Raw genomic sequence first — 72,089 nt, 5'->3', positions numbered from 1 at the left:
GGGTCAGCGTGTCATGTATATATCATTTGTAATTTGATCTCTGCCCCAGGCAAGGGGCGTGGTCTCATTAAAATGGACATGGCCTCACCGGAGAAGACTACCTTACACCCCAGTTTTTGGCTCTTCACAAACAGACCTTTGCCACCACAGGAAAAACATTTTTTCACCATATTAAGCCCCATACAGTAATGTCCCCTGCACCATATGCCCCACACTGCAATGCCTGTGATACATTATGTCCTAAAGTATAGCTTCTACACACTGGGTGTCATGCTCATTGCCAGTGCTTTCATGCTCTGGGATGGGTGTCATACTCCTTGCCAGGGGTTTGTAATGCGTGTAGCCAGTGGTAATGCTTGTTGCCAAGGGTGTGTTATTGTTAAACATTTTTAAAAATCCAATGTTTATTCTTACAGTGAAATTTTACATTTCTGAATAAAAAAAAGAAAATTGAAAAAAAGCTATGAAATTCCATTGACAAAAAACCTTACGGTTTCACATGTCCCATTAAGGCTTCTTAAACATGATCTGGCATTTCTGAAACCTGTTGTAACTCTTCCACTCAAACTCCAAAAAGCAATGAAATTCCGATCATTAAGGCTGGCGCCTTAATGGACGTGTTCCTTGCGCAGTACAGATATGGTACGCCATCACAGCCTGTGGGTAAGTGCAGATTCAGCACTCTCACAGAGTGAGATTGCTGTCACTCACACAATGGTGGAGCTGCTAATTCACAGATTTGTGTGCTCATTGGAATACACACATGCAGTCTATGCAACTGAAGGTCTGAGCAGTAAACAGAGCAGAGAGGATGGGGTAAAAGTGGTGTTGATTGGGGTAGGAGGCAGTGTGGTGCGGATGGGGAATAGAAATGCGTAGATGGTAGGAAGGCTAAGCAGCACTGATGGGGGACTAACGAAGCAGATGGGTGGAAAACAGTGGCACAGATCGGGGAAGGTAAGATAGAGTGATGCGATTGGGTAGGAAACAGAGAAGCAGTTGGAGGAAAGACAGCACTGATGGGCAGGGGCGAATTTATGTGTCAGGCCGCCCCTAGGCACAACATTTTTGGCTGCCCCCCCCCCCCCCCCCATATGTATGTATATGTGCACCCGCGTTGTATGTATGTATTGTGTGTGTGTGTATATATATATATATGTATATATATATACATATACATACATACACACACACATACACACACACACACACACACACACACACATATACACATACACAGCATAATAGAAAACAAATTACTCAGTCACCAACAACATACGTTGGAAACACACAATAAATAGCTCTGGTACACCCCTAAAGCACACACTTTTTTTAACATGCCAATTTATTAGCACTTACTGTTTAATTGAAGGTATGTAAACGCACACAGATTGTGCTCCAGACACATTCCGTGCAGCATGAAGAGAGGAGGGAGAAGGGAGGGCTCGCGTAACCTGAGTGCTCAGTGCAGGGAGACGGAGACGGAGTTTTAGCTTGTCAGCGTGTGAGCAGGGAAGACATACTGCCTGCCCTGCATGTACTGTTCGGAAGGAGGGAGGGACGGGTCACAGTTCAGGCTGCAGTGCCGATGCTGCTGCCCAGAGTGGGACAGTTACAGCGGCAGCCGACGGACAGCAGCAGCAGCGCTGCTGAGCACAAGCATAGCTGTGAGGAGGATGCAGGGAGGCTAAAGAGATCCTCCTTGCACTGCGGAGCGGCGGCAAGCGACCGCTCTGTAAAGTGTGTCACTGGGTGACAGCAGGTGCCTGCCAGCTGCCGCCCATAACAGGTGCCGCCCCTAGGCCCGTGCCTCACAAATCCGGCCCTGCTGATGGGGGAGGGGGTTCGGAGCAAAGGGGATAAAGGGAAAACAGAGCAGTACAGATGGAGAGGGGAGACAGCAGTGCAGATGGAAGGAAACTGTGTCATGGATGAGGCAGGCAGAGCAGCATGGATGGAGGGGGAGACAGAGTACCACTAATAGAGGGGAAGCCAGTGGCACAGATAGAAGGAAACAGTGGCACCTGTGTGAAAAGACAGGGCAACGCAGATGGGGAAAGACACATTGGTGCAGATGAGGGAATACACACAGCAGTAGGTATCAGGGAAGACAGAGCAGCATGAAGGTGGGAGAAGAAAGTGTAGATGCATAGTAGTTGGGAGTATTATAGTTTTTGCAATTATGAAAGATGTTTCTGGTAACTGCATGTGAATACTAAATGAAATGGATATACAGTATGTTGGACTCTCAGTGGGATAGTTCTAGTAATAGTGTTTATTCTAGCACTTGCTATCTTTGAAAACCCATGCAGTTCCTCTACCCTGTCTGGGGTGTTGCTGTCTGCTGTAGTGTTTCTAGCACAGGTCTGGTTTGCAGTGCTGATATACAGATCACACTGTGCTAGAAGCACTACAGCAGACAGATACACCCCAGGCAGGGAAGCGGAACTGCATGGGTTTTCAAAGATGGCGGGTGATAGAATGAACACTATAGTAACTCAGTGGGCTAGACCGTTTTAGATGATTGCAGGTACTTATTAGGATGAGTGCACCACATAACTGTTCAGACCTTCAGTTGCATAGACTGCATGTGTGTATTCCAATGAGCACACAAATCTGTGAATTAGCAGCTCCACCATTGTGTGAGTGACAGCAATCTCACTCTGTGAGAGTGCTGAATCTGCACTTACCCACAGGCTGTGATGGCGTACCATATCTGTACTGCGCAAGGAACACGTCCATTAACCCCTTCCCGACATTGCCTTTTTTGTTATTTTTTTTTTTTCCTCCTTGCGTTCAAATAAGCGTAACTTTTTTAATTTTCCGGCTATATAGACACATGAGGGATCCGATACGATTTCCCGGCGGTCGGGATCCCGGCGGTCGGAATCCCGACACTGGAATCCCGACTGCCGAAATCCCGACAAGGGGGGGACATGGATCGCCCCCCCTTGCGGGCTCGCTGCGCTCGCCACGCAGCGGGCCCGGTGCCTCGCTACGCTCGGCACGCTATTTTATTCTCCCTCTATGGGTGTCGTGGACACCCACGGAGGGAGAAAGTTTCGGGATTTCGGCGGTCGGGATTCCAGTGTCGGGATTCCGACCGCCGGGATCCCGACCGCCGGCAAATCAACTGCATCCCCACATGAGGGCTTTTTTTTTGCGGGACAAGTTGTACTTTTTAATGGTACCATTTACTATACCGTATAATATTCTGGGGAATCAGGAAATAATTCAATGTGGGGTAAAAAGAATAAAAAACGCAATTCCACAATTTTGCGCTGGTTACGGTTTTTTTGGAGTTCATAGTTCGTTTAAAATGATGGGTTATCTTTATTCTATGGGTCGTTATGATTCCGGTGATACCAAACTTATATAGTTTTCGTTACGTTTTACCACTAAAAAAAAAATAGAAAATTTTACGGTTTTTTCGAATTTGCGTCGCGTCGCCATGTTCTGCGGCTTATAACTTTTTTATTTTTCCATCTACGGACCTGGGTGAGGGCTCATTTTTTGCGGGCTGAAGTGTACTTTTTAATTAATACCATTATGGGATATGGGCGACTTTCTGATCTCTTTTAGCTATTTTTTTTGGGTAGGCGATGCGACCAAAAAACGTAGTTTTGGCGTTGGGAATTATTTTCCGTTTACGCCTTTAACCGTGCGGGATAACTAATGTTATATTTTAATAGATCGGACTTTTAGGAACGCGGCGATACCAAATATGTTTATTTTATTTATTTTTTATTTATTTATATTTGGGAAATGGGGAAAGGGGGGTGATTTGAACTTTTAATATTTTTTTATATTTTTTTTATTTTTAAACTTTATTTTTTTTTATTTTTTACTTTTACTACAAGGCCCCCTAGTGTACTTGACCACTAGGGGGCGCGATCGCCTGTACTAGGTTCAGCCATAGAGCTCTATGGCTGAACATAGTGATTTTATGCACTTCCTATTACATCCTGCCTCAGGCAGGATGTAATAGGTATGCTGACACGGCCAGCACAGGGGTCTACATTAGACCCCTGGCTACCATGGCAACCGATCGGCACCCTCCGATCTCGCTGCGGGGGGCCCCGATCGGCGCCGGAGGGGGGCGCCCCCCCTCCGATCAGCTATTTAAGCACTGCGGGCGCTTTGCCCGCGGTGCTTAAAGGGTTAAACGGCCACGATCGGTGAACTCGCCGCTCGTGGCCGTGAGAGCAGGTACCTGGCTGTAATATACAGCCATTACCTGCTCTCTTTCAAGCCAGCTCACTCCGTGAGCTGGCTTGATTCCCCCGCAACCGACATATGACGTAAATGTACGTCATATGTCGGGAAGGGGTTAAGGCGCCAGCCTTAATGATCGGAATTTCATTGCTTTTTGGAGTTTGAGTGGAAGAGTTACAACAGGTTTCAGAAATGCCAGATCATGTTTAAGAAGCCTTAATGGGACATGTGAAACCGTAAGGTTTTTTGTCAATGGAATATATATATATATATATATATATATATATATATATATATATATATATATATGCGTAGGCCCCATAGCAAAAGTTTGTAAGGGCCCCCTATTTAGCAACTGATGGTAATAAATGTATGTAAAACATTCATTAGACAATAAAGATGGGCCCCTCTCAGCTCTGGGCCCCATAGCAGCTGCACCCCCTGCACCTATGGCAGTTATGCCCTTGTCAGAAGGGTTAAACCCGGGTTGCCTTGTATATAATGGGCGACCTGGGTTTATTGTGAAAGGGTTCAATGTCTATATGTGATGGTCTGCTTTACATACAGTTTTTACTTTATTTTGTATGAGCTTAAATCTCCACGTAGCATGGTTAATTAAACCCATGTGTCTCTCTCATAGTGGCTTAACGCCATTTTCCCACCTGAGCAAGTTGTGGGAAATTCCACTATCCGCACCAGCTTCTTGCACAACAATGAGGATTCTTACACCATCTACCAACTATCTGCAATCTTTGCGAGGACATCTTGCTAAGCAGCACAATGGATTACGGTGGTGATTCTGGTTTGTTTGCAAAAGCAAACTCCTTCTTTAATGCACAAACCCATGCTGCACTGCAGGTGGGGCAGATGTAACATGTGTAGAGAGAGTTATATTTGGGTGGGGTATGTTCAAACAGAAATCTAAATTCCAGTGTAAGAATAAAGCAGCCAGTATTTACCCTGCACAGAAACAAAATAACTCCCCCCAAATGTAACTCTCTCTGCACATGTTACATCTGCCCCACCTGCAGAAGGAGTTTGCTTTTGCAAACCAACCAGAATCACCCCCTATATACACTGATTGGGTAACGTTGTCCTCCTGCTGGGGATTTTACCAGAAATTATTTGTGATAGCACGGATGCACTTTCTTCCATACCAAAGCACTGTTTGTGGTTGATCCCCTAGCGATGGAAAGTTGCTTGGTGTTTGAGCAGCGCTGCTATACAATCACATCTGTGTTATTGATGTCCCTTTGGGGGTTATTTTGGTTCACTCTTTCTGACAAATTCCTTCTTAGATGGACAAACCCATGTGCAATGCAGGTGGGGCAGATGTAACTTGTGCAGAGAGAATTAGATTTGGGTGGGGTTTTACTTCAAAGTGAGATCTATATTGCAGTGTAAAAATAAAGCAGTCAGTATTTTCCCTGCACAGAAACAAAATAACTCACCCAAATCTAATTCTCTCTACACATTTTACATCTGCCCCCCCTGCAGTGCACATGGTTTTGTCCATCTAAGAAGGAATTTTGTCAGAAAGAGTGAACCAAAATAACCCCCTTTGTTTGAATACCAAAGGAGTTGAGAACCATTTACGATTAACCTATGTGAATTTCTGTATGGTTTTTCAAATACGAGATGAATGTCATTTTATGAATACTTATTAGCTTTCTGTTTTATCTAGCTGCATGGTTATATTTTATATTTGTCAGTGGACCTGAAGCGATGTTCGCTTTGGTTTATTGTTTACATCCATGCGATCAATAATCATATTGCAAATTTTGCCGATATTATCACAGTACATGGGTACATGGGCCCCTTAAACCCCATATACACTAAACAACCTTTTAAAAGATATTACTCAGAAGAATAAAATATCTAGTGTGTACACTCAGTATCATTAACCATGCGCACTTCCCACGTATAGTTAACGTTAATCACCCAGCTCGTCGTCAGAACGTGCAGGTAAATTTTGGCCATGAAGCTAACAACCTGCATGTTCAACGTCCGAGTGTGATGTCACGAAATGATATCGGTAACTAGTTAACTATGGGGCAGATGTATTAAGCCCGGAGAACAGATATACTGGAGATAAACTGGAGATAATGCAACGGCCAATCATCTCCCAACTGTCATTTTCAAACACAGTTAATTGGCTGGTGCTTTATTTCCTTTCACTCTATCTCCAGTTTATCTCTTCTCCAGACTTAATACATCGGGTGTGGTACAGGAGTCCGACAGTCGGGATCCCGACAGTCATTAGCCCAATGTCGGGATCCCGACTGGCCGTACCCAGACAGCATGGCAAGCGCAACAAAGCCCCTTGCGGGCTCGCTGCGGGCACGGTGGCTCGCGTGGACTCCCACGAGGGAAAATAGCCGACGGCCGTCGGGAACCCGGCTGTCGGTGTTTTGACAGTTGGGATCCCGACGTCGGGTAAATGCCTGTCGGGACCCCGTCCGGCACCCGATACATCTGCCCCTATATCGGCTGTGTCCCTAGTGGTCTAGATGCTGTAGTCCTTGTTATTGAGGGCTCAGGAACAAATGCGGGGCACTCTCCAAGGTCCTGTATCAGGCCTGTATTGTTTATACCAGCAAATGAGTCAGTACCGTGGTGCGTCCCATTAGCATATGGGAGCGGCCGGCGTTTCATGGGCGATCTCATGCTAATGGGCCGATCACGTGGGGGCGGGCAGCTAATATCACCAGATGTCAGCAGCCCGCCCACTGCCTTCTGAACATGCACGCATATGTAAGGTTGTTCAGAGCAACCTTACATATGCGTGCATGTTCCACCTTATTCGATGGTCACTGACCATTGAATGATTTAGGTATTACCTCACAGGCTGCAAATGGATGTTTATGTAAAACATCCATTCAAAGCCAGTGCGAACTAATGTGCCTTGCAAATGGTGGGCCAGCATACCACCATTCTCAAGGCAGGGTTTAGTTGACTAGCAAGGGTGCGAATTTGCATCTGATGGAATCAACCAGAATACCCCCTATGTGTGGTGACATGATCGTTGGTGTGTGCTCAACCAGGGCTGTATCAGGGAAGAGCCCAGCACTGGCTAGGCCAAGGTAGCTGCACTGTGGGTAATGGTCCTGGCAGCAGCCTGCAGCGCAGCCTCTGAAGTTTTTGGCAACTGGAGCTCATGCTCCACCAGTATTGCCCCTTGCCACTCCCCTGCATGCTGTGTTGGATATAAGGCTACATGGGCCTGTAGTGATTACTATATGCCACAATGTCTCCTTGAATAATAATAGAAAAATGTTGTGAAGAAAGTAGAAATACAATTTTGTACACTTTTGACTTATTAACAACCATGTGACCAGCTGGATGTGTGTCATCATCATACCATCATGATGGACCTATTGTCTTGTGGGGGACTGGAGGTGTAGCTCTATCCAGTCACATTACCAAGTATCGGTACTCTTCCTCTGGACTGAATGAGGGAAGGGTTGTAGCCTGCGATCTTGTACAATTGTGGAGAAAACACATAAATGCCATGCAGCAGGGCATCGGCTGTGACCGCTTCAGAGGAGCCTGCCACCAGAAATTGGGGAACCTGGGATAGGTCCCCGCCACCATCTTATTGCAGTTGGAGCAACAAATGTCAGCCAGGCAGAGACAGCATTGGTGGCATTTTACATATGGAACCAGTCGTGAGCCAAGAGGAGGCCGCAGACCAATAGCCATTCAAGAGCGGCCATTGTGGCTGCTGGTCTGGAAGTTCTGGCAGTACAGTAGCCCCTGAGGGCCTGCCATTACCTGTTGGAAACTAACCTTCCAGCAGCTGCCAGGCTCTGCCCACCTCTTATCTAATGTCTAGGGGATATATTTTTAATGACCAAATTATGTACATTATAGATATTTAACCATATTAATTTTATTGACAAATATGAAAAATGTACATAAAATTATACTAAATAAAGATTAAATAGCTTTAATATAATTCATTCCCCCCCAACTGTCTCGCTTATCGCAGGACCGTCCAGCATCTATTTAGAGAGGCAGAGGGGCTGGGGGCATGACCAGAACGACAGTGCTGGCCATGCACCCGTAGTGATGTAAAATGTGGATCCCCCTATGGCATAGGCCCACACCCATTTTCCTGAGCCGTGTGATTTCTACATTGAAGATGTTTGGAGGTATGCTTGGTTTAATTAAACAAATATCAGCATATTTGGAAAAATATTAGCCCATTAGGTTTTTGTTTTTAAAGTGATTTTTTGGAGATTATAGTATTGCCTTGTAATAATCAGGGGGGGGGGGGGGAGAGTAATGGTTGGCGTAATGGGCGGTGGGGGGGGAATACAATCATGGAACCATGACAGCTGAAGCCTCAAAAAGTATGGTGGTCACTACCATAAAAGTATAATACATTCAGCCTTTATGCGCATGCACGCCATCGGTCCAGTACGCTATTTGTGTACTGAACTGGTGTTCCATCTGATGTCTGTTGCAGACCAGACCATCATGCTCTCATCTTTCAATGGGATGCCAACAGTCATAAGACCGATGCCAGAATTCCAACATCAATTAGGATGCCGGCATTTCAATCCCGTCTGCCCACATTCTGAAAGTATGTGGGCAGTTTAGTGTGCAGCCAGGAGGACGGGGTGTGTTTGGGCACTTACAGCTATGATTTGTCAACCACCTAGCATCCTGTAGTCCAGCGCATCAGATTAAATGTATGGCAATGTGAATGCATTGCGATAAATCGCATGTGACAATAGATCAACTATAAAATTGCATTGAAGAACTTCCAAGAAGCTGCCGGGGGAGTTCAAGGGAAATCACATGCGACTTGAGCCTTAGATATGTTACACAAGTATATGGGGCCTTTATAGAAGGGAGGGGTCAGGTCCCCATACTATAGGATTATTGACATGCAATTTGGGCTCTTTGCATGCGATTGCAGCGATCAATCGCATGAAAAGCATCCAAATTGAATGTGATTGACAGCAGTCGTCCCTGCTGCAGAAGCAATCTGTGGGATCGCATGCGATAAATCTCATGCAAAAGGACCGCACTGGCAGGCAAAAGGACCGCACTGCATGAGACAGAGACAGCTTACACAGAGCTGGCCATGCTCCTGTAGTGACGGTATCCTTGTAAGGCCGTGCCCCCTGTGACATAGGGCACACCCCTTTTTCAGCCATGCGAGCATCCAGACTTCTAAAATCAAAATGTTGGGAGGTATGCTTTCACTATAAATTTTTCTTAATAAAAAAAAAAGGGCTTTCTTGAAAATGGTTTTCTACTTTATAAACTACACAGCCTATAATAAAAACAGTATATTCTTGAATTATATATTTTCTTGTTCTAATGCTACCTTAGTGAATTTGGCCCAATTTTGATTACAAAGCATTGCTAGGCATTAGCGGCACCTAGTGGTCACCTGCAGACTTGTTTCTACACTAAAGGGAAAGCCTTGTTCTTATTCCTTACTAGTGAGCCGCCCTTCTGCTTTGCACAGGTACATTATTTCTAGTAACAGTGATGTTTTTACATAAAACTTATAATATATTTCTTTAATCGACCACATTTGTAATTTTTCCTCTGGACATGAATACAAAAAGATATATATATATATTTTTTTATGTAACACGCGAAAGGGCCACAAGAAGTTGTCCTGGGAAGAACATTCCCCACTTAGATCAACTCTAGCTACATTAGGTGTTTGATCTTGTGCTTTATTTATGGACATGGCAAAGCAAACTTATCGGGAACTGGACTTGTTTAAAATGAAATGGTAAATTTGAGGGAATCATTGGTATTCTGGGTATTCAAACATTTCTCCAGTTCCATACTCAGTTAGATTACCCTCAATGAGATTTTTCATATGCAATTGTGTCCCATTGCATGCCCCCCTCTCCCAATCACACAGACCCTGCCCCAGCCACCACACTCTCTGCCCCCCGCTCCCCATCACACACTCCCTGCTACCCATTAAACACCCCCTACCTCACTCTATTCCCCCTTCTCCCCATCACACACCCCGTTTGCAATATTAACATGGCTGTGGAATCATGTTACCATGGGCTAAGTGGGCAGTATGGATGGGTGTAATGGTTAGCATTACTGCCTCACAGCACTGAGGTCATGGGTTCAATTCCCACCATGGCTCTAACTGTGCAGTGTTTGTATATTCTCCCCATACCTGTGTGGGTTTCCTCTGGGTACTCCGGTTTCCTACCACAATCCCTTAAACCTAGAACATCTGTATGTGTGCGTACATGTGGTAGGGAATATAGATGGTAAGCTCCACTGGGGCAAGGACTGATGTGATTGTTCAAATATTCTCTGTAAAAGCGCTGCCGAATATGTGTGCGCTATATAAGAAACTGTAAATAAAATTGTTAAAAAGAAAAAAAATGCATTTGTTATCCGATGTATTTCCATAGTTTATTTGTTTCCATTGGTGTTATGTATCACATGACGTTCCTTATGCATTTCCACCCACACCAAATGAACACTTGTTATGTTCAATGAGAAGAACAAAATGAATCAAAGAGCAGAAGCATCCGATAATCAGAAAACTAATTTTATCCTACAAACCGCATAAACAGAATTAGGTCAAAATCACAGTTCCAGAAAATCTTGCTGGCCTTCCACGTCTTCTAGAATAATCTAGTGATAGATTTCTGGGTACATTCCTGGCATCAATGCCACCATAGCCTTACAACTCCATGTGTAACCCGGTAGCGATGCTTTAAGACGTGGACGGAAGGTTTGGTGGTTCCCCGTAAGATTCTAACTTTAAGGCTGCATACGAAGGGCACCGTCCAGACGAATGACTTCTGCATTCAACATGGGGTTTTCTACAATGGTTTGTACCAGGTGGGCATACTCTTCAGGGTGGCCCAGTCGGCTGGGGAAAGGTACTTGCTTGGCCAGGAATTCTCTTGCCTTCTCAGGGAGCCCAAGGAGGAGAGGGGTTGCGAACAAGCCTGGAAAGACAGAATATTCGGTGACATTTTACAGTGTTCCGGAGCACAGAAAAAATCTTACACAAGAAAAATTTCCCCCTGCCCAGTGATTTCTCCAGGGGGTGGACAGCTTTCCATAGTAGGAAGCTATGGAAAGCGGTCCACCCGGTCTCATCTGCTGGTAATACCAGCAGATGAGTGCCGGCAGCTGGCGATGATGCCAGAGCGCGCATCACCACTCTCCCGTACACACTAGGCCGCTTTGGAGGGGAAAGCGGCTCGTACAACAAACTGAGCTGCTTTAAACTCAAAATCACCCAGTGTGTATGGGGCTTTAGCGGGGGGACCAGACTCCATAACGCCTCACTGGGAACATTACAAGAAAAAAGGGTCATTATTAATCATTTAAACCTTTCCTAGAGTAAGAATAGCACAACAAGTCACTCATATCTAGTCTTGACTAAGGAGGAACAATTTTACAAGTGTACAACAGGGAGACAGCACACGGCACCAAGGTAAACTTGCAATGCTGCTCGCAGTGAAAACTCAGTCACGGAGACAGCGGGGAGTGTCTGCAAAAACAAGGCGGTCTTATATGCATAAAAAAAACGGCGCCATCACAACTCCCATGTGTATTCTTGAACAGCCATGAAGGCACAATGGGACCACTCGCACTCAGTTGCCGAGCATGTTGTGATGGCTTTGATGGACGTTTGTTCGCTTGTAGGCGGCTGCCTCACAGTTTGCTGCTGCTTTGTTAGCACTGCAAACGCATCTGAATCAGGCTTCCTCAGCTGTAACAGTCTCACAGAGAGCATCAGTCACAGACACAACATAGGCAGCCATTTTGTGTGGTAATGCATTCTATTTCACAAAAACTCTAATCAGAATTTATAGTTTGTAGTGAATTTCCTGGCTGCAATTGCATAAAGAGTTGCTTAAGAAATAAAATGGCTGCTGACTTTATGTAAACTACTTATATCTATATAATTGGGACCCTCTTTCTTTACTACAGGTGTCCCATATGAATAAGTTGAGGGGGGGGGGGAGAATCACAAGGATGCCTGGCAAACGTAACTTTATTGCCAGCAATAAATGACCTCACTGAAGAATCCCCCAACTACTATCCATGTAGGGCTGGTCATAGATGTATGACTAGGCATCATTCCCAAGAACATTAGTGCTGGACACAAAATGGCTGCCTTCCCTATGTGTAGGCATCAGGTAGTATAAACAAATGGTTCCCTAGTGCAAGGATGGGGAACCTTTGGCTCCCAGTTGTTGCTGAAGTAAACATCCCAGCATGCTCTGCTACAGTTTTGCTTTTTGACAATGCTAAATAGTTGCACGGCATGCTTGTATGTGTAGTTCAACAACAGTTGAAGGCCAAAGGTTCCCCTTCCCTGCCCTAGCAGGTCACATTTATGCAAGTAAAACAGATATAAAAAGGAAAGTACCAGGAGCGATGGTCACGACTCTGATGCCAAGTGGAGCCAGATCTCGAGCGATAGGGAGCGTCATTCCTACAATTCCCCCTTTGGAGGCAGAGTAGGCCGCCTGTCCAACCTGCAACAGTACACAATGTGACCAATACAGCAAAGCTCATGTGACACATTACAAATAACCAGAAGTAGGCAATTTCATATACATATAAAATAAACCATGCTGGGAAATCACACTACACCAGAGAGGAGCACGGTGCCGTTGGACCTCAGGATCTCCACCTGCTTCCTTGTGCAATCACCAGTTACACATTTATCTTACATGTCCTTAGCTAAACACAAGAATTAGAGGGGGAGAGGGACAGATTACTGTGCTACCCAGAACTTAACAATTGTGTAGGAACAAAAACAGCAGCATGGACGATGTAATGGTTAGTATTACTGCCTCACAGCACTGGGGGTTGGTTCCCACGTTACATCTGCCCCACCTACAGTGCAGCATGGTTTTGTCCATTTGAGAAAAAAAAAAAAGTGCTTTGTTTGCTAAAGAGTCCAAAGGAGAAAACACAATACACACAGGGCCCAATTCCAGCTTGAATACATGGTCAATGTCCACAAGACTGAGCAATTAATGGTAGACTGTACATGCACCGCGGTAGAGTTGCGATGCCGCTCTCGATGAGAATTTCAGCGCAGTTATTGACAGGAAGGTATTGTTTAATGTAGGAAACAGGGAATGTCGGCAAGCAGAAAGACGGGTCAATCCAGTTTCCATAATCAGATGAGATCATGTACATAGAGAAACACGCCTCCAGTGTCTCTATTGGCGCGTCCACTCTTCATGATCAGACACTCATTTCGGAAGTCTATGGGCCTGATTCAAAGTTGATCGCTGTTGTGCGAATTTGCAATCCGTTTGATCATGGAATGATATTCATGTGCACAAATCGTAGTGCGCATGCGCGAGCCCAAATAGCAAACTGGATTGACAGGAAGCTGGCGTTTGGGGGGTGGTAACCAAACTTTTTTTTTTAACTGAGTGTCCAAAAAGAAAAATGCAGGCCTGCCCAGGCGTTTTAAGGGAGGATGTGTGACGCCAGTGCGTGCTTCGGTCAGCCTGTCGCAGAGTGTGACGCCAGTGCGTGCTTCGGTCAGCCTGTCGCAGAACTGTAGAAGGGTCAGACTTACTCACATGTACACAGACTGGAACTCACAGATTTGCGCAGGTTTTCTGTCTGTCTCGGCGGCGGCTATCTAGTTGCAGTCATCTGCAACTTTGCAGATGAGCAACCAGGTCTGAATTAGGCCCTATGCTTTTGCGCCAAGGCTGAGTATATGTATGCAGTTGCCATGGCGCTGGTGGATGTGATGTGAGCGTTTGTCTCACTTCACTTGACATGATTAGCAAGTCCAAAGTCCACAAAAAATAAATACATTTGCAGCTGTGTACGCATGTGCACACAAATCACTATCACAATCTGCACAAGGAATAGTTTGCAGATGTAAAGGTTAAAGAGTCCGCATCTGTGTACGGGATACAGCCGCTAGGTTGGCACTATAAAGGTCAACATACATTAGGTCAACCACTAACGGTTGACAGGTCTTAGGTCTACACAAGCATTAGGTCGACAATGGGAGAGTCGACATGCGTTTTTCACATGGTTTTTATTTTTAGCTGACCTGACCATCCACTAGGGCGTGGAAGGAGAATACGATAGGATCCGAAGCACAGCGAGCCATGCGAAGGGACGCGGTACACTGATATGGGGTTCATGTCGACTTACAGCGAAATTCGGAACAAAACAAAAAAACGTGAAAAACTCATGTCGACTTAATGTATCAGTTGTATTGACTTTCCAACCCACGTCTACCTATTTCATGTGTTGCTCTTAAGTGGTCAAAACCTAAATATATGTCGACCCTATGACCCATACCCCTATGTACACAACCGAAAGCGATTACAAGCAACTGGAATCATAAGCATCGTTATCTCTCCTGAGTTAAGGATGAATGGGCCTCACTGGTTGGTAGTGAGGTGTCTGCACATAGTATAAGTGTCCCCTGACCATGTATACAAAGCTGCAGCCTGTTTAGAGGTTTCAGGAGGATCTCCCACATGAAGGAATGGGTTGGGGCAGATGCAAAGGAATGTAATGATGTCGCTGTCACAAGCTGAAGGCTGCAGAGATGTCATGGTCGCTGAATGCAGGGGGATAGTCGCATGGATTTCTTCTAGCTGGAATTGCCACCACTCTAGGTCAACTCAGAGACAGACCCTCCATTTACTGTAGGAGGAATGTATCCAACACACAAATACATACTGATGACGCAACACATCTTTCTCATACTCCAAAATTTTAGGTCATTGCATAAAAATAAAATAAAAAAAAGCCTGACCTGTCCATCAAAGGCAGCGATGCTGGCAGTATTAATGATGACTCCTTTCTGTCCATCAACATCTGGCTCATTCTTCACCATCTCTGCTGTCGCTAGACGAATAACATTAAAAGTTCCGGCAATGTTCACCTAAGAATAGCAAATAACTTAAAACAACAACTTTTATCGGGTCCGGTATGATATGCCGGCGGTCGGAATACCGACGCCGGAATCCCGACCGCCGCAATGCCAACAAGGGGGGGCTGTGGAACGACCCCCCTTGCGGGCACACCGTAGCACGGGCACACTATTTTATTCTCCCTCTATGGTTGTCGTGGACAAAGTGCCGGCATTTCGGCGGTCGGGATTCCGGCGTCGATATTTAGACCGCCGGCATATTGACCGCATCCCTTTTTATCTTACCACCAAAAACCAGTACTAATGTAATTTAATCGCTAAATTATCCAAGTTGATGTTTGATGCTGCAGCGTATATTGGCCTTGATGCAGACTGTATTCATTCCCAGGGGGACCTTGCGCATGTTAACCGCATACCATGTGCAGTGGTCCGATAATCGGCCGCCCTGCGATCGGGTCTGAATCAGGCCCATTATTTGTTCACACTCAAAATGATTGAAAACTGTAGAAATTCTTCCAAAATACAGGTTTTAATACAATAGCTTATACAAACAGAGAAAATAGAAAATATAGTTCTAATATCGTTTAAACCTACATTTATGACCCTCTGGAAATCTTCCAAGCTGTGCGGCCTCTGTTTGCTTTTGTTGTAGGTTTTTATAGCTACGGCAATCCCTGCGCAGTTCACCACAATATTCACTCCTCCAAACTTGGAACGGGCCACCTCCAACGCATTTGTCACATCGGACTCTGAGGTCACCTACATTCAATTACCGGCAGAAAGCAAATCACACAACAGATTAATATTGACGCAAAAAAATAAAAAATATTAAAAATATTTATGTATAAAAAGGGGTTGCATGTTTTTATTTAAAAGTGGAAGCAGGCAAACTTTTTTTTGTTGAAGTCAAACATGGTCTTTTAAAAGATTTAATATGGCCACCAGCTTCACAAGTACACCTTAGGTGAGACATATCTATATTACAGATGAGCAGGTTTGGTTTCCTGGAACCAAACCCACCCGAACTCAGGACTTCCGGAGCAGATCCGAGTGCAGGCACGTTGTCCTTCCAGACTCGGAATTGGGAATGAAACAAAACATCATCTTAGTGGAGTCAGATCTCAGAGTTTGGGTCTATAAAGTTGTCTTCTGACTGATCCAGTCAATGTCTGCTATGTGAGACAATGGCCGTCTTAGGCAACCAGTGGCCCGTTAAAATGGGAACGGCTGCTGATTGGATGTGACAGACAGGAGTGTAGAGAGACAAGTTGGGGACCTGTCAAACTGTCTGAATGGTCATCGGCCACTGTAGCCCTGTAAATGTGCAGAACTGGATGGTCTGGGCTGCTCTGCCCTTTCTCAACCTGACCCTGTATCAGCATCTTGCAGAGAGAAAAAAGTGATTTTCCACTAAGGAGAGGTAAGCGGGATTATTTGGGCTGAAAAATAAAAATCAGACAGGCTCCTGTAGTGTTTAATTGGGACTTTCTCCTGAGGAAGCCGAGTCACCATAGCCCAGAGGATTTTGTCAGAAAGAATGAACCAAAATAAGGCCCATTGTTACATCATATTATGCGCTGTGAGCTGCTGGCCAGTCAGTCCCTCTGCCTGCAGGAATAGATGCGCCCAGCGTCGGGTAATACGGGGGACTACCAACTTCACCCTTCTGCCACTGCCGGCCCCGGAACGTCCCAAAAAAATGGGATGTTCACGCGATATATAGCATATAAACACACTGCCAACACACACACATAGAGAATACATATACAGTGCTGAAACACATATTATTTATTTATTTATTTACAGTTTCTTATATAGCGCAGCATATTCCGTTGTACTTTACATAAGTTTGGAAATAGGAATTCCTTCATGCAGTCCGGAGCCTCGCCTCCCAGACCGAGCCAGGGCCATGGCAATGGAGGTAGAGGCAGGCACGGCAGCAAAGGCTACAGATGGAGTGCGTGGTCAGGTGTGAAAGATTTTATAAGTGTGGGACAGAGCAGGATGTGAGAGGCTTCAGCAGCACAGGTAATTTACCACCCCCCCACGATCACTCAACAGCAGCTTAAATATCACCCCCCCCCCCCGCAACCATAGAAGAACAGCACTCCCAGTGTCCTCCCCTAGTAGAACTGCACTTCCAGTACCCCCCCCAGCACAACAGCAGCACTTCCAGTGCCCCCTCCCCCCACTATAACAGCATCACTACCAATACCCCCCCCCCCAGTAGAACAGCAGCACTACCAGTACACCCCCCCCCCTCGAGCAAAACAGCAGCATACACCCACCCCAGTAGAACAGAAGCACTTCCAGTAACCCCCCCCCCAGTAGAACAGCAGCACTTTCCATACACCCACCCCAGTAGAACAGCAGCACTTCCAGTACTCCCCTCCAGTAGAACAGTAGCACATCCAGACCCCCCTCCAGTAGAACAGCTGCACTTCCAGTATCCCACCCCCCCCCCAATAGAACAGCAGCACCTCCAGTACCCCCTCCAGCAGAACAGCAGCACTTCCAGTAAACCCCCCCCCCCCCCAATAGAACAGCAGCACTTCCAGTAAATCCTCCCCAAGTAGAAAAGCAGCACTTCCAGTCCAACGCCCCCCCCCCTCCCCTCCAGAAGAACAGCAGTACTTCAGTAACCAAACCCCCCAGACCTGTTATTACATCTTATTTGTAGCATGATTGTGTACACAAAAGACCCCCACCCCCTTCCACATAGTAACCTGCTAGGAGTTAAATGTCCTCCCCTCTGCTTACCTCCCCATGAGCCTGATATTCTGGAAGCCTCTGTAAGCCCCAGAACCTATAGTGACCAGTGCACGGGGGGTTAACCTGACCCGCCCCCGACAGTCTGTGACTGACAGGGCCAGGAGCTTACCGGATGGAAGGAGGAAGAGGCGGGGAGAGAGAGGTAGGAAGCCGGAGCAGCGTGAGAGCAGTGAGACGCGGGAGAAGGAGTCTGCAGCCGGCCGGAGAGAAGGTCGGAGACGGGGCTGACGTCAGGCTGACCCCCGCCGACCCCGGAGAGGAGAAGACGCTACACCGGGCACAGAGGACCGCGGCGCAGCAGTGACGTCAGACGCCAGGAGAAGCGAGGCGAGACACTGACGCCGGGAGCCGAGGACTGCGGGAGAGCAGTGACTTCATCGCCGGGGAGAAGAGGAGAGAGCGGCGCTGACCCCGGCGAACTGCAAGTAAGAGTGACGGGGTTAGAGGGAGAGGGAGAGGCGGCCACCAGCAGACTTCCCCCCAAAGAGCCGGCACCAGGCCACCCTACAGCACCCCTCTACACCCACGTGTCGCACCTAGCCCACAAACAGCACCCCTCTACACCCACGTGCCGCACCTAGCTCACAGGAGGGGAGAGAGACGTCTGTACTCTGCCCCTAAGTCGCAGAGAGCCCTCAGTGACGCAGCCCAGGGGCACAAGAGAGGGAGAGGGAGCCACCCATACCCTGCCCGGGAGTGTCCACGCAAGGCAAACTAGCCGCTCTGCCCACCCCACATCCACCATCACCAGGTGCCCGTACGGCAGCAGGGGGAACTACAAGGCCCAGCAGGAACTGCATACAAGAGAGAGAGAGAGTGCCCTACAATAGCCGATGCCAGTGTAGCGGAGTGTGGCAACGCCTGGCGCCCACACTAGCAATTCCCTTCGGGGTGCACTGCGACCGGTGAACGCCTGCTCGCATCCAGCGGGAGCTGGCATCTTGCCCCAGGTACCTTATCCCTGCCTCCCAGTCCACCACCTGAAGGTTGCAGATACTGTCCTTGCAAGTGATTCAGAGGGAGCCTTGACTAGCGTGATATCGACAGGACCCAGTACTTTGCCATTCCACTGTGATAGACAATAAGAAAGGGATTGCTGGAGCAATATTGCCACCCGGTGGCCAAATGAGGAAAGTACAGAGTCCCATAGACATAATTAAATCCTATGCATAGGCTCTCATTGAGGACTGACCGGTCTTAGTAAACAATAGTACCCGGGTACATAGGTATAGGTGGTGCGGGACTAATATCTATTGATGTGTATGTTGTGATAAGTAGAGTTTGAGAAGTTTAACTATTTTGTGTTGGCGATAATATTGAATACTTACTATTACTGTCATAGAGTGAATGTCTTGTTTGTAATGCATATATTGTCCGTATTTTGACATTGTTATACCCTGCTATACGGTGCTTATCCCGTTCAAGGTTCTAAAGCAGAAGCTGGCATCCCTCATTGCTGGCCTAGAATAAAGCATCGATAGAGAAAGTGTGTCCTCTGGTTTGTGTACCCATCCCATAGTAAGAGAAGACTCCCGACCGTGAACAAGGGAAGACGAGTGGGACCGGCTGCAGGAGTGCCAAGTAAGGAGGTATCCTACCCGGGGCCCACATCTTTCGTGGCGTCACGAACAGGATACGGTCAAGTCGGAGTATAATCTAAACCTAGGATGGAAGCACCACAGGCCGGGGGTGGGCAGGCAGCCCCTGTAGCCCCCAACGCTGACCAACAGGTGGTGGCCCCAGTGGCATTACCTGCCCAAGCAGCAGCAGCTCATACTCCCGTCACACTACCCTACTACTTCGGGGCCCCATGGATGCTGACCTACAGTGGGGACGCCAACAAGGGCGCCACGTTCACGGCGTTCAAAAACCAGATGAAGTCACTGGCCCAGCTCTACACCCCGAGCGAAGAGCAGAGGGTACAAATCTTAATCGGTCAACTCACGGGCTCTGCCCTCAGCGAGGTCGAATCGTGGGACGACGGCCAAAAGAAGGACACCGACCAGATCTTGACTCGGCTGGCCGCGATCTTCGAGACCACCACCCTCCCGGAGTTGAAGATGCAGCTCTATGGTCGAAAGCAATTACCTGGCGAAACCCTCCGCGATTTCGCCCTAAGCCTACAGAAGACTCTGAAGCTCATCCAAGCGGCTGACAAGGATGAAGTGCGTAACGGCGATGAGGCACTCACTCTCCAGTTCGTAGAGGGAGTGGCAGACCCTAACATTAAAACCCAGCTGCGGATCCTCAAGATGCAGATGCCGGGGAAGCCCTTTGCCGACTTCAAGAATACTGCAATCCGAACCATTGGAAATCACACCGACCCCGAAATAGAATACCCGGAGATGACAGTTGCTCGTGGTTTCCTAGCTACGAGCTCCGAACAAGTTGCACGGCCAAGGGATCGGCCCCATCAGGGTGACCAACCACCAGCGGACGACTCAGATCAGGCCCTCCAACGTCAGGTAGAAGACCTGGCCCTCGGGATGGCAGCTATGCAGCGGGACATCCGCCAGCTGGCACGACAAACCACATCGGGCAATGAAGAAGCCAGATGGGGGGCCGGAAGGCAGCTGTCAAACCGGAGGCGATGGGACCCACCCCGGGAGTATGAGAGACAAGCCTCAGACCAAGGCGACAATCAAGGCCGGCCCATCTGTCGACACTGGCAGGAGGACGGGCACGTCGGGAGAAGCTGCCCCTCGTCCGACCATTTAAACTCCAATGCCCCGAGGGAGAGGGCCGAACCTCGGGGGGAGCACCGGGAGTAGAACCAGACCCGGAGGAATGGTGGGCCCAATATGTAGGACAATGCCCGAAGATCCCAGTGGTAATCAACGGAATAGAGGCAGCGGCCACGATCGACACCGGGTCACAGGTCTCCATGATCCAGTTATCCACTCTCCAAAAGTATTGGGGAAAGGAAGTCCCGCTTAGACAGCCCCCCACGCAAGTGACGGTGGTCGCTGCCAATGGTCGTGAGGTCATCTGCAACGGGTACTGGGAAGCCGATTTGCAAATTGGACGGACACGTTTGCCCAGGCAGGGGTATTTAGTAATCACCTGCGGGGAAGGAAGAGTCGCCCCCATCATCTTGGGCATGAATATATTAAGGAATTGCCCTGAGGAGCTGATTGCAGCGTTAAGGCAAGAACCAGTTAACCAAGACCAGGCTGGAGAATTCACCCAACAGCATATCATCTGTGTCCAGGGGAGCCAAGTGGGCGAGAGAGTGCTGACCCCGCGTACCCAAGGGACGGTCAAGTGGTTTAACGTCCGAAGGGGGTATGGCTTCATCAACCGGAACGACACGAGGGAGGACATTTTTGTCCACCGGACAGCCCTTAGGAAGAGCCACTCGCGGAAATCTTCGTACAGTCTCAGAGAAGGCGAGACGGTGGAGTTCGACGTGGTAGAGGAGGAAAAGGGTGCCAAAGCGGTGGACGTGACTGGTCCAGATGGGCTGCCAGCGAGAAGAAATCGGCCGGACCTCGACAGGTATCCTTTCCGCAGGCGTGCCCATCGGTGTCAAAGTGGGCAGATGGCGGCGTCGATTTCCCCCAGGCCAGTCTCGCGACATTCATTCTCAGAAGTGAACCTCATCCCCGCCAATAGAGGACAGAAGCCGGTCGCTGAAGAGGAGTGGAATTACCGCACCCCTATGGTTAACAGACGTCCACGGCGTAGAGTCCGCCATACCTGGGAGGCCGAGCCCTACATGGTCACCAAGAAACCGAGGGCAGTGGTCGAAGTCCACGGAAGCGGAGTACCAGACGAGGCCCAACTGTGCTGTGGGTATACTCCCAGCATGGTCTCAATATTTAAGTCCCACGCCCTAGGGCACTATCAGCATTGTATCTAAATAGGTTCCACTGCTATTTATAATGCCGTTCTAATGTTGCACGTATATAAGTGTCTATGTATATTGTTCATTTAAATGACACTACTATAACGCCGGTAGGTTGTTCTTCTTACTGAAAGTATGTGGACTGTGATAGAGACTTTATTGATTCAGAACTTTTGAACGGGTTGGACTTGTGTTTCCAATAGTGTGGCGTGAGGACACGACCACGAAAAAGTATGGGCGGATGTAAGCCCCAGAACCTATAGTGACCAGTGCACGGGGGGTTAACCTGACCCGCCCCCGACAGTCTGTGACTGACAGGGCCAGGAGCTTACCGGATGGAAGGAGGAAGAGGCGGGGAGAGAGAGGTAGGAAGCCGGAGCAGCGTGAGAGCAGTGAGACGCGGGAGAAGGAGTCTGCAGCCGGCCGGAGAGAAGGTCGGAGACGGGGCTGACGTCAGGCTGACCCCCGCCGACCCCGGAGAGGAGAAGACGCTACACCGGGCACAGAGGACCGCGGCGCAGCAGTGACGTCAGACGCCAGGAGAAGCGAGGCGAGACACTGACGCCGGGAGCCGAGGACTGCGGGAGAGCAGTGACTTCATCGCCGGGGAGAAGAGGAGAGAGCGGCGCTGACCCCGGCGAACTGCAAGTAAGAGTGACGGGGTTAGAGGGAGAGGGAGAGGCGGCCACCAGCAGACTTCCCCCCAAAGAGCCGGCACCAGGCCACCCTACAGCACCCCTCTACACCCACGTGTCGCACCTAGCCCACAAACAGCACCCCTCTACACCCACGTGCCGCACCTAGCTCACAGGAGGGGAGAGAGACGTCTGTACTCTGCCCCTAAGTCGCAGAGAGCCCTCAGTGACGCAGCCCAGGGGCACAAGAGAGGGAGAGGGAGCCACCCATACCCTGCCCGGGAGTGTCCACGCAAGGCAAACTAGCCGCTCTGCCCACCCCACATCCACCATCACCAGGTGCCCGTACGGCAGCAGGGGGAACTACAAGGCCCAGCAGGAACTGCATACAAGAGAGAGAGAGAGTGCCCTACAATAGCCGATGCCAGTGTAGCGGAGTGTGGCAACGCCTGGCGCCCACACTAGCAATTCCCTTCGGGGTGCACTGCGACCGGTGAACGCCTGCTCGCATCCAGCGGGAGCTGGCATCTTGCCCCAGGTACCTTATCCCTGCCTCCCAGTCCACCACCTGAAGGTTGCAGATACTGTCCTTGCAAGTGATTCAGAGGGAGCCTTGACTAGCGTGATATCGACAGGACCCAGTACTTTGCCATTCCACTGTGATAGACAATAAGAAAGGGATTGCTGGAGCAATATTGCCACCCGGTGGCCAAATGAGGAAAGTACAGAGTCCCATAGACATAATTAAATCCTATGCATAGGCTCTCATTGAGGACTGACCGGTCTTAGTAAACAATAGTACCCGGGTACATAGGTATAGGTGGTGCGGGACTAATATCTATTGATGTGTATGTTGTGATAAGTAGAGTTTGAGAAGTTTAACTATTTTGTGTTGGCGATAATATTGAATACTTACTATTACTGTCATAGAGTGAATGTCTTGTTTGTAATGCATATATTGTCCGTATTTTGACATTGTTATACCCTGCTATACGGTGCTTATCCCGTTCAAGGTTCTAAAGCAGAAGCTGGCATCCCTCATTGCTGGCCTAGAATAAAGCATCGATAGAGAAAGTGTGTCCTCTGGTTTGTGTACCCATCCCATAGTAAGAGAAGACTCCCGACCGTGAACAAGGGAAGACGAGTGGGACCGGCTGCAGGAGTGCCAAGTAAGGAGGTATCCTACCCGGGGCCCACACCTCTTTCATCCAAGGTACTGGGACCCACATCACTGCAGCAGCGGCAGGAGCAGACACTCTGACCCTACTTCCGCAGAAGCAGGGAGATGACCGGGAGCGGAGCTCAGTGTACTGTATGCAAGCAAGGATTACACAGTCGTTCCGGGTGTAGTTCCATCAGCTGCCAATAGGTGGCGATGGTGCAGCACAGAGCGGATGACGTCACTGCAGTGGAGCTACGAGTTACACAGAGATTCTCTTCTGGTTGGTTGGCACAATGGCGCGTGTCTATTAGTCCAAGCTACGGGGAGCCACAGGTTGCAGGTTCGAGTCCCGAGACCCAGCACGTGGCAAGGGAGGGACACATCGAAACAACCTGATTTTTATTTTTATATATTGATAATATTATCTATATATTTATTTTCAGCAGGAAATATTCTGTATAGATAATATTATCTATATACCCGAGAAGAATAAGTGGGGGAAGGACAGAGGCTGGTGGTGGCATTTGTGTAATACAATTGTTTAACATATAAATAGTATTAATTATCATAAAACTGATTGTCACATAACTAATACACCAGATAAATAGTGTAATACAGATGGAGCGCCTCTCATTTTTGCTGCCGCTGCGCCAGCGTCAAAATCTGGCGAGAGGCACCCCATCTGACTGAGACGCGCGCGTCTCGCACGCGCGTCTCAGTTTCCCGTTGGCGGGGGGACGGGAACCCTGTCCGTCTCCACTTCAGAGAGACAGACAGGGTTAGGGGGGGGGGGGGTGGCGGGGACCCTGGGCGTCCGTCGGCGAGGCGGCGGGGACACGGCAGCTGGCGGGGGATGGCGGATGGCGAATCTTCCGACGTCACCTACAAGAGCAAGGCCCACTCTATCTGTATAAAGAAGTGCGTAAAGAGAAAAGTGACCTGAAAATTGTCATTGTGTTATTATTATATTTTATTTGGTGTTATCCGGATTCCGTATATAGCCGCCATCTTTTACCTCCCTCAGTATTAGGGATGCCATTCCCGGGGCATTTTTTCAATCCCGGGATTCGGGATTGAAAAATGCTCAATCCCGGGATTCCCGGGATCCCGGGATTGGCTTCCCTAATAATAAAAAACACCCTGGCCGCCCGAGCGCTGGGTGGGTGGGTGTGTGTCAGGGACCGCTGGGTGGGTGGCAGGGACCGCTGGGTGGCAGGGACCGCTGGGTGGCAGGGACCGCTGGGTGGGCGGGTGAGTGGCAGGGACCGCTGGGTGGCAGGGACCGCTGGGTGGGCGGGCGGGTGGGTGGCAGGGACCGCTGGGTGGGCGGGTGGGTGGCAGGGACCGCTGGGTGGGTGGCAGGGACAGGGACCGCTGCCGCTGGGTCCCCGTGAGCGCTGGGTGGGTGGGCGGGTGGCCGGCCGTGAGTGCTGGGTGGGCGGGTGGCCGGCCGTCAGCGCTGGGTGGGCGGGTGGCCGGGAGCGCTGGGCGGGCGGGCAGCCGTGGACGTGCGGCTGTGCCCTGCGCAGCGTGACCTCGCAGCGTGACCTCGTCACGCTGCGCACTGCGGGGTATGGGAGAAGCCGGGCAGCGTCTGAGTGCTCAGACGCTGCCCGGCATTAAACTGCGCATGCGCAGTTTAATCCCGAAATCCCGGGATTGGAAATTCCAATCCCGGGATTGAAATCCCGGCGTTTTGGGGGCCAAATCCCGGGATCCCGCCGATCCCGGGATTGGCCACCCTACTCAGTATACAGTATCCGACTTCCTGTGTGTCTGCGCCGTCTGTCTGTGTTACTGTGGTCTCCGTATACAGTCGCGATCTTGTACCTCACTCAGTATACAGTATCCGGTTTCCTGTGTGTCTGTGCCGTGTCTCTGCGTTATTGTGTTATCCGTATACAGGTCAGATTAAGGTCTAAATGGGCCTGGAGCTGAAAATGATCAAGGACCTATTATGCACAATAATAGGGGTGGTGGCCAGCACCTAATAATGTGGGTAGTGTGACCAATGTTCTGTTTCGGTGGTCTGCTCATGGGTGTGTTTCTATTTCTGTAAATACTTTCAACTTATTATATATGCCTGGAAAAGGCAGGGTGCTGGCATAGGAAAAATCCAGGGAGATATATTGGCGGGTGCCCCCAAAGGTGCTAAGATACTTGCGGGGTGAGGCGGCACTCCAGTGATAAAAAAAAAATACTGAAAGATGAAACTTGGTAGACAACATTTCAGCACCTTTTATGTGGTCACCTAAGTTTACCACACCATATACCCCTTATACAAATCATGCAACACAATAGTTACCCCCTTATACTGTATTTGCCTCTTACACATTATGCCACATGGAATGAGCCAAAATTCACACCGACTGAGCCAAAATTCACACTATGGAACACGGATTGAGTCAAAATTCACACTATGCCACACAGATTAAGGCAGAATTCACATTTTGCCACATGGATTGAGCCAAAATACACACTATACCAAAAAGATTGAGCAATAAAGCACAATATGCTTCATAAACAGGGGCATTGCGCATTAAAAATGTACACCATAATGCCTATTACATGTTTCGCCACACTACGTATTATGCCTAACACCATAATGCCTATTAAAATTATGCTACATAAGTGCTGTTTACCTACATGCTCATTGCCAGGGGTTCCCTGTGGGATTACATGCTCATTGCCAAGGGGGGAATACATGCTCGCGGTAACTGGGGGACAGCCGCCGCTGGCAGAAAGGACAGCCATTGACAGCCGGGGGCTGCCCGGCTGTATTCAGAGCACTGCAGGTCCCGGCTATTTGAAATAATACCCCTTTCACACCAGAAAATGCAGGGATTTACCTGGGAATATGGTCCCAGGATCATGCAGGGACATTCCCGGGCTGGCCCCTTTTACATCAGCCTAGTACCTGCATTTTCTGGTGTGAGGGGGAGAGAACACCCCCCCCCCCCCTTAAACAACCAGCTATATCTTCAGAACCAACTGACCCATTTATATGTAGGCTTTGAATTATTTTGGTCCTGTGAAACTCGGCTGTTTGGTTACAGAGAAATCTGTCCTCAAACAACATGAACAGCCATGAAATTACATTTCAGAAATGATAAAAATCACTTTACCCGCAATATCTCTAGAATGAACTCATATGGACCAGCCTGGTATCAGACTGAAGGCCCAGCGATTTGGGTTTGACTGAGTTCTACCAGTAATGCCAGGCAGGAAATGGCAGCCATTGGAACCTGGTCCTATGTTGTCCTATGGGGAAAACGTTCCAGCTTTGCTTGGCGGTATCTCCGGTTCCCGAGGGGCTAGTTAATCTGGCCCTGCACGGCCTCATTCCCGGCATTCAGGGGAAACAAAGGATGGTGCCCTCCTCTTACTAGTGACCCCAACCTCTGGTGTCTTTCCTTCTCTTTTTGATTGGACATTCGGTAATCACCTATACCCCTTTCACACTGCAACTAAATCCCACATTGATTTTGTTCACTTTATTTTTCACGATTTTTTATTTGATTTTTTATTTAGTTTGTTAGCGCTGTGAACTGTTTCTGGATCTTAAAAACCTATTTTTCCATTTGTAAATCCCAGGTTGTTGCCGGGTTGACGGGTCAAGGTGCAGTGTGATAACATCAAACTGAATAACCCGGGTCGACAAATTTGACAATTTGACCCTGGCCATCAGAAAGCAGAGGCGTAACTATATATATATATATATATATATATATATATATATATATATATGCGTAGGCCCCATAGCAAAAGTTTGTAAGGGCCCCCTATTTAGCAACTGATGGTAATAAATGTATGTAAAACATTACTTAGACAGTAAAGATGGGCCCCATAGCAGCTGCACCCCCTGCACCTATGGCAGTTATGCCCTTGTCAGAAGGGTTAAACCCGGGTTGCCTTGTATATAATGGGCGACCTGGGTTTATTGTGAAAGGGTTCAATGTCTATATGTGATGGTCTGCTATACATACAGTTTTTACTTTATTTTTATGAGCTTAAATCTCCACGTGGCATGGTTAATTAACCCATGTGTCTCTCTCATAGTGGCTTACAGCCATTTTCCCACCTGAGCAAGTTGTGGGAAATTCCACTATCCGCACCAGCTTCTTGCACAACAATGAGGATTCTTACACCATCTACCAACTATCTGCAATCTTTGCGAGGACATCTTGCTAAGCAGCACAAAATGGATTACGGTGGTGATTCTGGTTTGTTTGCAAAAGCAAACTCCTTCTTTAATGCACAAAACCATGCTGCACTGCAGGTGGGGCAGATGTAACATGTGTACAGAGAGTTATATTTGGGTGGGGTGTGTTCAAACAGAAATCTAAATTCCAGTGTAAGAATAAAGCAGCCAGTATTTACCCTGCACAGAAACAAAATAACTCCCCCCAAATGTAACTCTCTCTGCACATGTTACATCTGCCCCACCTGCAGAAGGAGTTTGCTTTTGCAAACCAACCAGAATCACCCCCTATATACACTGATTGGGTAACGTTGTCCTCCTGCTGGGGATTTTACCAGAAATTATTTGTGATAGCACGGATGCACTTTCTTCCACACCAAAGCACTGTTTGTGGTTGATCCCCTAGCGATGGAAAGTTGCTTGGTGTTTGAGCAGCACTGCTATACAATCACATCTGTGTTATTGATGTCCCTTTGGGGGTTATTTTGGTTCACTCTTTCTGACAAATTCCTTCTTAGATGGACAAACCCATGTGCACTGCAGGTGGGGCAGATGTAACTTGTGCAGAGAGAATTAGATTTGGGTGGGGTTTTACTACAAAGGGAGATCTATATTGCAGCGTAAAAATAAAGCAGTCAGTATTTTCCCTGCACAGAAACAAAATAACTCACCCGAATCTAATTCTCTCTGCACATTTTACATCTGCCCCCCTGCAGTGCACATGGTTTTGTCCATCTAAGAAGGAATTTTGTCAGAAAGAGTGAACCAAAATAACCCCCTTTGTTTGAATACCAAAGGAGTTGAGAACCATTTAAGATTAACCTATGTGAATTTCTGTATGGTTTTTCAAATACGAGATGAATGTCATTTTATGAATACTTATTAGCTTTCTGTTTTATCTAGCTGCATGGTTATATTTTATATTTGTCAGTGGACCTGAAACGATGTTCGCTTTGGTTTATTGTTTACATCCATGCGATGTAATCAATAATCATATAGCAAATTCGGCCGATATCATCACAGTACATGGGGACATGGGCCCCTTAAACCCCATATACACTAAACAACCTTTTAAAAGATATTACTCAGAAGAATAAAATATCTAGTGTGTACACCCAATATCATTAACCATGCGCACTTCCCACGCATCGTTAACGTTAATCACCCAGCTCGTCGTCAGAACATGCAGGTCAATTTTGGCTATGAAGCTAACAACCTGCATGTTCAACGTCCGCGTGTGATGTCACAAAATGATATCGGTAACTAGTTAACTATGGGGCAGATGTATTAAGCCCGGAGAACAGATATACTGGAGATAAACTGGAGATAACGCAACGGCCAATCATCTCCCAACTGTCATTTTCAAACACAGTTAATTGGCTGGTGCTTTATTTCCTTTCACTCTATCTCCAGTTTATCTCTTCTCCAGACTTAATACATCGGGTGTGGTACAGGGCTCTGACAGTCGGGATCATGACAGTCATTAGCCCAATGTCGGGATCCCGACTGGCCGTACCCAGACAGCATGGCAAGCGCAACAAAGCCCCTTGCGGGCTCGCTGCGGGCACAGTGGCTCGCGTGGACCCCCACGAGGGAAAATAGCCGACGGCCGTCGGGAACTCGGCTGTCGGTGTTTTGACAGTAGGGATCCCGACGTCGGATAAAAAATGCCTGTCGGGGACCCCGTCCGGCACCCGATACATCTGCCCCTATATCGGCTGTGTCCCTAGTGGTCTAGATGCTGTAGTCCTTGTTATTGAGGGCTCAGGAACAAATGCAGGGCACTCTCCAAGGTCCTGAATCAGGCCTGTATTGTTTATACCAGCAAATGAGTCAGTACTGTGGTGCGTCCCATTAGCATATGGGAGCGGCCAGCGTTTCATGGGCATTCTCATGCTAATGGGCCGATCACGTGGGGGCGGGCAGCTAATATCACCAGATTTCAGCAGCCCGCCCACTGCCTTCTGAACATGCACGCATATGTAAGGTTGCTCAGAGCAACCTTACATATGCGTGCATGTTCCACCTCATTCGATGGTCACTGACCATCGAATGATTTGGGTATTACCTCACAGGCTGCAAATGAATGTTTATGTAAAACGTCCATTCGCAGCCAGTGCAAACTAATGTGCCTTGCAAATGGTGGGCCAGCATACCACCATTCTCAAGGCAGGGTTTAGTTGACTAGCAAGGGTGCGAATTTGCATCTGATGGAATCAACCAGAATACCCCCTATGTGTGGTGACATGATCGTTGGTGTGTGCTCAACCAGGGCTGTATCAGGGAAGAGCCCAGCACTGGCTGGGCCAAGGTACAAGGGAGCTGCACTGTGGGTAATGGTCCTGGCAGCGGCCTGCAGCGCAGCCTCTGAAGTTTTTGGCAACTGGAGCTCATGCTCCACCAGTATCGCCCCTTGCCACTCCCCTGCATGCTGTGCTGGATATAAGGCTACATGGGCCTACAGTGATTACTATATACCACAATGTCTCCTTGAATAATAATAGAAAAATGTTGTGAAGAAAGTAGAAATACAATTTTGTACACTTTTGACTTATTAACAACCATGTGACCAGCTGGATGTGTGTCATCATCATACCATCATGATGGGCCTATTGTCTTGTAGGGGACTGGAGGTGTAGCTCTATCCAGTCACATTACCAAGTATCGGTACTCTTCCTCTGGACTGAATGAGGGAAGGGTTGTAGCCTGCGATCTTGTACAATTGTGGAGAAAACACATAAATGCCATGCAGCAGGGCATCGGCTGTGACCGCTTCAGAGGAGCCTGCCACCAGAAATTGGGGAACCTGGGATAGACAATTTAGGCAGGGTCCCCGCCACCATCTTATTGCAGTTGGAGCAACAAATGTCAGCCAGGCAGAGACAGCATTGGTGGCATTTTACATATGGAACCAGTCGTGAGCCAAGAGGAGGCCGCAGACCAATAGCCATTCAAGAGCGGCCATTGTGGCTGCTGGTCTGGAAGTTCTGGCAGTACAGTAGCCCCTGAGGGCCTGCCATTACCTGTTGGAAACTAACCTTCCAGCAGCTGCCAGGCTCTGCCCACCTCTTATCTAATGTCTAGGGCACATTTGTAGATATATTTTTAATGACCAAATTATGTACACTATAGATATTTAACCGTATTCATTTTATTGACAAATATGAAAAATGTACATAAAATTATACTAAATAAAGATTAAATAGCTTTAATATAATTCATTCCCCCCCAACTGTCTCGCTTATCGCAGGACCGTCCAGCATCTATTTAGAGAGGCAGAGGGGCTGGGGGCATGACCAGCATGTCAGTGCTGGCCATGCACTCGTAGTGATGTAAAATGTGGATCCCCCTATGGCATAGGCCCACACCCATTTTCCTGAGCCGTGTGATTTCTACATTGAAGATGTTTGGAGGTATGCTTGGTTTAATTAAACAAATATCAGCATATTTGGAAAAATATTAGCCCATTAAGTTTTTGTTTTTAAAGTGATTTTTTGGGGAGATTATAGTATTGCCTTGTAATAATCGGGGGGGGGGGGGGGAGAGAGTAATGGTTGGCGTAATGGGCGGTGGGGGGGGGAATACAATCATGGAACCATGACAGCTGAAGCCTCAAAAAGTATGGTGGTCACTACCATAAAAGTATAATACATTCAGCCTTTATGCGCATGCACGCCATCGGTCCAGTACGCTATTTGTGTACTGAACTGGTGTCCCATCTGATGTCTGTTGCAGACCAGACCATCATGCTCTCATCTTTCAATGGGATGCCAACAGTCAGAAGACCGATGCCAGAATTCCAACATCAATTAGGATGCCGGCATTTCAATCCCGTCTGCCCACATTCTGAAAGTATGTGGGCAGTTTAGTGTGCAGCCAGGAGGACGGGGTGTGTTTGGGCACTTACAGCTATGATTTGTCAACCAGCTAGCACCCTGTAGTCCAGCGCATCAGATGTATGGCAATGTGAATGCATTGCGATAAATTGCATGTGACAATAGCACATCAACTACAAAATTGCATTAAAGAACTTCCAAGAAGCTGCCGGGGGAGTTCAAGGGAAATCACATGCGACTTGAGCCGTAGATATGTTACACAAGTATATGGGGCCTTTATAGAAGGGAGGGGTCAGGTCCCCATACTATAGGATTATTGACATGCAATTTGGGCTCTTTGCATGCGATTGCAGCGATCAAACGCATGAAAAGCATCCAAATTGAATGTGATTGACAGCAGTCGTCCCTGCTGCAGAAGCAATCTGTGGGATCGCATGCGATAAATCCCATGCAAAAGGACCGCACCGGCAGGCAAAAGGACCGCACTGCATGAGACAGAGACAGCTTACACAGAGCTGGCCATGCTCCTGTAGTGACGGTATCCCTGTAAGGCCGTGCCCCCTGTGACATAGGGCACACCCCTTTTTCAGCCATGCGAGCATCCAGACTTCTAAAATCAAAATGTTGGGAGGTATGCTTTCACTATAAATTTTTCATAATAAAAAAAAAAAAGGGCTTTCTTGAAAATGGTTTTCTACTTTATAAACTATACAGCCTATAATAAAAACAGTATATTCTTGAATTACTGTAGATACGTTTATATTTTCTTGTTCTAATGCTACCTTAGTGAATTTGGCCCAATTTTGATTACAAAGCATTACTAGGCATTAGCGGCACCTAGTGGTCACCTGCAGACTTGTTTCTACACTAAAGGGAAAGCCTTGTTCTTATTCCTTACTAGTGAGCCACCCTTCTGCTTTGCACAGGTACATTATTTCTAGTAACAGTGATGTTTTTACATAAAAAAAAAAAAAATTAGTGCCTTATAATATATTTCTTTAAATCGACCACATTTGTAATTTTTCCTCTGGACATGAATACAAAAAGATATATATATATATTTTTATGTAACACGGGAAAGGGCCACAAGAAGTTGTCTTGGGAAGAACATTGCCCACTTAGATCAACGCCAGCTACATTAGGTGTTTGATCTTGTGCTTTATTTATGGTCATGGCAAAGCAAACGTATCAGGAACTGGACTTGTTTAAAATTAAACGGTAAATTTGAGGGAATCATTGGTATTCTGGGTATTAGAACATTTCTCCAGTTCCATAGTCAGTTAGATTACCCTCGATGAGATTTTTCATATGCAATTGTGTCTCATTGCATGCCCCCCTCTCCCAATCACACAGACCCTGCCCCAACCACTGCACTCTCTGCCCCCCATCACACACTCCCTGCTACCCATTAAACACCCCCTACCTCCGCCACCCCACTCTGTTAGCCCATGGTAACATGATTCCACAGCCATGTTAATATTGCAAAGTGGGCAGTATGGATGGGTGTAATGGTTAGCATTACTGCCTCACAGCACTGAGGTCATGGGTTCAATTCCAACCATGGCTCTAACTGTGCGGTGTTTGTATATTCTCCCGCACCTGTGTGGGTTTCTTCTGGGTAATCCGGTTTCCTACCACAATCCCTTAACCCTAGAATGTCTGTATGTGTGCGTACATGTGGTAGGGAATATAGATTGTAAGCTCCACTGGGGCAGGGACTGATGTGATTGTTCAAATATTCTCTGTAAAAGCGCTGCCGAATATGTGTGCGCTATATAAGAAACTGTAAATAAAATTGTTAAAAAAAAAAAATGCACCTTGGTTATCTGATGTATTTCCATAGTTTATTTGTTTCCATTGGTGTTATGTATCACATGACGTTCCTTATGCATTTCCACCCACACTAAATGAACACTTGTTATGTTCAATGAGAAGAACAAAATGAATCAAAGAGCAGAAGCATCCGATAATCAGAAAACTAATTTTATCCTACAAACCGCATAAACAGAATTAGGTCAAAATCACAGTTCCAGAAAATCTGGCTGGCCTTCCACATCTTCTAGAATAATCTAGTGATAGATTTCTGGGTACATTCCTGGCATCAATGCCACAATAGCCTTACAACTCCTTGTGTAACCCGGTAGCAATGCTTTAAGACGTGGACGGAAGGTTTGGTGGTTCCCCGTAAGATTCTAACTTTCTTAAGGCTGCATACGAAGGGCACCGTCCAGACGAATGACTTCTGCATTCAACATGGGGTTTTCTACAATGGTTTGTACCAGGTGGGCATACTCTTCAGGGTGGCCCAGTCGGCTGGGGAAAGGTACTTGCTTGGCCAGGAATTCTCTTGCCTTCTCAGGGAGCCCAAGGAGGAGAGGGGTTGCGAACAAGCCTGGAAAGACAGAATATTCGGTGACATTTTGCAGTGTTCCGGAGCACAGAAAAATCTTACACAAAAAAAAAAAAGTGTTTTCCAATATTGGTCCCCAAGGCTCACTAGCTGTCTAGGTTTTTGCAATATTCATACTTGAGAACAGATGTTTAAATATAAAAATTGAAGGTACTAAATAAGCCAACGGTGTTCAAGCAAAGTGCATACACACCAAGCGATTTCCCCCTGCCCAGTGATTTCTCCAGGGCGTGGACAGCTTTCCATAGTCGGACGCTATTGAAAGATGTCCACCCTGTCTCATCTGCTGGTAATACCAGCAGATGAGTGGCGCGGCTGGCGATGATGCCAGAGCGCGCATCACCACTCTCCCGTACACACTAGGCCGCTTTGGAGCGGAAAGCAGCTGGTACAACAAACTGAGCTGCTTTAAACTCAAAATCACCCAGTGTGTATGGGGCTTTAGCGGGGGGGACCAGACTCCATAACGCCTCACAAGAAAAAAGGGTCATTATTAATAATTTAGAGTAAGAATCCTAGAGTAAGAACAGCACAACGAAAAAAGTCACTCATATCTAGTATTGACTAAGGAGGAAGTGTACAACAGGGAGACAGCACACGGCACCAAGGTAAACTTGCAATGCTGCTCGCAGTGAAAACTCAGTCACGGAGATAGCGGGGAGTGTCTGCAAAAAGAAGGCGATCTTATATGCATACAAAAAATGGCGCCATCACAACTCCCATGTATATTCTTGAACAGCCATGAAGGCACAATGGGACCACTCGCACTCAGTTGCCGAGCATGTTGTGATGGCTTTGGTGGACATTTGTTCGCTTGTAGGCGGCTGCCTCACAGTTTGCTGCTGCTTTGTTAGCACTGCAAACACATCTGTATCAGGCTTCCTCAGCTGTAACAGTCTCACAGAGAGCATCAGTCACAGACACAACATAGGCAGCCATTTTGTGTGGTAATGCATTCTATTTCACAAAAACTCTAATCAGATTTTATAGTTTGTAGTGAATTTCCTGGCTGCAATTGCATAAAGAGTTGCTTAAGAAATAAAATGGCTGCTGCCACTTTATGTAAACTACTTTTATCTGTATAATTGGGACCCTCTTTCTTTACTACAGGTGTCCCATATGAATAAGTTGAGGGGGGGGGGGAATCACAAGGATGCCTGGCAAACGTAACTTTATTGCCAGCAATAAATGACCTCAATGAAGAATCCCCCAACTACTATCCATGTAGGGCTGGTCATAGATGTATGACTAGGCATCATTCCCAAGAACATTAGTGCTGGACACAAAATGGCTGCCTTCACTATGTGTAGGCATCAGGTAGTATAAACAAATGGTTCCCTAGTGCAAGGATGGGGAACCTTTGGCTCCCAGTTGTTGCTGAAGTAAACATCCCAGCATGCTCTGCTACAGTTTTGCTTTTTGACAATGCTCAATAGTTGCACGGCATTCTTGTATGTGTAGTTTAACAACAGTTGAAGGCCAATGGTTCCCCTTCCCTGCCCTAGCAGGTCACATTTATGCAAGTAAAACAGATATAAAAAGGAAAGTACCAGGAGCGATTGTCACGACTCTGATGCCAAGTGGAGCCAGATCTCGAGCGATAGGGAGGGTCATTCCTACAATTTCCCCTTTGGAGGCAGAGTAGGCCGCCTGTCCAACCTGCAACAGTACACAATGTGACCAATACAGCAAAGCTCATGTGACACATTACAAATAACCAGAAGTAGGCAATTTCATATACATATAAAATAAACCATGCTGGGAAATCACACTACGCCAGAGAGGAGCACGGTGCCGTTGGACCTCAGGATCTCCACCTGCTTCCTTGTGCAATCACCAGTTACACATTTATCTTACATCACATGTCTTCAACCTGTGGCCCTCCAGATGTTGTAGAACTACATGTCCCAGCATGCACTGACAGTTTTGGTATGCTCTCATAGGAAAAAAATGTGGCAATGCATGTTGGAACATGTAGTTTCACAACATCTGGGGGGCCACAGGTTGAAGACCCATGTCTTACATGTTCTTAGCTGAACACAAGAATTAGAGGGGGAGAGGGACAGATTACTGTGCTACCCAGAACTTAACAATTGTGTAGGAACAAAAACAGCAGCATGGACGATGTAATGGTTAGTATTACTGCCTCACAGCACTGGGGGTTGGTTCCCACGTTACATCTGTGATATCCTCTGCTTAATGTACCCTTCCCGGCCCCTACTCAGGGTATATACATGTTTATAAGGATTGAAGGCGGTGTGTCTCATGGACGATATTGGTGTAATGTGATGTATTACTGCCAGAAATATGCCCTTAGCAGAGTATACAAGAACTAAGGGACATAGCCATGTAAAAGGAAACTATGGCGGCATAGTGCAGCAGGATGACCTGCTGGGATGAAAGTCACTAGGAGAGTCAGACTGGGGACGGGTTAATGTACAGCGTCCATGGGCAATAAAGTTGTCTGGAGCGTGGCAGGAGGAGAGGCCGGTGAACTAACACGAGCTGGGAGGCAGTTGACGGGGAACCCGGATGAGGAGGACGGTTTTGGTGTCGCAGCAGAGTTTTTGGGGAGACAGGGAAGCGGAGAGGCACGGTCGGTAGAGAGACGGAGTTAGCCTTACCCGGAATCCTGAAGCCCGGCGTGAGGGGAGCAGAGATTCACCGCGCCCCGACCGGCAACAGCAGTGACGGAGTCGGATGGACGGAGGCAACGGGAAGTGAGGGGTGCGTCATAGCGGAGGCGGAGATCGGAGGAAGGCGGAGCTGGAGGCGGCGCCGCCATTGCGCTAAGCCAGTAATGTGGTGAGTGCTCCACACGCCCCCGGTCAGCCAGACTGTACATATAGTGAATCCGCAACGCCCTACACCCGCCTCCATATCAGTGACATCAGTCCTAATACGGCTAAACCCGGCTTCATGGAAGTCAGGGGACGCCTGTAGCAACAATCACAATACTAAGTCTCGGTCATTGCTCCTGGAAGATACCGGGGAAGTCTTCCCTGCCACCCCCATTCAGCCTATAGTGTGCCTAGTAAACCAGCGACTCCCTACACCTGTCTCTAACTTAACCACAGGCAATATCACACGGCTAAACCCGGCTTTCTCTAAGTCAGGGGACGCCTTATAACAGCGCTATAGCCCCAGCAGGCACCCAAGGATGTAACTGTAAACAATAGCCAGAGGCAAAACCCGGCAGTAGCATTGCCAGGGGACTCCTCTGTGAACCTAGCGGAAAAGTGGAGAAGGAGGATAGTGAAAGGCTAGACAGCTAACCCCTACAGTCCTAGAAGAGAGAGAGGGACAGTGATAGACAACTACTAACTAATACTAAGGAAAGAAACTTACTTACCTGCAGGTATTGCCAGAACCTCGACTAGGACTTGTGTTCATCAGGACAGTGGCCACGGGGAGAGACACTGTGTAAAGAGATAAAGCGCTTTTAGTTATATATAGTAAGTGTTAAGTTATTGCGCAATAACCTAAGTATAGCCAGAGAGGTATATTATTGTGCCTATTCCACTGTGGACAGAGAGTCTTAGTAGCAATCGAATAGTTCAAGGATTATCATATTATTTAATTGTTCTAAGGAAACCTTAGTGTAGAATAGGAGTAAAGCATAGGAATGCAGGCACATACTGTTGCGAAAACTGATGTTCATATTGTTTAACTGACATTGTGTTCATAGGTAAAGAAGCCCGATGTCGGAGCAACCAACTTATATTGCAGTACAATAAAAAGGTTACTCTGGTGTTACTATTGTTATGGTAAATGAATGTGTTAATGTTAATTATAATTCGGTTGTAATAAACCTGTTCGAATATATTGTGGATTCTGACCTTTCTCCCGTGACTTATAGCAAATAGAGAAGCAATACCTATTGGAATATAGAAAGGTCACATTTGGCGTTACAAGAACAGGATCGAGCAAAGAAAAGATGTCGGCTAATGAACAAGAGGAAGGGGCAGGAGTCTCATCAAGCGCACAAACGGAGCCCATGGGTTCAGGAACGAATCCCATGACGCTCCCGTATTACTTTGGCGCTCCATGGCTACCGATGTATTCGGGAGAAGAAGATGACAGAGATGGAAGTCTGTTCCGAGCTTTTAGAAAAAGGATAAGATCTACATTCCAACTATATCGTCCGGGGGATCAACAACAGGTGGAAATCCTATTGGGACAATTGAAGGGAGCGGCAGAAAGAGAAGTATCAGCTTGGCCAACTAAACAAAAACTAACTGCAGAACAAATATTTGAGAAACTGGCAATAACCTTTGACACCAGCACACCTCATGAACGGAAAAGCCGATTCTACAACAGAAAACAAAAAACGGGAGAGACTCTGAGAGATTTTGCCCTGGCCTTGCAGGAGGCATTACGTGAGGTACAAGGAAAAAACTATGTAGAGGAAGACGAAGAGGACAATGCGGCCCTGATAACCCAATTCATTGAAGGAGTCAACAATGAGGGGATAAAAATCCAATTAAAAATGTTGCGAATGCAGAACAATGAAAAATCCTTTGAAGAGTTCAAGGGTATTGCTATCAAAGTGTTAGGGAAAATACGACCAAAGGAAGTAGAGTTTCCTGAGTTACCAGGATTTCAAGAAGCCACAGTGGGAGAGAGTAGTGTACTGGCGACGGACAGCGGGAAAAGAAGGTCGGCGATACCTCAAAATGCCCAGGCCCCGTCTACCGATCTAAATCATACGTTGAAAGGTCAGGTCGAAGATCTTGCTACCAGCGTGAACGAGATTAAACGAGAACTGCAAAAGCTGACCCAGAGGAGTAATAACCAGTGGTTCGAACAGGAGTGGCGTCCAAGTAACAGGCAAGGGCGGAATGATTGGAGGACGGCTCCACCGGGTAGAGGACGCCGCCCTACGGATCGTTTCGACCCTCAAGGTCGCCCAATTTGTAGACAATGTGGACTGAGCGGTCATATAGAGAGAGTGTGTCGCGGGGAAGAGGCGTTAAACACACAACCCCCGAGGATGGAGACCGATCCTCGGGGGCCGCAATAGATCAAGGTCCCTCATCGGAAGAGTGGTGTGGCCACTATATTGGACATTGCCCTGTGGTACCAATCACTATTGGGGGAAAGGAAGTGGCCGCTTTATTAGATACCGGGTCTCCTGTTACCACCATACAACGGGGTTTCTTTGCACATCATTGGGGGCCCACGGAAACCTTGCCCGCACCTCCAACCTGGTTGCGACTTCCCTGCAGTGTCTCATCACCTCTGACACTGAAGGAGATTGGAAAGAGATACAGACCAACAGTGTCCTCCTGTCCACGTTAAAACATCTGCTGGTCAACAACAAGGTGTTAAATAAAGAGGAGCGGCAACGATCTGATCCGGAATTGATTAAACTGCTCCGTCAACGGGATAAGTTCAAAATTCAGAAGGGACTTTTGATTCGGTGTAGCGTACACCCACAGACCCATCGTCCAGTGGCACAGATTGTAGTGCCGAAGGAAAAAAAAACAAAGTTATTACAAGCCTACCACGACCAATCGGGTCATTTCGGAGTGCAAAAAACTGAGAGTTTATTGCGAAGGCACTTCTACTGGATCGGGATGAAAGCCGACATAGAGGGTTGGTGTGCAGCGTGTACTAATTGTTCCCTAAAGAAACAGCCAACATCACAGCAGAGGGCTCCACTACACTCTATAGTCACCACTAGGCCGCTGGAGCTGGTTGCAATCGATCACGTAAAGTTGGAGCACAGCAGATCAGGCTACCAGTACGCCATCACCATCATAGATCATTTTTCCAAGTTTGTGGTGGCATTACCAGTCAAAGATGTGACCGCACAAGTCACGGCAGAAATCCTGTGGAGAGCATTCATAAGGCCCTATGGCTTCCCAGACCAAATCCTCACCGACCAGGGCTCGGCCTTCGAGTCTAAGTTATTCCATGAACTTTGCAATTTGTATGGCTGCAAGAAGCTGCGCACAACTGCATATCACCCCCAATGTAATGGGCTCTGCGAGCGAATGAATCAAAACATCATCAGAATGCTACGGGCAATCCCATTTCCGGAAAGAAAGGAGTGGCCCATGTTGTTACCTGAGCTGACATTTCTTTATAATAATTCAGAACATAGTTCCACGGGGTACACGCCTTTCTATTTACTCTTCGGAAGGGAGGGGAGAATACCGGCCGACCTGCAAATAGGCGTACCCACGGACATGCTAGCGGAAGATGGGGTTCAGAGTTCATGGGTGAAAGAACATCGACAACGATTAGAGAGTGCTTATAGAGTAGTACAGATAAATATGGATCAGGCTCGTCAGAGGCAAAGGCCTATAACGAGTCGGCCAACGCTGACAGACTGGAAGTGGGAGCGTTAATGTGGAAGAGGAAGAATCAAAGGTCGTCAAAACTGGAACCCTTTTGGGAATCTGACGTGTACAGAGTGGTGGCCATTCCGTATCCAGAAGTAAACACTTACGAAATCACAAAAGCAAATGGAGGTGGTTCCTGGCTGGTACACCGCAATCAACTGAAACGATGCCCTTCCCCACAGCTTCCAATAGATAGTGCAGACAGGAGGGAAGAAGCTGGTAGCTGTACACCAGAGAATGTGTCCACGTCTACAAGTCAAGCTTGGGCATCTTTCGACCATATCCTGACGCTGTTTTGGCCCATGCGAGGAGCTTGCTCCAGTTATCCACGCTCCCTATCTGACACTCGGGTCAGAGCAGCTGGGGACGCTGTTTCTCCTGAACCGCCCGGTCATGATAATGAAATCACCCCGATACATCACGTCCCAGAGGAGACATTATCTGGAGATGCCGTACCAGAACCAAGAAGGTCGGAACGAAGTAATAAAGGGGTTCTGCCTTCTAGGTATCGAGATTAATGTATAAGACATCACTCATGTTGGAATGGTGTTTCAGTAATGTAAATAACCTGTAATGTTTTTTTTTGTGCATGAGGACATGCTAATTGTTAGAGGGGAAGAATGTGATATCCTCTGCTTAATGTACCCTTCCCGGCCCCTACTCAGGGTATATACATGTTTATAAGGACTGAAGGCGGTGTGTCTCATGGACGATATTGGTGTAATGTGATGTATTACTGCCAGAAATATGCCCTTAGCAGAGTATACAAGAACTAAGGGACATAGCCATGTAAAAGGAAACTATGGCGGCATAGTGCAGCAGGATGACCTGCTGGGATGAAAGTCACTAGGAGAGTCAGACTGGGGACGGGTTAATGTACAGCGTCCATGGGCAATAAAGTTGTCTGGAGCGTGGCAGGAGGAGAGGCCGGTGAACTAACACGAGCTGGGAGGCAGTTGACGGGGAACCCGGATGAGGAGGACGGTTTTGGTGTCGCAGCAGAGTTTTTGGGGAGACAGGGAAGCGGAGAGGCACGGTCGGTAGAGAGACGGAGTTAGCCTTACCCGGAATCCCGAAGCCCGGCGTGAGGGGAGCAGAGATTCACCGCGCCCCGACCGGCAACAGCAGTGACGGAGTCGGATGGACGGAGGCAACGGGAAGTGAGGGGTGCGTCATAGCGGAGGCGGAGATCGGAGGAAGGCGGAGCTGGAGGCGGCGCCGCCATTGCGCTAAGCCAGTAATGTGGTGAGTGCTCCACACGCCCCCGGTCAGCCAGACTGTACATATAGTGAATCCGCAACGCCCTACACCCGCCTCCATATCAGTGACATCAGTCCTAATACGGCTAAACCCGGCTTCATGGAAGTCAGGGGACGCCTGTAGCAACAATCACAATACTAAGTCTCGGTCATTGCTCCTGGAAGATACCGGGGAAGTCTTCCCTGCCACCCCCATTCAGCCTATAGTGTGCCTAGTAAACCAGCGACTCCCTACACCTGTCTCTAACTTAACCACAGGCAATATCACACGGCTAAACCCGGCTTTCTCTAAGTCAGGGGACGCCTTATAACAGCGCTACAGCCCCAGCAGGCACCCAAGGATGTAACTGTAAACAATAGCCAGAGGCAAAACCCGGCAGTAGCATTGCCAGGGGACTCCTCTGTGAACCTAGCGGAAAAGTGGAGAAGGAGGATAGTGAAAGGCTAGACAGCTAACCCCTACAGTCCTAGAAGAGAGAGAGGGACAGTGATAGACAACTACTAACTAATACTAAGGAAAGAAACTTACTTACCTGCAGGTATTGCCAGAACCTCGACTAGGACTTGTGTTCATCAGGACAGTGGCCACGGGGAGAGACACTGTGTAAAGAGATAAAGCGCTTTTAGTTATATATAGTAAGTGTTAAGTTATTGCGCAATAACCTAAGTATAGCCAGAGAGGTATATTATTGTGCCTATTCCACTGTGGACAGAGAGTCTTAGTAGCAATCGAATAGTTCAAGGATTATCATATTATTTAATTGTTCTAAGGAAACCTTAGTGTAGAATAGGAGTAAAGCATAGGAATGCAGGCACATACTGTTGCGAAAACTGATGTTCATATTGTTTAACTGACATTGTGTTCATAGGTAAAGAAGCCCGATGTCGGAGCAACCAACTTATATTGCAGTACAATAAAAAGGTTACTCTGGTGTTACTATTGTTATGGTAAATGAATGTGTTAATGTTAATTATAATTCGGTTGTAATAAACCTGTTCGAATATATTGTGGATTCTGACCTTTCTCCCGTGACTTATAGCAAATAGAGAAGCAATACCTATTGGAATATAGAAAGGTCACACATCTGCCCCACCTACAGTGCAGCATGGTTTTGTCCATTTGAAAAAAAAAAAAAAAAAAAAAAGTGCTTTGTTTGCTAAAGAGTCCAAAGGAGAAAACACAATACACACAGGGCCCAATTCCAGCTTGAATACATGGTCAATGTCCACAAGACTGAGCAATTAATGGTAGACTGTACATGCACCGCGGTAGAGTTGCTATGCCGCTCTCGCTGAGAATTTCAGCGCAGTTATTGACAGGAAGGCATTGTTTAAGGTAGGAAACAGGGAATGTCGGCAAGCAGAAAGGCGTGTCAATCCAGTTTCCATAATCAGATGAGATCATGTACATAGAGAAACACGCCTCCAGTGTCTCTATTGGCGCGTCCACTCTTCATGATCAGACACTCATTTCGGAAGTCTATGGGCCTGATTCAAAGTTGATCGCTGTTGTGCGAATTTGCAATCCGTTTGATCATGGAATGACATTCACGTGCGCAAATCGTAGTGCGCATGCGCAAATAGCAAACTGGATTGACAGGAAGCTGGCGTTTGGGGGGTGGTAACCGAATTTTTTTTTTTAACCGAGTGTCCAAAAAGAAAAATGCAGGCCTGCCCAGGCGTTTTAAGGGAGGATGTGTGACGCCAGTGCGTGCTTCGGTCTGCCTGTCGCCGAACTGTAGAAGGGTCAGACTTACTCACATGTACACAGACTGGAACTCACAGATTTGCGCAGGTTTTCTGTCTGTCTCGGCGGCGGCTATCTAGTTGCAGTCATCTGCAACTTTGCAGATGAGTGACCAGGTCTGAATTAGGCCCTATGTTTTTGCACCAAAGCTGAGTATATGTATGCAGTTGCCATGGCGCTGGTGGATGTGATGTGAGCGTTTGCCTCACTTCACTTGACATGATTAGCAAGTCCAAAGTCCACAAAAAATAAATACATTGCAGCTGTGTAATGTGCACACAAATCACTATCACAATCTGCACAAGGAATAGTTTGCAGATGTAAAAGGTTAAAGAGTCCGCATCTGTGTACGGGATACAGCCGCTAGGTTGACACTATAAAAGGTCAACATACATTAGGTCGTCCACTAACAGTTGACAGGTCTTAGGTCTACGCAAGCATTAGGTCGACAATGGGAGAGTCTACATGAGTTTTTCACTTTTTTTTTTAGCCGACTTGTGCCGACAGGCGGTATTTCATACCCGACCATCCACTAGGGCGTGGAAGGGGAATATAATAGGATCCGAAGCATGGCAAGTGCAGCGAGCCATGTGAAGGGACGCGGTACACTGATATGGGGTTCATGTAGACTTATGCCGAATTGCGGAACAAAACAAAAAAAACTTGAAAAACTCATGTCGACCTTTTGACTGTCGACCAAATGTACCAATTGTATTGACTTTCCGACCCAGGTCTACCTATTTCATGTGTCGACCTTACCCCTATGTACACAACCGAAAGCGATTACAAGCAACTGGAATCATAAGCACCGGTATCTCCTGATATAAGGATGAATGGGCCTCACTGGTTGGTAGTGAGGTGTCTGCACATAGTATAAGTGTCCCCTGACCATGTATACAAAGCTGCAGCCTGTTTAGAGGTTTCAGGAGGATCTCCCGCATGAAGGAATGGGTTGGGGCAGATGCAGAGGAATGTAATGATGCCGCTGTCACAAGCTGAAGGCTGCAGAGATGTCATGGTCGCTGAATGCAGGGGGATAGTCGCATGGATTTCTTCTAGCTGGAATTGCCACCGCTCTAGGTCAACTCAGAGACAGACCCTCCATTTACTGTAGGAGGAATGTATCCAACACACAAATACATACAGATGACACAACACATCTTTCTCATACTCCAAAATTTTAGGTCATTACATAAAAAGAAGCGCCTGACCTGTCCATCAAAGGCAGCGATGCTGGCTGTATTAATGATGACTCCTTTCTGTCCATCAACATCTGGCTCATTCTTCACCATCTCTGCTGTCGCTAGACGAATAACATTAAAAGTTCCGGCAATGTTCACCTAAGAGAACAGCAAATAAAATATAACTCAACAACGTTTATCGGTATGATATGCCGGCGGTCGGAATACCGATGCAGCAATGCCGACAAGGCTCGGCACACTATTTTATTCTCCCTCTATGGGGGTCGTGGACAAAGTGCCGGCATTGCAGCGTCGATATTTCGACCGCCGGCATATTGACCGCATCCCCTTTTATCTTACCACCAAAAACCAGTACTAATGTAATTTAATCGCTAAATTATCCAAGTTGATGTTTGATGCTGCAGCGTATATTGGCCTTGATACAGACTGTATTCATTCCCAGGGGGACCTTGCGCATGTTAACCGCATACCATGTGCAGTGGTCCGATAATCGGCCGCCCTGCGATCGGGTCTGAATCAGGCCCATTATTTGTTCACACTCAAAATGATTGAAAACTGTAGAAATTCTTCCAAAATACAGGTTTTAATACAATAGCTGGTACTTGTTTCCTAGCACGGCCACAATCTTAAGTAATCGTGTCCCTTAATTAAGGGACACGATTACCCCCGATGGACCCGATTTCTTTTGAAATCAGGTCCATTTTGCCGGCTAGGAGACAATATCGGGGGCATCGCGTCGGTCGGGACCATTAACATTGGTCCCGACGCGATGCGACGCGATGCACCCGATTTTTGCATAGGCTTCAATGTTAAAAAAATTTTTAACATTGAAATGCTGTAAAAATGTGAAAAAATGTGAAATGGGCCAATATGACCCATTTCACATTATAGATGTCCCCGTCGTCACCCCACGATAGACGCCAACCCGAAGCGTGGCGAGCGCAGCGAGCCCGCGAGGGGCGGCGGTACGCGTCCTCCGACCTTTTCATGCCCTACTATCCACGTCGGCGTGGAGTGAGAATAGAATAGTGTGGCGAGCGCAGCGAGCCACCGAGCCCGAAGCGTGGCGAGCGCAGCGAGCCCCGCGAGGGGACGCGGATACCTTCACAGTTATACGCGTCCCCTTGCGGGCTTCACAGGTGTCCGTGGCGACGCGGACACCTGTGAAGCCCGCGAAGGGACGCGTTTACCTGTGAAGGTATCCGCGTCCCCTCGCGGGGCTCGCTGCGCTCGCCACACTATTCTATTCTCACTCCACGCCGACGTGGATAGTAGGGCATGAAAAGGTTGGAGGACGCGTACCGCCGCCCCACGCGGGCTCGCTGCGCTCGCCACGCTTCGGGTTGGCGTCTATCGTGGCCTGGGGTTAACGCGCTTAAATTTGGGGGGGTTGGGAATTTTTTTCATTGAATCCAATGTAAAATTGGGTCCCAGGGACCCAATTTACATTGGATTCAATGAAAAAAATCGGGTCAAAAATCGGTCGGTCGCGTCGATCGCATCGCATGCGACCAAATCGCATGCGATGCGATCGACCCGATTTTTCCGACACGACCGCCCCGATCTGAATCGGTGTGGCCGTGCTAGGAAACAAGTACCCAATAGCTTATACAAACAGAGAAAATAGAAAATCAAGTTCTAATATCGTTTAAACCTACATTTATGACCCTCTGGAAATCTTCCAAACTGTGTGGCCTCTGTTTGCTTTTGTTGTAGGTTTTTATAGCTACGGCAATCCCAGCGCAGTTCACCACAATATTCACTCCTCCAAACTTGGAACGGGCCACCTCCAACGCATTTGTCACATCGGACTCTGAGGTCACCTACATTCAATTACCGGCAGAAAGCAAATCACACAACAGATTAATATTGACGCAAAAAAAAATAAAAAATATTAAAAACATTTATGTATAAAAAGAGGTTGCATGTTTTTATTTAAAAGTGGAAGCAGGCAAACTTTGTTTGTTGTTAAAGTCAAACATGGTCCTTTAAAAGATTTAATATGGCCACCAGCTTCACAAGTACACCTTAGGTGAGACATATCTATATTACAGATGAGCAGGTTTGATTTCCTGGAACCAAACCCACCCGAACTCAGGACTTCCGGAGCAGATCCGAGTGCCGGCACGTTGTCCTTCCAGACTCGGAATTGGGAATGAAACAAAACATCATCTTAGTGGAGTCAGATCTCAGAGTTTGGGTCTATAAAGTTGTCTTCTGACTGATCCAGTCAATGTCTGCTATGTGAGACAATGGCCGTCTAAAGGTGCCCATACACGTTACAATTATTGTATACAATATTGTATACAATATCGCATCTCATCCGATCTCGGTTTTGCGATGACATCAGATGAGATGAGATCTAGTACAAAAAGTATGTTCAGCACATACTTTTTGTACTAGATCTCATCTCATCTGATGTCATCGCAAAACCGAGATCGGATGAGATGCGATATTGTATACAATATTGTATACAATAATTGTAACGTGTATGGGCACCTTTAGGCAACCAGTGGCCCATTAAAATGGGAACAGCTGCTGATTGGATGTGACAGACAGGAGTGTAGAGAGACAAGTTGGGGACCTGTCAAACTGTCTGAATGGTCATCGGCCACTGTAGCCCTGTAAATGTGCAGAACTGGATGGTCTGGGCTGCTCTGCCCTTTCTCAACCTGACCCTGTATCAGCATCTTGCAGAGAGAAAAAAGTGATTTTCCACTAAGGAGAGGTAAGCGGGATTATTTGGGCTGAAAAATAAAAATCAGACAGGTAGTGTTTAATTGGGACTTTCTCCTGAGGAAGCTGAGTCACCATAGCCCAGAGTAATGCATTAACATTGTACCTGGACTCCTGTTTCATTAACATTGTACCTGGACTCCTGTTACTGAAATGGACTTTGCCATTCACCTAGGAACATTCTGAATACCAGTGGATCTTTCCCATTCATCTACAAATTTGGGTACTTATGTAGTATCTGGGCGCCAGATTTAGAAATCGGATCGGATCGCATGCGACCAAATCGGATTAAGTTAAGGCATACAATCAGATGCGATGCGATGACCCGATTTTTCCATAGGAATCAATGTTAAAATGGAATGAGTCCATTTTAACATGGAATTCAATGGGAAAAGGGGTCCTTTTCATACCCCTACTATCCAAGTGGGCATGGAGTTGGATATAAACCTGTGGCGAGCGTAGCGAGCCACCGAGCCCGAAGTGTGGCGAGCCCCGCGAGGGGACACAGAATACCGTCCGCTCGCCTCGCTACGCTCGCCACAGGTTTGTATCCAACTCCATGCCCACTTGGATAGTCCATGCCCATGCCCAAATGGACTCAGTTAATTTTAACATTGAATCCTATGGAAAAATCGGGTCATCAGCAGCTGGGTGCACCACCGCACAGGCTTGATCAATACCAGGTATCAGATGGAAAGTCTCCAGTCACTGTATTAGCATCCCGCGTAACATGTTTCGGAGATAACTCCTTCTTCAGACGTGGTATGGTGAGATCCATACCCTATCTGTCCCCGTTTTTTGTGTATACATTCACTGTATATGTATTGCATTTGCACTTTTGTAAAAAATTGGCACTTGCACTTTTTATTGTTTTTTAAATTGTTTTTAATTGTGTGTACAATAAAATTTTCTGGTCATTATATTCCCTTCACGGGTCCAGATTCTTTTTAAACATATCAGCTCAAACACCCTTGCGCCAGTACTCTGCAGACCATAAAAATCCTTTGATGCCTTAACTTAAGGCATTCAATCAAAAAATCGGGCGCCCAGATACTACATAAGTACCCAAATTTGTTTGCTGCACGGACTGTTTGGACAGTCTCATATGGAATCGAGGAAGAAATACCAATACACGTGGTCTAGATCGTGCTTGCATTTATACCTTCTCACATATATGCCTTTTCTTTACCATATAAAGCTCAATGTATATAAACTAGCACTGGTTTCACTGCTTCTCGGATTTGAGAGATGATTAATATCACGGTGGGTGGGATACTGGCAGTCAGAATCCCGATGCCAGCGTTCCAGCTAACAGCCGGTGTCTGAATCCCAACTGCTGGAATATCCTGATAGGAAGTGTGCAAGGGGGGGGGGGGGGGGGGGGGTTAGCGTTCGGCCGGGTGAGGGGGTGAAGTGGTTGGAAGATTTAGGCACTTTCCTCGGATTATAAAGGGACTGTTTGTTAGTTTTTTCATAGACTGTTCATTATCAATAGTTAAAAATCACAATGAAAACATTAGGAAACATACAAAACATTAATTGAAATACCCCAATAGAATAACATAGGCCATGATGGGGGGAGAATAGCAAGAAAAAGACTCCTAAAACACTTATCCTTGTAAACCTTAAGGGTCCCATACCCTACTCGACTTCTGTGGGGGAACTCGCACTGAATTCCCCTTGAGCAGCTGGGAGCCTGCGGTACTACTACAAGAGATTTATCACGAGATCCCAGTTTCCTGCCGCGAGGAGAGGGGCAGACCTGGCGGCAGGAATACATGTACGTATCTCCACCTCCATTGCACACGGGAACACCAGAATCGGATGAAATCGGACCCAAATTGCATATAGGCCTTAAGACCAGGGCTATTTTTCAGCAGGCTCCAGCAGGAACTGAGGCCCTTATTCTAGTTCACTCTTTCTGACAAAATATTTCTTAGATGGACAAAACCATGTGCACTGCAGGTGGGCAGGTGTTACTTGTGCAGAGATAATTAGATTTGGGTGGGGTTTTATACCTGCCTCACCTGCAGTGCACATGGTTTGTCCATCTAAGAAATATTTTGTCAGAAAGAGTGAACTAGAATAAGGGCCTCAGTTCCTGCTGGAGCCTGCTGAAAAATAGCTGATGACCCTTAGTACGATCATCCCATGTAATCAAAATTGAAAGTAATGTGACAGTACAAAAACCATGAGGTGGTTTCAAAAACTTGTAAGATTTTAATCAAAATAAAAGTTGCATAAGCCTAGACTTAACAGTTTCTAGGAAGGGAGAGGCCGAAGCCCGTTTGCTAAGTAGGACTTTTTTGTCCAGTTAATAGTGTGATAATAGACCTAAATTACTGACCCACAGCTCAAGTTAATGGGTATGGAATGAATTTCCTTCTATTTTGTCGCAATCATTGTGAAGATACGAGGTTCCTCAATCACTCAGACACCGAGCAGATGAAACCAAAATATGGTTTATTTTTATCACAGCACACGAAAGTAGATGAAGACAGGAAAAAGAGGCAAATGTAGCATAAAAACATCCGGGTAGCAAAGTCCTTGTAGCATCACAGTCCAAAGCACCAAACTATCACTTATTCCACACAGCAGTGATAGCATATAAGTCCACACGATACCTAGACAGAGCATAACCTCTTAGTCCAGGACAGTCCATTAATTTCCCCTCCTGGCTTGTGTGCCAGTCATTTTAAAAACTTCCAATTTCCCACGGGGCTTAAACTGCCAGTGGGCCGGTACTTGGTTCGGATTGGTGGACCCAAGAGTCAGACACATCCCCCCAGGTAATATTCAGCTGGCCATCTGCTGCTGCCCCCCTGCTGGGGTCGGTTCCAGTAAGTCTGTTAGTTACCAGAGATATGCAAGGGAGTATCAATACAACGAACAATAACCAGCTGATTACGTTGTGTGGTGGTCACCCCCTGTGGACAACCTTCCTGTTGATAGCAGGGGAATTTGATCACCCCCTGTGGTGCCGGGTTCCACTAAGTCTGGTATTGACACAAAGGAGCTTAAGATAGAGACACAATCATAGTCTGATTACATTATGTCCTGATTACCCCCTGTGAACATTTCCTGTTGGTAGCAGGGGAATTGGATCACCCCCTGTGAAGATTGTCCCTCAGCTAACACCCTCCTGTGATAGCAGGAACAAAAGTATGGTAATTGGACATAACCTTTTGGTGAATTATTTCCTGGGTATTTCCTGGCAGACCATATTTGGGCAAGAGCGATCTGATCTGGAAATACACACAGATTTGGGGGATAGAAACATCTATGGAGAATAAGAGGGTACCGACGGACTAAAATAGTACATTAATTACTACACCTAATAAAATATAGTAATTACAGATTTACAGTGAGTCTGATAACCTCACATTCCTTCCCCTACTATTGTAGTCCCGGTACCAAGCTGTTCTGGAACCAATAACAACCTGTAGTGTGATTCAGAGCAGAGAATCTGGGATAGAGGCGCACCACCTGAGTCCCACAGAGTGACATCATACCAAACCCATCTTGGAAGAGGCGGCTGGTTGGCAGAATCAGCAAGGGCAATATCACAATATAAGTTATGCATGTTAACTAACAAGTGAGTTAGCAATTCCTCCTCTTCAGATGCTGGGTAACCCCCCTCTGCAAAATTGTAACCTTTTACACTGGGTACACCTATAGGGTGTACTAATACTTTTGCCCCTGGCATAATGGGGCAGGGAGCACTTTCCACCTCCCCCTCTTGCACAAGGAACAGCTGCCCAACAGCTGGCCAATATAGGGACTCTGGCCCTGGCACTTCCGCCACTCTGTCACATCCTTCCTCCCTCAAACCCAAACTAGGGGCATGGCAAATTTCACTACAGCATTTGGTCTCAAGGCCCAGGGCTGAGAAGGGACCCTCCATCAGGAACAATTCCGCTGGTGGCTGCAGGGCAGGCTGGTCCAAGGCCAGTCCTACCCCCTCAAAAGCCTGGGTCTCACCTGCCGCTTCCTCTGCGCAGTCCTCAGTCTCCAGGATAACCTCCTTCCCCAGCTGAATATGCTGGGCAGCCTGAAGCACGACATCATCTGCGACTGGTATGCTTGTGGCCTGGATGTTGTCGAACACTCCTCTAACCACGGCGATCTCTTCTTGGACGCAGTCCTCATAGATCCCCTGGCAGCAGGATAATAGCTCTTCATCTTCCATCTCAGCAAAAGGGAAGCTGTAGTGCAGCTCCTCCTGAATAACCTCCTTCACTTTGGGGATAACCTCCCCCTGTATAGAACACGGAGCAGCTTCCTCCCTAGGATGGGGGAGAAGCAGTTGCAAACGGTGCCTTTCATCACGCCCCCTGCGACACTGATCTTGCCATGCTGGGGTATCCAGGAGCCCCCGATCAATCGCCTCTTCCTCTGCCACCACGAAGCACTCCTCCAGACACTGCAATTGTTCCCACACACTCAACTGTGCACCGAAATGGAGGATACATGCCCGATAATCGGTAAATGCTTTTGTAGGATCTCCCTGATCGTGAAGGATCTGCTGAATGATTTCCCCGCGAGTGCAGGATTGGATGGGTATACCTCGCAGCTGACATTCTGCTATCAGCTCCTCCATACTCATTTCTTCAAGGGCAGTTAGGGGCCCCCCTGACAACGACCCTTCTCTTGCGGTAACAATTAATTCTGTGGCAGACCCCTCGGTTGTCTGCCCAGATTGCAGTAGCCCCCTTCTAGACCTTTCCTCTGGTTCTATCTGGGGCATCAATTTATTCTGGACTTGTCCTTCAGCCTCAGAATATTGTCCTCTTTGGAGCATCTGGGTAACTGTAGCAATCACTTCCTCTGTAAATTCTACAAACTCTGGCTCCCCCAGCAGATTCCAAGAAGTGGCCTCACCTTTACAGTGCAGGAATGCATCCCCCAGGTAACACAACTTGTCCTGAATGCTGGATACTCTCCACCCGCTGATCATCTGCTGAGCTTCTTCCCAGTACTTCCAGATATACTGCATTTTACTGACAATAAATAACAGATTCGGCTTCCCAGCCTGCCGATACACTGAAGAACCTCCATCCCTGAGCTCCTCTGCTACAGGGGTCTTGAGGCATCGATTTTCTTTCCTTGGAAACATTTTCCCTTTCACAGGACTGACACCTGCCCACTTGCTGAACATCACCTTATTGCATTTTCCGTTTCCTTACATATGGTCTGATCCTCTGTTCTCTGCGCTTTCTGTGCTCGATGGTTGGTGTCTGAATGATCCCACTGTAGCTGCCGCCAAATGTGAAGATACGAGGTTCCTCAATCACTCAGACACCGAGCAGATGAAACCAAAATATGGTTTATTTTTATCACAGCACACGAAAGTAGATGAAGACAGGAAAAAGAGGCAAATGTAGCATAAAAACATCCGGGTAGCAAAGTCCTTGTAGCATCACAGTCCAAAGCACCAAACTATCACTTATTCCACACAGCAGTGATAGCATATAAGTCCACACGATACCTAGACAGAGCATAACCTCTTAGTCCAGGACAGTCCATTAATTTCCCCTCCTGGCTTGTGTGCCAGTCATTTTAAAAACTTCCAATTTCCCACGGGGCTTAAACTGCCAGTGGGCCGGTACTTGGTTCGGATTGGTGGACCCAAGAGTCAGACACATCCCCCCAGGTAATATTCAGCTGGCCATCTGCTGCTGCCCCCCTGCTGGGGTCGGTTCCAGTAAGTCTGTTAGTTACCAGAGATATGCAAGGGAGTATCAATACAACGAACAATAACCAGCTGATTACGTTGTGTGGTGGTCACCCCCTGTGGACAACCTTCCTGTTGATAGCAGGGGAATTTGATCACCCCCTGTGGTGCCGGGTTCCACTAAGTCTGGTATTGACACAAAGGAGCTTAAGATAGAGACACAATCATAGTCTGATTACATTATGTCCTGATTACCCCCTGTGAACATTTCCTGTTGGTAGCAGGGGAATTGGATCACCCCCTGTGAAGATTGTCCCTCAGCTAACACCCTCCTGTGATAGCAGGAACAAAAGTATGGTAATTGGACATAACCTTTTGGTGAATTATTTCCTGGGTATTTCCTGGCAGACCATATTTGGGCAAGAGCGATCTGATCTGGAAATACACACAGATTTGGGGGATAGAAACATCTATGGAGAATAAGAGGGTACCGACGGACTAAAATAGTACATTAATTACTACACCTAATAAAATATAGTAATTACAGATTTACAGTGAGTCTGATAACCTCACAATCATGATGCAAGAAATATCAGGAGTCCGATTCTTAAAGAAGTATTTTTATTGAATAAAAAAACCTCACCCACATTAGACAGCAAAAAGGACACTCTCTGGGCAAGTATCAAAGACAGAATACCTGATGCATTGTCCCCAGAACTTGAATATATAAAAAGGCATAACATTTTAATATTAACCTCCCCATAATTATATCATGATATTTCCTAATATGGATAAAATACATATATGGTCATATCTTTATAACTTTCAGAACAGTGCTTTTTGAGACAAATAATATATGTCAATGGAGTTGGCAACATCTCATTGAGATGTCCTTGCAATTCTAAGAAACAAAATGGTATGTGTAGGGGTTAATGGCCAGTTGGAGATAGTTCCTGGGTTGGGGACCATTTTTTGGAAGGCTGGCAGTCCATTCTGGGAATTACTTGGCCTAATAGCAATATCAGCAAACAAGTGATTGAGATTTTAGATTATGCAAGTGTCAGGTCACATCTGTTCTAAAGGAAGTTAATCGTTAATATAGTCAGCTAGTCACAGAACATAAGTATATAGGGGTAGATTTATTAAGCTTGAGGAAGTGCTAAAGTGTCTGGTCTTGATCACCGGCCAATCAGCTCCTACCTGTCATTTTTCAAACTAAGCCTGTAACTTCACAATTAAAAGATGATTGGCCGGTGATAAAGTACCAGCCATATTATCACTTCACCGAGCTTAATAAATCTGCCCCATAGTGCATTATCTGCATACATATAGGAATATGCGTCCAAATCTATAACTACCCGAATAAATAATAGTTTTGACACTGTTTACAGCATAAACAAACTTATAAAATGGAGTTAATATACCTTACGTTTTTCCCCAAAACTTTTGTATCCTTTTGCAGGACTGAAATGATGGAAAAAGTCGCATTAAGGCAGTTACAAGAGCCAGACTTACCAGGCACCAACTTACTTCTACGGGGGCTTGGGAAATACATGCTCAATTATCACTATTCAGATGAACCTCTTGAAGCCACAAACACAAAAATTGCAACGATGACCATTCCTAGCGTTTACCAGGAGAGCTGTCCTTTGCTACTTATTTAATGCATATAGCTTTACTAAATGCTGCAAGTGACTAATTGCATCGAGCGCAAAATGCAACGCTTAAACCACCCTGTCCTTGCGGGGACCATGCATTAAGCATTGTATTTGTAATGAGATCTTGGCAGTGTTAGTGAATAAGATCACGTTGCTGGATCGCTTTCATTGAGCAGATATATGAAGCCACCCTGATTTTAGCTTTTTTCTTTAAAAATAAATAAATCCAAAACAAGAACATTATTCCAAATTCAAGACCTGGAGCTCGGTGCACATCTCTAGTTTATTTATACCTACATCAGTCGGAGCAAATGCACATTTCTCTCCAAGAGACTGCGCTACGCTGCTCCCGTCAGTGCTTGGTAAATCAAGGATGACGCACTAACCGCTCCACTGTGGCCCGACCAAGACCCGAGGCTCCCCCAGTGACAATTCCGACCAGGCCCTGGAACAACAGCACTTTCATTGTAGAAAGAATTACAGGAATACAATAAATACATTAAAACAATATATACATGGCCTAAAGCATAATTCATGAGGATGCAGCTACCAATTTACAGGGACCTTACCGATTGGTTTACTGCACTATGGAGGAAATTACATTTTTGCCGTCTAAATTTTCCTCCATTGATTGCAAGCATAACTGAATCATTTTTTTTTCTCCCCAAGGGGCCAGGACACGGAGTATAGTTTGCTCCCGACACCCGTAAAGCCCAAGGTTCTGATTGGCCCATAGGCCAATCAGTCAAACTAAAAAGATGATCATCGATAGGTAAAAGCATCATCCATTGCATAGTATGCCACCATCAATGGCTGTTTGCACTATTGCAGCGATGGCCATCCCTACTGATGTCCGTGTCAGTCCTGGGTTCTAGGGCCCGTTGCTTAAGAAGCTGCTTGGAGATTGCATAGGACATGAATCAGATTTAAAGACGAGTCACAGGGAGCTAAAAGGAGGAATTGCTCAGGTGTCCTGCGGTTATACTGTCCACACTAGCTCCTTAGGAGAACATAATGACAGGTAAGCAGTGACGGTTATGGTGTTCACATTAGGGCATTTTTAACTCTACACCCTGGTAGGGGTGCCGGACGGGGTCAAAACACCGAAAGCCGGGTTCCCGATGGCTGTCGGCTATTTTCCCTCGTGGGGGTCCACGACCCCCATAGAGGGTGACTAGAATGCGTAGAGAGCCACCGTGCACGCAGCTAGCCCGCAAGGGGCTTAGTTGCGTTCACCTATATCACACCCCCCTGGTAGAAAGTCTGTTCTGTGGAAGCAGAGGAGACTAGCACAGATTGTATTGTTTTCATCTGGGGCACAATGTGTTTACATTTTGTGTTCCATGGGAGACATTGGGGAACAATGATAATTTTTTTTTTTATGTAGGTACCAATGTGATATTAGTTTTCATGTGCGGGCCAATGTATTTATATTTGATACCTGTGAGGACTGTGTGATTATTATTTTTCATATGGGGACCAATGGGTTTGATTATTTATCCTGTGGGGAGCCAATGTGTTTTTGCAGGTGGGGGTCTGATTGTGTACCTTGGTAAATTTTAAATTCTTCTTTGGTGTGCAGAGTTAAAAAATCACTGCTATACAGATTCCAAACAGGTTAATGGTTAACAATCGATGGTCACCCTTGGTGCAGCTGGTGATCATCGATGGTTGTTGTGGAAGCATATCGACGGCTGGGTCCTGGTGCCCAGCTGTATACAAAGGCAGCGTGGGAGAGGGAGCCCCAGATATAACCAATGCTGCTGATTGGTGACTGTGCAGTCACCAGACACCCTGCTATGATACAGTCACCACCAGTCTGCCACTGGAGGGAATCTGCAGGAAGACCCCCCCCCCCCCCCCCCACACACACACACACACACTGCCAGCCATTGGGCAGAAGCTTGGATGAAAGAGTGAATGGTGCAGGGGGCTACTTGCTTTTCCGTGGGACCTGCAGCACATTCTGTATATACCTCCCACGGTACTGGTCACATGGTCCTCTTCCCTAGCCACTCACCTTCAGGCTTCTCAAGTTCGCCATGTTTCCACAAGGAGATCCCTGACAGATGAACCAGCAGCCAATCTATTGCATAGAAGATAAGAAGTTAGCTAATCAGAGAAAAGCAAACATCATTTTAAGCTAACTTTAAAACTAATGAAAACAATTATTGCATCTGCAGTTATCCAAAAGCTAAATGGCTGGGTGAAAAAAGCAATGCAGCGCAGTCTTAAAGGGACCATCACTGCTTGCCAGTAGTATGAAAGGTATTGTGCTGACACAATCACACACCAGGACTATGCACGGTTTGTGTACAGAATGCCAGACCCTGATACAGACTGGGACTCTCGTACAGAACAGCAGCACTTCCAGTAAACCCTCCCCAAGTAGAAAAGCAGCACTTCCAGTCCCCCCTCCAGAAGACCAGCAGTACTTCAGTAACCAAACCCCCCAGGCCTGTTATTACATCTTATTTGTAGCATGATTATACAAGTGTACACAAAAGACCCCCACCCCCTTCCACATAGTAACCTGCTAGGAGTTAAATGTCCTCCCCCCTGCTTACCTCCCCATGAGCCTGATATTCTGAAAGCCTCTTTCATCCAAGGTACTGGGACCCACATCACTGGAGCAGCGGCAGGAGCAGACACTCTGACCCTACTTCCGCAGGAGCAGCGAGATGACCGGGAGCGGAGCTCAGTGTATGCCCGGATTACACAGTCGTTCCGGGTGTAGTTCCAGCAGCTGCCAATAGGTGGCGATGGTGCAGCACAGAGCGGATGACGTCACTGCAGTAGAGCTACAAGTTACACAGAGAGGCTCTTCTGGCTGGTTGGCACAGTGGCGCGTGTCTATTAGTCCAAGCTACGGGGAGCCACAGGTTGCAGGTTCGAGTCCCGAGACCCAGCACGTGGCAAGGGAGGGACACATCGAAACAACCTGATTTTTATTTTTATATATTGATAATATTATCTATACATTTATTTTCAGCAGGAAATATTCTGTATAGATAATATTATCTATATACCCGAGAAGAATAAGTGGGGGAAGGACAGAGGCTGGTGGTGGCATTTGTGTAATACAATTGTTTAACATATAAATAGTATTCATTATCATAAAACTGATTGTTACATAACTAATACACCAGAGAAATAGTGTAATATAAAGAAGTGTGTAAAGAGAAAAGTGACCTGAAATGTGTCATTGTGTTATTATTATATTTTATTTGGTGCGCCATGTCACTACGTCATTGTGTTTTATGTATACAGTCGCCATCTTGGACTATACTTAGTATCCGGCTTCCTGTGTGTCTGCGCCATCTGTCTGCATACCTCCCAACTTCTGTGATGATGAAATAGGGACACTCGCGCAGCGAAGCCGAAAAGGGGGCAGGGCGTATGCAAATGAGGGTGCGGCTTATGCTAATTAGCCGCAACCTCATTTTCATACGAGAATAGACGCTGTGCGTGTGCGCACAGCGTCTATTCTATTAGATTGCCACCCCCCGCAGTGGGACAATGACTGCCGCGGGTGGGACAACGGGACAGGACCCGAAAATCGGGACTGTCCCACTGTAATCGTGACAGTTGGGAGGTATGTGTCTGTGTTATTGTTTTCTCCGTATCCGTATCAGCTGCCATCTTGTATCTCACTCAGTATACAGTATCCAGCTTCCTGTGTGTCCGCACCGTCTGTCTGTGTTATTGTGTTCTCCGTATCCAGCTGCCATCTTGTATCTCACTCAGTATACAGTATCCAGCTTCCTGTGTGTCCGCACCGTCTGTCTGTGTTATTGTGTTCTCCGTATACAGTCGCCAGTGTCAGATTAAGGTCTAAATGGGCCAGGAGCTAAAAATGATCAAGGACCTATTATGCACAATAATAGGGGTGGTGGCCAGCACCTAATAATGTGGGTGGTGTGACCAATGTTCTGTTTGGGTGGTCTGCTCATGGGTGTGTTTCTATTTGTGTAAATACTTTCAACTTATTATATATACCTGGAAAAGGCAGGGTGCTGGCATAGGAAAAATGTAGGGAGATATATTGGCGGGTGCCCCCCAAAGGTACTAAGATACTTGCGGGATGAGGCGGCACTCCAGTCATAAAAAGAAAATACTGAAAGCTGAAACTTGGTAGACAACATTTCAGCACCTTTTATGTGGTCACCTAAGTTTACCACACCATATACCCCATCTACAAATCATGCAACACAATAGTAACCCCCTTATACTGTATTTGCCTCTTACACATTATGCCACATGGAATGAGCCAAAATTCACACCGACTGAGTCAAAATTCACACTATGCCACACAGATTAAGGCAGGATTCACATTTTGCCACATGGATTGAGCCAAAATACACACTATACCAAAAAGATTGAGCAATAAAGCACAATATGCTTCATAAACAGGGGCATTGCGCATTAAAAATGTACACCATAATGCCTATTACATGTTCAGCCACACTACGTATTATGCCAAACACCATAATGCCTATTAAAATTAAGTGCTGTTTCCCTACATGTTCATTGCCAGGGGTTCCATGCTTGTTGCCATGTGGGATTACATGCTCATTGCCAAGGGGGGAAAACATGCTCGCGGTAACTGGGGGACAGCCGCCGCTGGCAGAAAGGACAGCCGGGCAGAGAACAGGGGGCTGCCCGGCTGTATTCAGAGCACTGCAGGTCCCGGCTATTTGAAATAATACCCCTTTCACACAAGAAAATGCAGGGATTTACCTGGAAATATGGTCCCAGGATCATGCAGGGACATTCCCGGGCTGGCCCCTTTTACATCAGCCTAGTACCTACATTTTCTGGTGTGAGGGGGAGAGAACCCTCCCCCCCCCCTTAAACAACCAGCTATATCTTCAGAACCAACTGACCCATTTACATGTAGGCTTTCAATGATTTTGGTCCTGTGAAACTGGGCCGTTTGGTTACAGAGAAATCTGTCCTCAAACAACATGAACAGCCATGAAATTACATTTCAGAAATGATAAAAATCACTTTACCCGCAATATCTCTAGAATGAACTCATATGGACCAGCCTGGTAGCAGATTGAAGGCTTGACTGAGTTCTACCTGTGATGCCAGGCGGGAATTGGCAGCCATTGGAACCTGGTCCTATGTTGTCCTATGGGGAAAACGTTCCAGCTTTGCTTGGCAGTATCTCCGGTTCCCGAGGGGCTAGCGATGCGGGGCCAGGCTCGTTGGAAAGCCCTGGCTCTCAGCTACAAAATGGGCCTGGAGTGGGCCTGGAGCTGGAGCTCCATCAGGTCCATTGTTAATCTGGCCCTGCACTGCCTCATTTCCGGCATTCAGGGGAAACAAATGATGGTGCCCACCTCTTACTAGTGACCCGACCTCTGGTGTCTTTCCTTCTCTTTTTGATTGGACATTCGGTAATCACCTATACCCCTTTCACACTGCAACTAAATCCCAGGTTGTTGCCGGGTCAAGGTGCAGTGTGATAACACTGTTTTGTTACTGGGAGCCTACAACATCCCCCACCTTTAATCAGATAAGCTGAGCAATGTGTGCAAACACCAACCCCTCCCCCTGTACCAGCTGACCCAAATTTTCCTTTAAAATGGGACATTTGGAGAAGCCTGGCCAAGGCTTGCCTGGCATCATCTGAAGCAAGCAATGAGTTAGAACTCGAGTTTGGACTGGATTTGGACATAAACCGAAACACTGCCATGTTTTATTTTTGCTTTTCCCAAGATACCATCTATCTCAGCCTCTGAGGAAAGCTATGTATTACTCTTTGTTTTACTGTTTCTTTACCATGATCATCATCATATACCTCTGCCCCCACTGTATGCAAAGCCTGTATGCTGTACATTCGCTGGTTGCACACCCCGCCAGCAACAAGCTGGCAGGGTGTGCCAGCTTTGAAAGAAAAGTGCTACATAAAATATCGGATTATACTCACCGATAATTCCTTTTCTTCTTAGAGACCATGGCAGCCTTAACATTGGGATTTCATCCCTCCTCTTTGTAATTAGACAGGTTACTTTTTTCCCAGGGACCTCCCCTTCCTGTATAAATCCCTGCTCCTCCCAGACCCTGGTGTCTTTTTGAGTGTCTCCTTCCATTCCTGGGAAAAAAGAACACAAAGGGAGGGCAAATAATGGCTGCCATGGTCTCTAAGAAGAAAAGGAATTATCGGTGAGTATAATCTGATATTTTCTTCTACGATCCCATGGCAGCCTTAACATTGGGAAATACCAAAGCCATAATAAGAAAGGGAGGGACACAATTGCATGCTCTATAAGATTTAATTCTGAAACACACTGTGCAGAACTTGACCCCCAAACTGGGTTCTGGATACATCTAGCTCATAATGCCTGAGGACCAAGTGGCAGCATCACACAGATCCTTGAATGATGCCTTCGCCTTCAATGCGCAGGACGTTGCAGTAGCCAGGGCCGTTTCTAGACAATTTAGCTCCCAGGGCGAAGAAATAAAAATGCGCCCCCCCCCCCCCCAATACATAACATGGTGTGCGCCGAAATAGGGGGTGTGGCATAATTTTAAAAGGGGTGTGGCTTAATATAAGGGCATGGTCTAGCAGGAAAACAATACGTACTTATGTATTATCTGGGCTCCCATGTTAAATGCACCCCATTTTTTCATACCCCTACTATCCAACTATGCATGGAGTTGATTTTATATAGTGTGGCGAGCGCAGCGAGCCACCGTGCCCGAAGCGTGGTGAGCCCTGCGAGGGGACGCGGTCTCATAAGAAAAACGGGAGCCCAGATATTACATAAGTACCAAACAATTACCTTACATCACACTTTTGCAACCTGCATGACCAGACATTGGTTACCGCAGGAATTGTTATTGTCCTCCCGCACTTAAGTTGGCGGGCTGAAGGCCACACAATGACCTAGTACGCCTCACAGATCAAGGCCAAACAATGACAGGCTACTTAAATCATTATACACTATTTATCCGTGATGCCAATTACACATTACGCCGTACACTGTGATGACAATTACATTTTACGCCGCACACCGTGATGACAATTAAACATTATGTCGCAGACCATGATGACAATTACACATTACGCCACACACCGTGATGCCCATTAGACCCCACACTGTGACGGCAATTATACAATACTCCCCACACCGTAATGGCCATTACACATTATGCCCCATGTGCCGCTGCCGCACAACTGATGCCGTTTACTAATATGCCCCCACAGTGCCAGATATGCCCCCACAGCGCCACACATATATGCCCCCACAGTGCCACAAATATATGCCCACACAGCGCCACACATATGCTCCCACAGTGCCACACATATGCCCCCACAGTGCAACAAATATATGCCCCCACAGTGCAACAAATATATGCCCCCACAGTGCCACAAATATATGCCCCCACAGTGCCACAAATATATGCCCCCACAGTGCCAGATGTGCCAGATATGCCCCCACAGCGCCGCACATATGCCCCCACAGTGACACAAATATATGCCCCCACAGTGACAGAAATATATAAATACATATGTTTATATACATACATACATATATATATATATATATAAACACACACATATGTATATATATATATATATGCAAATAGGGGGTTAACCCTGAGAGCGCTTCCAATGGTGTAAAGCGTACTACCTCTACAAAATCTCCCCTGTTAGTGGGAGATGAAGGCAAAGACAAAAAGATAGATGTAGAGGGCGCTGATTGAGAATTCCACCACCTTGTCGTGTGCTCAGTTATTAGGCAAAAAGACAATCGGACATTCTCAATAACATTTATTAAAAACAATTATAATAAGCATTGGCAGAATCGAATTCTTTGGCACCGCATGGATAAACCCGACGCGTTTCGTCTCCGAAGAGACTTCCTCAGGGGTACACAAGAGTAAAGCGGTATGCTAAGTCTATGACCAATACCAGAATTTCTTTCTTTTTTAAAAAAAAATCGGTGATATCCGATAATGATGAACCTTTATAGAAGGCCCTTACAAATAGGCAAGGCACTTGAGAAAGGGGAGGAATACCAGAAAGGGGTATGCACGAGTGTGTCCTCCAGCACCTTTTCATACACATATGTGTGTATATATATACACATATGTGTATATATATATATATATATATAGGGTCAGTGTGCAACATTTTCAGGGGGCGAGTTTATTTCTAAACATACCGTCTGGGGTGGTAGGGCTCTGTCTGTGCCTTAAGTTATGTGGTGGGCACTGGGTTAGGAAGGTGGGCAGGCATGCGGGCAGGCTCCGTCCTGAGTAGCTCTTTCTGCGCGCTGTGCAGCGCCAGCGTCTCCGTCTGACGTCAGACGCCGGCGCAGCACTTTATAGTTTATACCCAGAGGCAGAGCACACGGCGCTGGCTGGCTCCAGGCTCCACTGCACTGACAGGGGAGTGAGCGGCGGGCGGCGGACAGTAGTGCGCACAATTAAAATGTTTGTGCGCACACCTTACAGGGAACATTGCCGGGCGCCCTGGCTGTTTAACAGAGGCGGACAAGCCGTGCAGCGCCCCGGGCTGCTGCACGGCTTGTCCGCCTCTAGAAACGGCCCTGGCAGTAGCCCTCGTGGAGTGTGCCGTAACGATTGAAGGAACTTCTCTTCCTTCCAATTTATACGTGAACGATATAACTTCTCTCAACCATCTAGCAATGGTCTGTTTGGTAGGTGTAAGCCCCTTTCTGGCTCCTTCTGGAATGACGAATAGGCTTCTTGATTTTCTGACTTCTTCCATTCTTTGTAGGTAAATGGTAATACTTCTTACCACATCCAACTTGTGTAACAATTCTTCCTCTTCATCTTTCGGATCAGGATAAAATGAAGGTAAAGAGATCTCTTGATTAAGATTGAAGGCCCAGCGATTTGGGTTTGACTGAGTTCAACCAGTGATGCCAGGCAGGAAATGGCAGCCATTGGAACCTGGTCCTATGTTGTCCTATGGGGAAAACGTTCCAGCTTTGCTTGGCGGTATCTCCGGTTCCCGAGGGGCTAGTTAATCTGGCCCTGCACTGCCTCATTCCCGGTATTCAGGGGAAACAAAGGATGGTGCCCTCCTCTTCCTAGTGACACCGACCTCTGGTGTCTTTCCTTCTCTTTTTGATTGGACATTCGGTAATCACCTATACCCCTTTCACACTGCAACTAAATCCCAGGTTGTTGCCGGGTTGACGGGTCAAGGTGCAGTGTGATAACATCAAACTGAATAACCCGGGTCGACCAATTTGACAATTTGACCCTGGTCATCAGAAGGCAGAGGCGTAACTATATTATAAGGGCACGGTAGTGCCCTTATATTAAGGCTGAATCCAACGAACGGATTTTTCCCATAGGGAACTTTTCGGATGGGGTCATGGTGTTTGAGGGACTGCACCTCAAAAGTGACTGGGCGTACTGAGCTGAAATTTGGCATGTACGCATAGAATCGTCAACCGGTGCTTCGTGCCAAATTTCAGGTCGAAATATAAAAAAATGACCAATTGGGAGCGATCTAAACTTCCAACTGCCAGTTTTTTCCTGACACTCGCGAAATGACACTTTGTCACCCATGTTAGTCTATGAGGGTTTTTTTGGGAAGGCATAACTCAGGGTAGAGGAACAATTGAGACTTGGGGTTTGTTTTATTAGGTAGATATTGTCCCAGTGGAGTGCCTTTTGTGGTTGAGGATTTTCAGATAGGTACAGTTTTTTTATAATTTAGTGAAACATGCCCCATTATAGAGATAGGAGCTCCAACTTGTTGCGCAGCCGCAGAAGCCATCAGCTGGGGGAGTACACAGAGTGGCTTCACTTGGGTGTACCAAAATGGCCGACTCCTGCTCGCAAACAGAAATTCTTTTGTGTAAGTGGAATTTGCGGTGTTTATGTTATACATGGGAGTGTGGGTGGGTGTAAGGATGGGTGCTGGGTGATCATTAGCCCTGACATGGCTGTAATTATATAGTTTGGTAAGGTCCGTGCCGTGCCAGATATGGCTGTAAGCTGAGGGAGTGACGTCATTAATTTATTCACTGCACTGCCGGGAAATTCAAAACTGCTGGACGCTCCAGGCACATTACACTTGGGGCCGCATTTATCAAGGGGGAGAAAAACTTTGCGATAAACAGGCAGTACCGTGACATGACAATATCATCCTGCTATCGCAGGTATTTTCGAAAGAATGAGGTGACAGATTTTGCATTTGTACACTTTACGCAGTTCCCATCTTTATAATGGGAACTGCGGTCTCTTGAAATGTATCAAGCTCCGAAATAATTTTTCTTTCGGAACTTGTTGCCCGATAGCTTTGCAAAGCTATAGTGGCGTTATCCCTCTCTCCCCTGTCCCACTGCCATTGCCGCTCAGTATAGCATCGGAGCGGGTCCCGACAGGAGGCAGCCCCTATAGATGCGCTGATCCACTCAGGTCCCGGCAGGCTGATGATCCCCACTGCAGCGCTGAACAAGAACCAGGCAGGAGGACCCAAGAGGCAGCTGATCCCCTGTCCCACTGCCGCTCAGCACTCCCGACAGGAGGCAGTCCCCACTGCAGCGCCTATCCACTGACCCCGCCCCCGCAGCAGGTCCCGGCAGCCTGTCTCCGTCCCCACTGCGGCGCTGATCCACTGACCCCCCGCAGCAGGTCCTGGCAGCCTGTCTCCGTCCCCACTGCGGCGCTGATCTGCAGACCCCCCCCCCCCCGCAGCAGGTCCCGGCAGCCTGTCTCCGTCCCCACTGCGGCGCTGAGGAAGAACCAGGACCCCCCTGCAGCAGGTCCCGGCAGCCTGGTACCTATCCCACTGCGGCGCAGATCCACTGACCCCCCGCAGCAGGTCCTGGCAGCCTGGTCCCCGTCAATCACTGCGGCGCTGAGGAAGAACCAGGACCCCCGGAGGCAGCTGGTTTATGTCCCCCACAGCAGAAGCGGTCACCCGGCTGCCCATTGAAGAACCGGGACCCCGGAGGCAGCTGGTCTCTGTCCCCCAGCTGCATCCACCGATCACCAGGAGCCTGACAGGAGCAGCTACAAAGCAGGAGCCATAAGATACTCTGCTCCCTCTGTACAGGTTACTAATGACACTGCATATATGTTTATATATGTGTATATATATATATATATATATATATATGTATATGTATGGATGTATGTTTGTGTATGTCTAGGTATATGTAATATGTATGTCTAGGTATATGTAATATGTATGTCTAGGTATATGTAATATGTATGTCTAGGTATATGTAATATGTATGTATAGGTATATGTATGTATAGGTATATGTATGTATAGGTACTGTATATGTAATATGTATGTATAGGTATATGTAATATGTATGTATGTATGTATAGGTATATGTATGTATGTGTATATATATATATATATATATATATATATATATATAGATGGAGCGCCTCTCTTCTTTGGCCCGGGATTGTCAGCATGTCTCCGCTGGTGATCACCGGCCAGGTCCATGCCCGTCTCCACTTCAGGGAGACGGGCAAGGACAGGGGGGACGGCGGGGTGTATATATATATATATATATATATATATATATATATATATTTACACATCTATATAGCTATATATATGTATCTGCATATTTATCTATATGTCTATATTTATGCATATTTATTTATATTTTTTAGATGTATATTTATATATGTGTTATATATTAGGTATATCTATCTATATGTATAAATGTAGTGGTCGCAGTGCTGCTGCTAACAATGCTTCTTTCCTCAATCGCTGTGCAGGGTGCTCCCGGGTCTCTTCCTACCGCCAACGTGCACCCAGGTGGGGTGTGCCTGGATCCCTTCCCTGCCCTGACGTGCCTGCGTTTGGTGTCCCTTCCTGCCGCTGTTGGACTCGCTGGAGCCAGCCAGGTAAATAGGATTTTAATTAATGCTCAGTATGTTGAACTTCAATGCTCCTATTTTTTCCACAAGTCCACCCCACCCTGCATCACCCAACTTCACTAAAGTCCACCCCACCCTGCATCACCCAATTTCACTAAAGTCCTCCCCACCCTGCATTCTTCCTCCCTCCCTGCATCCTTCCTCCCTCCCTGCATCCTTCCTCCCTCCCTGCATCCTTCCTCCCTCCCTGCATCCTCCGCCACCCCACGTCCTACGCCACCCTGCGTCCCCCCTCCCTGCATCCTACGCCACTCTGTATTCCCCCTCCCTGCATCCTCCACCACCCCGCATCATACACCATACTGCGTCCATCTTCTCTGCATCCTACGCCACTCTGTATTCCCCCTCCCTGCATCCTCCACCACCCCGCATCCTACACCACCCTGTGTCCCCTCTCCCTGCATGCATCCTACGCCACTCTGCATCCCCCCTCCCTGCATCCTCAACCACCCTGCATCCTACATCCCTCATCCTACACCACCCTGCGTCCACCCTCCCTGCATACTACGCCACTCTGTATTCCCCCTCACTGCATCCTCCACCACCCCGCATCCTACACCACCCTGCGTCCCGCCTCTCTGCATCCTACGCCACTCTGTATTCCCCCTCCCTGCATCCTACGCCACCCAGCATCCTACGCCACTCTGCATCCCCCCTCCCTGCATCTTACGCCACTCTGCATCCCCCCTCCCTGCATCCTCCACCACCCCGCATCCTACACCACCCTGTGTCCCCCCTCCCTGCATCCTACGCCACTCTGTATTCCCCCACCCTGCATCCTCTGCCATCCCTCATCCTACACCACCCTGCGTCCCCCCTCCCTGCATCCTACGCCACTCGGTATTCCCCCTCCCTGCATCCTCCACCACCCCGCATCCTACACCACCCTGCGTCCCCCCTCCCTGCATCTGACGCCACTCTGTATTCCCACTCCCTGCATCCTTCACCACCCCGCGTCCCCCATCTCTGCATCCTACGCCACTCTGTATTCCCCCTCCCTGCATCCTCTGCCATCCCTCATCCTACACCACCCTGCGTCCCCTCTCCCTGCATGCATCCTACGCCACTCTGCATCCCCTCCCTGCATCCTACATCCCTCATCCTCCACCACCCTGCATCCTACACCACCCTGCGTCCCCCCTCTCTGCATCCTACGCCACTCTTTATTCCCCCTCCCTGCATCCTACGCCACCCAGCATCCTATGCCACTCTGCGTCCCCCCTCCCTGCATCCTACGCCACTCTGCATCCCCCCTTCCTGCATCCTCCACCACCCCGCATCCTACACCACCCTGCGTCCCCCCTCTCTGCATCCTACGCCACTCTGTATTCCCCCTCCCTGCATCCTCTGCCATCCCTCATCCTACAACACCCTGCGTCCACCCTCCCTGCATCCTACGCCACTCTGTATTCCCCCTCCCTGCATCCTACGCCACCCAGCATCCTACGCCACTCGGCGTCCCCCCTCCCTGCATCCTACGCCACTCTGCATCTCCCCTGCCTGCATCCTCCACCACCCCGCATCCTACACCACCCTGCGTCCATCCTCTCTGCATCCTACACCACTCTATATTCCCCCTACCTGCATCCTCCACCACCCCGCATCCTACACCACCCTGCGTCCCCCATCTCTGCATCCTACGCCACTCTGTATTCCCCCTCCCTGCATCCTCTGCCATCCCTTATCCTACACCACCCTGCGTCCACCCTCCCTGCATCCTATGCCACTCTGTATTCCCCCTCCCTGCATCCTCCACCACCCCGCATCATACACCACCCTGCGTCCCCCCTCTCTGCATCCTACACCACTCTGTATTCCCCCTCCCTGCATCCTACGCCACCCAGCATCCTACGCCACTCTGCGTCCCCCTCCCTGCATCCTAAGCCACTCTGCATCCCCCTCCCTGCATCCTCCACCACCCCGCATCCTACAATACCCTGTGTCCCCCCTCCCTGCATCCTACGCCACTCTGTATTCCCCCACCCTGCATCCTCTGCATGCATCCTACGCCACTCTGCATCCCCCTCCCTGCATCCTACATCCCTCATCCAACACCACCCTGCGTCCCCTCTCCCTGCATGCATCCTACGCCACTCTGCATCCCCCTCCCTGCATCCTACATCCCTCATCCTACACCACCCTGCGTCCACCCTCCCTGCATCCTACGCCACTCTGTATCCCCCTCCCTGCATCCTACGCCACCCAGCATCCTACGGCACTCTTCGTCCCCCCTCCCTGCATTCTACGCCACTCTGTATTCCCCCTCTCTGCATCCTCCACCATCCCTTATCCTACACCACCCTGCGTCCACCCTCCCTGCATCCTATGCCACTCTGTATTCCCCCTCCCTGCATCCTCCACCACCCCGCATCCTACACCACCCTGCGTCCCCCCTCTCTGCATTTTACACCACTCTGTATTCCCCCTCCCTGCATCCTACGCCACCCAGCATCCTACGCCACTCTGCGTCCCCCCTCCCTGCATCCTACGCCACTCTGCATCCCCCTCCCTGCATCCTCCACCACCCCGCATCCTACAATACCCTGTGTCCCCCCTCCCTGCATCCTACGCCACTCTGTATTCCCCCACCCTGCATCCTCTGCATGCATCCTACGCCACTTTGCATCCCCCCTCCCTGCATCCTATGCCACTCTGTATTCCCCCTCCCTGCATCCTCCACCACCCCGCATCCTACACCACCCTGCGTCCATCGTCTCTGAATCCTACGCCACTCGGTATTCCCCCTCCCTACATCCTCTGCCATCCCTCTTCCTACACCACCCTGCGTCCCCTCTCCCTGCATGCATCCTACGCCACTCTGCATCCCCCTCCCTGCATCCTACATCCCTCATCCTACACCACCCTGCGTCCACCCTCCCTGCATCCTACGCCACTTTGTATCCCCCTCCCTGCATCCTACGCCACCCAGCATCCTACGGCACTCTTCGTCCCCCCTCCCTGCATCCTACGCCACTCTGTATTCCCCCTCCCTGCATCCTCCACCACCCCGCATCCTACACCACCCTGCGTCCATCCTCTCTGCATCCTACGCCACTCGGTATTCCCCCTCCCTGCATCCTCCACCACCCCGCATCCTACACCACCCTGCGTCCCCCCTCCCTGCATCCCACGCCACTCTGTATTCCCCCTCCCTGCATCCTGCACCACCCCGCATCCTACACCACCCTGCGTCCCCCATCTCTGCATCCTACGCCACTCTGTATTCCCCCTCCCTGCATCCTCTACCATCCCTCATCCTACACAACCCTGCGTCCCCCCTCTCTGCATCCCACGCCACTCTGTATCCCCCTCCCTCCATCCTACGCCACCCAGCATCCTATGGCACTCTTCGTCCCCCCTCCCTGCATCCTACGCCACTCTGCATCCCCCTCCCTGCATCCTCCACCACCCCGCATCCTACACCACCCTGCATCCCTTCACTGCATCCTACGCCACTCTGTATTCCCCCTCCCTGCATCCTCCACCACCCCGCATCCTACGCTACCCTGCGTCCATCCTCTCTGCATCCTACACCACTCTGTATTCCCCCTCCCTGCATCCTCCACCACCCCGCATCCTACACCACCCTGCGTCCCCCATCTCTGCATCCTATGCCACTCTGTATTCCCCCTCCCTGCATCCTCTGCCATCCCTCATCCTACACCACCCTGCGTCCCCTCTCCCTGCATGCATCCTACGCCACTCTGCATCCCCCTCCCTGCATCTTACATCCCTCATCCTACACCACCCTGCGTCCCCTCTCCCTGCAGGCATCCTATGTCACTCTGCATCCCCCCTCCCTGCATTCTCCACCACCCGCATCCTACACCACCCTGCATCCCCTCACTGCATCCTACGCCACTCTGTATTCCCCCTCCCTGCATCCTCTGCCATCCCTCATCCTACACCACCCTGCGTCCACCCTCCCTGCATCCTACGGCACTCTTCATCCCCCCTCCCTGCATCCTACGCCACTCTGCATCCCCCCTCCCTGCATCCTTCACCACCCCGCATCCTACACCACCCTGTGTCCCCCCTCCCTGCATTCTACGCCACTCTGTATTCCCCCTCCCTGCATCCTCCACCACCCCGCATCCTACACCACCCTGCGTCCCCCCTCTCTGCATCCTACGCCACTCTGTATCCCCCTCCCTGCATCCTACGCCACCCAGCATCCTACGGCACTCTGCGTCCCCCCTCCCTGCATCCAACGCCACTCTGCATCCCCCCTCCCTGCATCCTCCACCACCCCGCATCCTACACCACCCTGTGTCCCCCCTCCCTGCATCCTACGCCACTCTGTATTCCCCCACCCTGCATCCTCCACATCCTCCACCACCTCACATCCTACACCTCTCTGCATCCTACGCCACTCTGTACCCTCCCTGCATCCTCCACCACCCCGCATCCTACACCACTCTGTATTCCCCCTCCCTGCATCCTCCACCACCCTGCATCCTACACCACCCTGCGTCCATCCTCTCTGCATCCTACACCACTCTGTATTCCCCCTCCCTGCATCCTCCACCACCCCGCATCCTACACCACCCTGCGTCCACCCTCCCTGCATCCTATGCCACTCTGTATTCCCCCTCCCTGCATCCTCCACCACCCCGCATCCTACACCACCCTGCGTCCCCCATCTCTGCATCCTACGCCACTCTGTATTCCCCCTCCCTGCATCCTCTGCCATCCCTCATCCTACACCACCCTGCGTCCCCTCTCCCTGCATGCATCCTACGCCACTCTGCATCCCCCCTCCCTGCATCCTCCACCACCCCGCATCCTACACCACCCTGCATCCCATCACTGCATCCTACGCCACTCCGTATTCCCCCTCACTGAATCCTCCACCACCCCGCATCCTACACCACCCTGCGTCCCCCTTCCTGCATTCTACGCCACTCTGTATTCCCCCTCCCTGCATCCTCCACCACCCCGCATCCTATGCCACTCTGCATCCCCCCTCCCTGCATCCTCCACATCCTCCACCACCTCACATCCTACACCTCTCTGCATCCTACGCCACTCTGTATTCCTCCTCCCTGCATCCTCTGCCATCCCTCATCCTACACCACCCTGCGTCCACCCTCCCTGCATCCTACGCCACTCTGTATTCCCCCTCCCTGCATCCTATGCCACTCTGCGTCCCCCCTCTCTGCATCCTACGCCACTCTGCATCTCCCCTGCCTGCATCCTCCACCACCCCGCATCCTACACCACCCTGCGCCCCCCCTCCCTGCATCCTACGCCACTCTGTATTCCCCCTCCCTGCCTCCTCCACCACCCCGCATCCTACACCACCCTGCGTTAATCCTCTCTGCATCCTACACCACTCTGTATTCCCCCTCCCTGCATCCTCCACCACCCCGCATCCTACACCACCCTGCGTCCCCCCTCCCTGCATCCTACGCCACTCTGTATTCCCCCTCCCTACATCCTCCACCACCCGGCATCCTACACCACCCTGCGTCCCCCCTCTCGGCATCCTACGCCACTCTGTATCCCCCTCCCTGCATCCTACGCCACCCAGCATCCTATGGCACTCTTCGTCCCCCCTCCCTGCATCCTACGCCACTCTGCATCCT

The 72,089-nt window shown here is 48.2% G+C and overlaps 1 protein-coding gene and 1 pseudogene across 2 annotated transcripts; both read right to left on the bottom strand.

Moving 5' to 3' along the window:
* Positions 1-10,615: 10,615 nt before the first annotated feature.
* Positions 10,616-19,335, bottom strand: LOC146056594 (3-hydroxyacyl-CoA dehydrogenase type-2-like). Its single transcript, XM_083168419.1, has 6 exons — positions 19,288-19,335; positions 17,870-17,899; positions 15,704-15,868; positions 14,993-15,121; positions 12,611-12,719; positions 10,616-11,174 (listed from the first exon to the last, which is right to left on the bottom strand). Exons 1-6 carry the CDS (start codon positions 19,333-19,335, stop codon positions 10,984-10,986), a joined length of 672 nt encoding a protein of 223 aa, XP_083024545.1. The 3' UTR covers positions 10,616-10,983.
* A 14,192-nt stretch (positions 19,336-33,527) lies between these two features.
* LOC146056587 (3-hydroxyacyl-CoA dehydrogenase type-2-like) lies at positions 33,528-57,320 on the bottom strand (annotated as a pseudogene). The gene is made up of 7 exons (XR_014469359.1): positions 57,166-57,320; positions 56,619-56,684; positions 54,896-55,043; positions 46,189-46,353; positions 44,540-44,668; positions 35,523-35,631; positions 33,528-33,954 (listed from the first exon to the last, which is right to left on the bottom strand). The product of XR_014469359.1 is annotated as a 3-hydroxyacyl-CoA dehydrogenase type-2-like (transcript).
* Positions 57,321-72,089: the final 14,769 nt, after the last annotated feature.

Source organism: Crinia signifera, unplaced genomic scaffold, assembly GCF_055691185.1.
Source record: "Crinia signifera unplaced genomic scaffold, ASM5569118v1 HAP2_SCAFFOLD_83, whole genome shotgun sequence".
Lineage (NCBI taxonomy): Eukaryota > Metazoa > Chordata > Amphibia > Anura > Myobatrachidae > Crinia > Crinia signifera.
This window is presented reverse-complemented; position numbering and strand designations above follow the sequence as displayed.

Excerpts from the sequence above, each read along its gene's own strand:
- LOC146056594 (XM_083168419.1), bottom strand. The coding sequence starts at position 19,335 with ATGAGGGATGCCAGCTTCTGCTTTAGAACCTTGAACGGGATAAGCACC. Across the intron at positions 15,869-17,869 it reads AATATCAGGCTCATGGGGAG|GTGACCTCAGAGTCCGATGT; the intron begins GTAAGCAGAGGG and ends AATTGAATGTAG. Across the intron at positions 12,720-14,992 it reads TCGCTGCCTTTGATGGACAG|GTTGGACAGGCGGCCTACTC; the intron begins GTCAGGCTTTTT and ends GTACTGTTGCAG.